At 33.4% G+C, this 69,756-nt stretch overlaps 3 protein-coding genes and 5 non-coding genes across 14 annotated transcripts; 1 reads left to right on the forward strand and 7 right to left on the reverse strand.

The window, feature by feature from the left end:
* Window positions 1-5,799: 5,799 nt before the first annotated feature.
* LOC147396876 (polygalacturonase-like) lies at window positions 5,800-12,224 on the forward strand. Of its 5 annotated transcripts, XR_015181043.1 has the most exons (11): window positions 5,800-6,191; window positions 6,307-6,438; window positions 6,523-6,690; window positions 7,159-7,179; window positions 7,293-7,500; window positions 8,089-8,170; window positions 8,312-8,420; window positions 9,194-9,310; window positions 10,612-10,901; window positions 11,599-11,673; window positions 12,079-12,224. XR_015181043.1 is itself a non-coding variant. In XM_086452165.1 (9 exons), the coding sequence occupies exons 1-9, from the start codon at window positions 5,904-5,906 to the stop codon at window positions 10,825-10,827; spliced, it is 1,341 nt and encodes a 446-aa protein (XP_086308291.1). In that variant the 5' UTR covers window positions 5,801-5,903; the 3' UTR covers window positions 10,828-11,155. The 5 variants fall into 5 exon arrangements, 2 of the variants coding, with proteins under 2 accessions (XP_086308293.1, XP_086308291.1); XR_015181042.1 differs by lacking the exon at window positions 11,599-11,673 and having other exon boundaries at window positions 5,801-6,191; window positions 10,612-10,909; XR_015181041.1 differs by lacking the exon at window positions 11,599-11,673 and having other exon boundaries at window positions 5,801-6,191.
* Window positions 12,225-33,742: 21,518 nt separating this feature from the next.
* Window positions 33,743-39,926, reverse strand: LOC147396877 (uncharacterized). Its single transcript, XM_086452168.1, has 2 exons — window positions 39,122-39,926; window positions 33,743-34,088 (listed from the first exon to the last, which is right to left on the reverse strand). The coding sequence occupies exons 1-2, from the start codon at window positions 39,794-39,796 to the stop codon at window positions 33,930-33,932; spliced, it is 834 nt and encodes a 277-aa protein (XP_086308294.1). The 5' UTR covers window positions 39,797-39,926; the 3' UTR covers window positions 33,743-33,929.
* Window positions 35,060-35,150, reverse strand: LOC147396878 (small nucleolar RNA U54). Its single transcript, XR_015181249.1, has one exon. It is a non-coding gene; the product is annotated as a small nucleolar RNA U54 (small nucleolar RNA).
* LOC147396879 (small nucleolar RNA R64/Z200 family) lies at window positions 36,096-36,190 on the reverse strand. The gene has a single exon (XR_015181263.1). It is a non-coding gene; the product is annotated as a small nucleolar RNA R64/Z200 family (small nucleolar RNA).
* Window positions 36,299-36,393, reverse strand: LOC147396880 (small nucleolar RNA R64/Z200 family). The gene has a single exon (XR_015181262.1). It is a non-coding gene; the product is annotated as a small nucleolar RNA R64/Z200 family (small nucleolar RNA).
* LOC147396881 (small nucleolar RNA U54) lies at window positions 38,054-38,145 on the reverse strand. The gene has a single exon (XR_015181250.1). It is a non-coding gene; the product is annotated as a small nucleolar RNA U54 (small nucleolar RNA).
* LOC147396882 (small nucleolar RNA Z199) lies at window positions 38,535-38,611 on the reverse strand. Its single transcript, XR_015181251.1, has one exon. It is a non-coding gene; the product is annotated as a small nucleolar RNA Z199 (small nucleolar RNA).
* A 1,863-nt stretch (window positions 39,927-41,789) lies between the features above and the next one.
* Window positions 41,790-54,141, reverse strand: LOC147396883 (uncharacterized). 3 transcript variants are annotated; one of them, XM_086452170.1, is made up of 13 exons: window positions 53,927-54,141; window positions 53,393-53,774; window positions 51,726-51,915; window positions 51,580-51,629; window positions 51,192-51,284; window positions 51,034-51,122; window positions 49,625-49,703; window positions 49,198-49,280; window positions 47,199-47,277; window positions 46,385-47,111; window positions 43,552-43,638; window positions 42,678-43,284; window positions 41,790-42,447 (listed from the first exon to the last, which is right to left on the reverse strand). In XM_086452170.1, exons 1-13 carry the CDS (start codon window positions 53,956-53,958, stop codon window positions 42,306-42,308), a joined length of 2,640 nt encoding a protein of 879 aa, XP_086308296.1. In that variant the 5' UTR covers window positions 53,959-54,141; the 3' UTR covers window positions 41,790-42,305. The 3 variants fall into 3 exon arrangements, with proteins under 3 accessions (XP_086308296.1, XP_086308295.1, XP_086308297.1); XM_086452169.1 differs by having other exon boundaries at window positions 43,546-43,638; window positions 53,927-54,140; XM_086452171.1 differs by lacking the exon at window positions 43,552-43,638.
* Between the last annotated feature and the right edge of the window lie 15,615 nt (window positions 54,142-69,756).

Genomic DNA, 69,756 nt, shown 5'->3' on the forward strand with positions numbered 1-69,756 from the left:
CTTAGCTTCTTTCACACTCCTAATTCATATTTCAATATGCAGGCCTTTATTTATCTATATATCATCTATCACAAATCAATGTCTGATTATTTTCGTCATTAAACAAATGATTGCTTTATTATTAATGCTTCTATTTAAATGTAGTTTCATAATCTTATAATGATTATTACAATTTTATTTTTTTGAAAATTGCGATTAATAGGAAATAAAGATGATTGTTTTAAGTAACTATCTTCATCTTTAAATTTGTTTATAATTTTGTGTAAATAAAAATTTTGAAACACATTTTTAAAACAAATAATTGTAAAATTTAAGTTCTTTTACGTACCACTTATGTTCGTATAAACCCCTATCAATACTAAATTATATAATATTAAGTAGGAGTGAATCAACCCAACCAACCCAACCTGAGTTGGGTTCAGGTTGTGCATTTAATGCCCAAGGTCAAGTTGGTCATGGGTGCAAGTTGATGTTTGTCAAGTTTGGGTTAGGCGCAGGTTAATCCCCAACCTGTCCGAGTTGAAGCCCTACCATCAACTAAAAGACCATTTGAATGAAATTTAAACTAAGTGAATTTAGTTATATTCATTAAGTGTGAGGTATTGGTCAGCTCCAAGTGGCACACTAATCACTAATATCAAACTGATTTAATCTACCTATATTAGATTTATTAAAATATAAAAATAATTTTAAGTAGTTAAAGCATAATTTTAAAATTCAACTTGAATATTCATCGAATTGATTCAACTCAAAAATTAGTTAGTTAAGTCTAATAAGTATTAAATTTATGAATAACTTTTAATAAATTAATAAATAAATAATTATTTTTCATATAAATATTAACAACCAAATAAATTGATCAAATTTTCTATATAACTCGGCATATTTTTAGATGAAACCAGTCTGAGAAAGTTGTTAAAAGAGTATTTTAAGTATTTTTCTTGAAAAAATCTTCAAAAGTTCTTTATCAGATTAATATGAGTGTTACATAATGACGTGGTGGGGCGCACATAACCTTAAATGCTTTTTACGATGGAGTAAAAAACATCTATGGTTATGTGCGTGCCACCACGTCATTTGTGTCACTCTAGCACAAGTGATATTTTTTTGTTAGACTCAATCATACACACCCTAATGAGGCTAATTCCAATAATTTGGCATGTAGATGCAGTTGTTTTGCGTGAATGGAAATATAATCTCATCACCCGTCAAAGGCACCATGAGTGTAACTAGACTTTCCAGAAAGAGTGATGCTATGGTATTTTGAGTCCCATTGGCGGGTACCTAATCATGAAGCTCTGATTATTTGTTCCTACACTTTGCTTTGAAGATTTGTCATGCATGTAATGTAATTATATTCGGATGCAATTCTATTGGTATATAATAAAGACTGGGTCCTTTAATCATAGGTTTTGAAAATGAATGACTTCAAAACTTTCACGCAACTCCTAAATTTAAAATTAAAATTTAACGGTGAAAAATATTTTTTGTTAAGAATTCATAGAAATTTATCCTCTACAAACCCGAAGCATTGGATTATTGTGAGCCAAATGAGCCGTAGTAAGGGTGAAATTCTTACTAACTTGGTAAGGCTAGCTGGATTGTTTGTGATTCAATCACTCTACTTCTTTTAAAGGTAAATTATACTTTCGCTCTCTGTGGCTTGGCATAATTTCATATTAACCTCCTAATAGGCTCACTTATCTCCTCTCGATCTAGTTGTTGTTAAATCATACACTTAAAAAATATTTTATTTTTTCCTTTTTATAAGACCATTTTACTTTTTCTAAAGAGTCGTGATAATCTAACTACCCCACGTGGCATACTCAATTGTCTATATGACGTGAGCGCAGATCTATGGTTGCCGAACTTGTCACGTTAGGGTAGACGATTGAGTTTGCCTCGTGGGGTAGTAAGATTATCACGATTATTTTCTAAATGTTGTCCTTTTATATAAAAATAAAGACTGGGTCCCTTAATCATAGGTTCTGAAAATGAATGGTTACCAAACTTCCATGCAAATCTTAAATTTAAAATTAAAATTTAATGGTGAAAAATACTTTTTATTGAAAGTTCATAAAAATTTATCCTCTACAAACCTGAAGCATCCGAATCATGGTGAGCCCAATGACCCTTAGTAAGGCTAGCTGGATTGTTTGTGATTCAATCACTCTTCACCTCCTGTGATTTGGCATAATTCTATATTAACTTCCTAATAGGCTCACTTATCCCCTCTTGATCTATTTGAAGTCAAATCATACATTTAAAAAAAAAAAAAAAATATATATATATTATATATATATATATATATATATATATATATATATATATATATATATATATATATTTTTTTTTTTTTTTTCTTTTTTTTCTTTTTATAAAGACCATTTTACCTTTTCTAAAGAGTCGTGATAATCTGACTACCCCACATGACATAATCAATTATATATATGACATGAGCGCAAATCTACGATTGCGGAACTTATCACGTTATGGTAGTCGATTGAGTTTGCCTCGTGGGTAGTAAGATTATCACGATTATTTTCTAAATGTTATCCTTTTATATAAAAATAATATCCCTTAATGGTTGTGAATGCTTCCATTGAAGATAATTGTACAGTTTTAAATTTTATTTATTTATTCATTAAAAAATATATAAAATGAGATGGGAAAATAATAACATAACATCTGAACTTTAACATGTGTGTGTCAAAATGTTAGGGGTCAACATGGAATTATGTCAAACCACGTGGCATCTTACCATTGATTCTTAGCTTAAATTCGCATGATTTTTTAAAGAAAATTTATTATCCAACTAGTTGCGTCCATGCTTGTTGTCCTCTGTAAAAGCACACCACAAAAGGCCAATATATATAGGGAAATGTTCAGCACCCTAAGTTTTACCATACACTTTAACAAACGTTTTTTGTCCTACATGGGTTAGAAGTTTTGGAATAGGCTGATTTTTGGTGAGGATGATCTCTATGATTAGAAGATCATCCTCCCCAAAAATCAGCCCATTCCGAAATGTTTAGCCCCATGTTTACAAGTTGAAAATCGTGGACCGTCCATTTTTTGTAAATCATTTTTGATGGGGTTAGAAGTTTTGGAATGATCTGATTTTTGGTGAGGATGATCTTCTCACCATAGAGATCATCCTCACCAAAAATTAGCCCATTCCGAAACTTCTAACCCATGTAGGACAAAACGCATTTGTTAAAGTGTGTGGTAAAACTTAGGGTGCCGAACGGGACCCATATATATATATATATATGGGAAATGTTCAGCACCCTAAGTTTTACCACACACTTTAACAAATGTTTTTTGTCTTACATGGGTTAAAAGTTTTGGAATGGGCTGATTTTTGGTGAGAATGATCTCTATGATTAGAAGATCATCCTCCCCAAAAATCAACCCATTCCGAAATGTTTAGCCCCATGTTTACAAGTTGAAAAATCGTGGACCGTCCATTTTTTATAAATCATTTTTTATGGGGTTAGAAGTTTTGAAATGAGCTGATTTTTGGTGAGGATGATCTCCTCACCATAGAGATCATCCTCACCAAAAATCAGCCCATTCCGAAACTTCTAACCCATGTAGGACAAAACGCATTTGTTAAAGTGTGTGGTAAAACTTAGGGTGCCGAACGGGACCCTATATATATCTATATATGGGCCTCGTTCAATGACTGATTTTTTGGCAAAATATTTTTCAAAACATGAGTTAGAAGTTTTGGAATGGGCTGATTTTTGGTGAGGATGATCTCTACACCGTGGAGATCATTCTCACCAAAAATCAGCCCATTCCAAAACTTTTAACTCATGTGTTGAAAAATGTTTTGCCAAAAAGTTAGCCATTGAACGCTACCCTCTATATATATATATATATATATATATATATATATATATATATATATATATATATAGGGAAATGTTCAGCAACAAACATTTTGACAAACATTTTGGCAAAACATTTTTGAAAATATGGGTTACAGGTTTTGGAATGGGCTGATTTTTGGTGAGGATGATCTCTACAGGGAATAGATCATCATCACCAAAAATCAGCCCATTCCAAAACTTCTAACCCCATCAAAAATGGTTTACAAAAAATGGACGGTCCACGATTTTTCAACCTGTTAACATGGGGCTAGAAGTTTTGGAATGGGCTGATTTTTTATGAGGATGATCTCCTCACCGTAGAGATCATCCTCACCAAAAATCAGCCCATTCCAAAACCTCTAACCCATGTTTTGAAAAATGTTTTGCCAAAATGTTTGTCAAAATGTTTGTTGCTGAAAGGGACCCATATATATATATATATATATATAGGGTCCCGTTCAGCACCCTAAGTTTTACCACACACTTTAACAAACGCGTTTTGTCCTACATGGGTTAGAAGTTTCGGAATGGGCTGATTTTTGGTGATGATGATCTCTATGGTGAGGAGATCATCCTCACAAAAAATCAGCTCATTCCAAAACTTCTAACCCCATCAAAAATGATTTACAAAAAATGGACGGTCCACGATTTTTCAACGTGTAAACATGAGGCTAAACATTTCGGAATGGGCTGATTTTTGGGGAGGATGATCTTCTAATCATAGAGATCATCCTCACCAAAAATCAGCCCATTCCAAAATTTTTAACCCATGTAGGACAAAAAACGTTTGTTAAAGTGTGTGGTAAAACTTAGGGTGCTGAACATTTCCCATATATATATGGGAAATGTTCAGCAACAAACATTTTGACAAACATTTTGGCAAAACATTTTTCAAAATATGGGTTAGAGGTTTTGGAATGGGCTGATTTTTGGTGAGGATGATCTCTACCGTGAAGAGATCATCATCACCAAAAATCAGCCCATTCCAAAACCTCTTACCCATCAAAAATGGCTTACAAAAAATGGACGGTCCACGATTTCCCAACTTGTAAACATGGGGTTAGAAGTTTTGGAATGAGCTGATTTTTGATGAGGATGATCTCCTCACCATAGAGATCATGCTCATAAAAAATCAGCCCATTCCAAAACCTCTAACCCATGTTTTGAAAAATGTTTTGCCAAAATGTTTGCCAAAATGTTTGTTGCTGAATGGGACCCTATATATATAGGGAAATGTTCAACACCCTAAGTTTTACCACACACTTTAACAAACGTTTTTTGTCCTACATGGGTTAGAAGTTGAAGAATGAGCTGATTTTTGGTGAGGATGATCTCTATGATTAGAAGATTATCCTCCCCAAAAATCAGCCCATTCCGAAATGTTTAGCCCCATGTTTACACGTTGAAAAATCGTGGACCGTTCATTTTTTGTAAACTATTTTTGATGGGGTTAGAAGTTTTGGAATGAGCTGATTTTTGGTGAGGATGATCTCCTCACCATAGAGATCATCCTCACCAAAAATCAGCCCATTCTAAAACTTCTAACCCATGTAAGACAAAACATGTTTGTTAAAGTGTGTGATAAAGCTTAGGGTGCTGAACGGGACCCATTATATATATATATATATATATATATATATATATATATATTCCTAAGACAGATAACCGAGATACAAGTTAAAAAATCAACGGTTTTCTATGCACTACCACGTCAGTGCAGTGTTGAACACAGTGTCCAAAGAAGGCAATCTATCTTATCAGAGAGAGAGAGATTTCTACTCAATCTATGGCGACTTGAATCTTTAGCTCTCCATGTTTGTGAGGTATGGAGGTCAGGAGAGATTGAGACGGAACCCTCTCTCTCTAAAACATGGCGTATCAAGAAACTTTTACTTTTCTATAAATATATAAGCTCATCATGACATGTTTTAACAACCATACCTCTTAACATCTAAGGAAATATTATTCCATATATCTCTAATATAGTTTGTTTTTCTCTCTTCAACTCAACAAGTGGGCAATAAAATGGGTCTTCAACAACATATACTCCCTCTTTTCATGTTGTGGCTTTCATATTTCTCATGTTATCTCAGTTTACAAGAGGACCCACTCTCTAATATTCTTGATCATGATGAACCCTCTACTTATGATGATATTCATCAGACAGCTTACCCTACATACTTCGGCATCATCGATTATGATCAAAACGATTATGATGAATTGGAAAGCTTTAGTCCTCCTATGGCCTCACTTAAGGTTGTTAATGTGAATGATTTTGGTGCTAAAGGTGATGGAAGAACAGATGATACTGAGGTACCCATTTTTAGAAAAATAATGCAAATGTTAAATTATTATAAATGGTATATTTTTATTTTTATGAGTTTCATTAGTTTCAATTTATTGGGTTGATTTGAATTCTCATTTTTAGGCATTTAAGAAGGCTTGGAAGGAAGTATGTTCATGTACAGGAGCAGTACTTCTTATGGTTCCTCGGAATAAGAACTATCTTCTTAAGCCAATTACATTCTCAGGTCCTTGTAAATCTGGTCTTACATTGCAGGTAATTAAGATAAAATCTAATTATCTAGCCATATAAAACATTTTCTTATCATATTAATCTAAATTCAATTTGGATTCATATCAGATCGAAGGAACAATCAAAGCTTCTGATGATCGATCAGACTACAAGGAAGATCGAAAACACTGGCTTGTCTTCGATGACATTCAAAATTTCAAAGTTGAAGGTGGTGGAACCATTGATGGCAAAGGAAATATATGGTGGAAAAACTCTTGCAAAATCGACAAATCTAAGGTAAATATACTTAGGTCTCGTTTAGGAAAGGAATATGGAAGAACTTCCCTCGATGAACTTCCCCACGCTTTTGCTCAATTGATATTTGGTAACAATGTTAGAAAGTGCTTTTTGAAAAGCAACCTTTTTGAACGTTTTAATAACTGCATTAAAGTTTGACATTTTTTTTTATAGTTGATTTCATATCTTAGAAATACTCTTGAGACAATGATTTTCTCATTCAACAAGGATATATAACTTTAAGTTCCGTCAGATTCCTGCAAATGCTAAAAGCAGAAAATGACTTTAAATCATTTATCTCTTTTGATCATTTTTTACTTTTGACAGAAATTTTAAGGGTTTCTAGGTCTCCATAAAACTTTAATCTATGCCAAATTTTACCTTAATGATTCGATTTGCCCAATTTCAATTTCATCAAATTCTCTTCAGTCTAGTTGACAAATTTTTTTTTTCACTTCAAATTCGCAGCCTTGCACCAATGCGCCAACGGTACGTCAGTGGTCCTGTTACATTTCTTTAACGATTTTTATTTGTTTTGTGATTAAGATTGGAAATTAATTTAGAATGATGAAGTTAGTCAATTTTATTTGTGTCTTGAGCAGGCCTTGACCTTCTATAAATGCAGTAATTTGAGAGTGAAAGACCTTAGAATCAAAGATGCTCAACAAATGCATATAAATTTCCAGAAATGTGTTAATGTTCAAGCTCTCAATCTCATTGTAACTGCACCAGAGAAAAGCCCCAACACTGATGGAATTCATGTCACAGACACCCAAAACATTCAGATAATGAGCTGCACCATAAGAACAGGTAAACCCCCAAACTAGAGAAGATTGAAGAAAGTTAGGTTCACTTGGAAAAAAATTTGGAAATTTGGGAGAAAGAGAGAGAGAGAAAAAAAAATGTTCACAACCACCACTGAAAATAGAGATAAGTAGTGATTGATTGCCCCTTTGTACTTTGCAAAATTACTATGACCCATCTTGACCTTTGGTCAACATTGTTGACTCACACATCTTGAAAAGACCAAATGATGTATATATTATTCAACAAAATGGTTTTGATTTGATTTGATCCGGATCCGATATAATTGTTATTAAACCAGACAGGAACCAAATTTTGAATCCCATAAGGACCCAATCAATTAGTTATTGGATTTGATCTGGATCGACATATCCGAATCTTATCAGATCGATTGCTGACCAACCCAATTGGATCCACCAACAGATATAATTGTAAGCAATATGAGAGAACAAAGTTAGTTCTGAGGGTATTTTGATCTTTTAAATAAGCAATAAATTTTCATTTCTTTGAGTAAAATTAGGGTTTGAAATTAGAACAAAAACTATAAATGACAGTGGTAATATGGTAATTAATCTTCTTCAATTATTGTTGAAGGTGATGATTGTATCTCAATAGTAAGTGGGTCTACAAAGGTTAAAGCCATGGACATAACATGTGGACCAGGTCATGGAATCAGGTGTCAAACTCTAACTCTAACTCTAACCCTAACCCTAATCTACTTTGAACTTATATTAAAATCATTTTCAACTAAAACATTCCTACTTCCAATACTTCTAACTACTTTGCCTTTGTTTTATTTTATTTCCTGGTGAGGCAGTATTGGAAGCTTAGGAGCAGGGAAAGCTGAAGCCCATGTATCAGATGTGATAGTAGATACAGCTAGGCTTTCTGGGACCACCAATGGAGTCAGGATCAAGACTTGGCAGGTAAATTAGTATAGATCGCGTGAATGAATATATGTAGTAGTAGTTAGTTAGGTACTTTTGTTTTATGGCTGGAATTGCCATCCATTGTTTAAAATATCGGCCGATACATAATGATATTGCCTGAGACTGATACGAAATATCGGTCCTAAAATAATGAATGTGTTGGATACGTATCGGTCGATATAGCATTATTTTTCATTAACTGAAACATTCAATCGATATGACAACCATTATTTTTTAATCTAAATTCAATGAGGTAACTTGGAACTTGGCCAAGTCAACGCTACTTTCTTAGATTATTATTTCAAAACTCGATGAGTTAAGATGACTTGAAACTCAGACGATTTCAATTTAACTCAATTGGATTTCAAGATGACTTGGCCTCCAAATTCAATGGGACCATCACTCTGAGTCAGCTTTGGAAAAATGTCAAGTCAAGTCATTAACTTGGTCTAATCAGCTCCAATCGCATAGAGTTGGGTTAGGTCAAAAACTCGACCGAGTTCTGAAGTTATATTTTTGGAGTGAAAAAATAGATATTACTATTATTTTTTTAAATTCTCAAAAGTATTAAAAATATTTATGAGACTTATTCCAAAACAATTCATGAGTCATCGAGTTGACTTGACTCGTAGGAATAAAGACTAATACTGAGTTTTAAAATTTTGGTTTAGATTTCAAGTAGTCTTTAGTTGGTCTTTAGGTGTGTCAATGGGTCAGTTCTAGTTGGATTCCTAAAGGAATCATTATGTTCGTCTTTGTTTAATATGCAGGGCGGATCCGGAAGTGCAAACAACATCATATTTCAAAATATTTCCATGGACAATGTGACCAATCCAATTATCATAGATCAAAACTATTGCGATCAAGACGGTCCTTGCAAAGAACAGGTAACCAATATTCAACCCCACCATCTTTTCAAATATAGATAGCCCTTGATACAAACCTAACCAATAGGCCAAAAACACCTAGGTGTTAATGGTGTGGAAAGTTAATTAAGTGCTTATAGAAGTTTTCACTGTGATACCTTTCTTTCAGAGATGCCCAAGTAACCCTTTCCTAGGACTCTATGATGTCTTTCACTTCTTCGATGAGTTGAACCTAGGATATAGTGTTGCATCTGATATTATTTGATACATATCTAACTAATACATGAAAAGCATCTAAGTGTTGATGGTGCCAAAAGTTAAAACCCTTATGTATTTGGGCCCGAAGTAATCATTTTCTTAATGATTTTGCGGCACCTTTCTGTGGTAAGAGAATAAATTTCTTTTTATTAAGGTGCATGAGATGGACCAGCATTACTAATGTATCTCATCACAAATTGTAGGTTGTGGTTGAGAATAATATATTTAGTACATATGAATTAGGATATTCTGCATTATGAAGTATTGATAATTACAATCTTTATATAAGGGTTGATGTAATAATTATCAAAGAATCATCGACAAAGTTAGTTCTACATCTATCAAATACCTTTCATTCGCTACATAGAGTTTTTCCCAGATTGACCCTTTCAAGCCTCATACGCAAGACATGATGATTACTCTTATATAATTTCGTACAAATCTAATTGATATATCAAAAGCGCCTACGTGCTATTGATGCAAATACGTTAAGCCCTCATCTAAGTCTCAATTAATCCTTTTTTCTCTAAGACTTTGTGACTATTTTCATGCTGGTACTTTTCTTGAGCCCAGATGACATTTTTTCTAAGTCGTTCCTCTTAAGTCTTGAACCTGAGTGATATTGATTTTGATATCAATCAATACATCAAAAATAATCAATGTGTTAATGTTGACAATTTGTGAAAATACTAAACAGTAAAGATAACAAAAAAATCACTCAATACTTTAATCACAAACCCAAGCCTTAAAACCTTTGTACACGTCTCTCCTTTTCTCTCTCAAATCCTAAAAGAAGAAAATCTCTTATATTTTTTACAACCTTACAGATCTCTATTTATAAATTGGGAGTTATTAAAACATGTCTATCTCCCCCAAAAAAGAAAACCTCAAAATAAAAATAAAACCATGTAGAAAAATATTCCATAATTCCTTTTCAGTAACGCTAAAAAGGAAACCCCCAAAAAATAGATTTCAAGACAATAACTCAACAAAGTAAAGTCCTTATTTGTGATTGCAACTCCTCTTTGATTTCACTAATATGAATCAACTTGATCATTTTACAGGGCTCGGCGGTGCAAGTAAGCAACGTCTCGTATAAGAATATTAAAGGTACGAGTGCTTCAGAGGTGGCTGTAAAATTCGATTGCAGCAAGAACCATCCATGTAAGGGTGTTGTGTTGCAAAATATTGATTTGGAAGGAGGACATAAAGCAGTCGAAGCTTCATGCAAGAATGTTAAATGGACTAAAATTGGAAAAGTTTTTCCAAGTTGCCCATGAAAAGTAAAAGATGGAAGGAAGTATGGATCTTTGATGATTCATGGGTGTTGGAACCACTAAGCTAAGAAGAACAGGTACCATGGTAAAGATATGTTTAAATGCAATTTTCTTCTTAAAATGTTGAATTGTGATGAAAGCTCATCCATTTGATAGGAGACTGATCTTAAGAAAGAAAAAATGGATTCAGTATAGATCCCATTTTACAAGCTTCTAGATCGAATATGTTGCGATCGTAAAAATGTGGAAAAAAAATGTAAATTATATTATATATGCTGTGTAAAATATAATAACTTTGTACATCAAATTGGATTTGATTTGATCCACACCACCTGATCCTAACTCTGCCCAAGTCAGCTCAACTTCTCTAATATGTGAGTCATAATGGAATTATGAATTTTTTTATTTTAGTTCTAAAATTTTCTTACAATTACACTGAATCAAATAGCATTTTTCGAAGAAATATATCAAGAATTTATTGTTTTCTAATCTTGAAATGTTAAAAAGGGTTTTTCTATTTATATCTTTATTTTTATGTATATAATAACACAATTTTACGGTCCATAATTATTACAGCTTTGTGGGAGATAAATCTCTTATTACCTAATGTTTATGGGATAAATCTCCCATCAGTCATAGTTCCTCTTCATCCCTCTAATTTTATTATATTTTTTCATTTACCTTTTTAATCCATTTTATTATTTTTCATCCTTTTAATCTTAATTTTTTAATAAATTCCCTCTAACTTTATTTTTTTTCCCACTTTTCTTACAGCACACAGGTGAACTCTAATATTTGTCAAAAGAATTATATATTCATTTCGGTATTTATTTATTCTTACCAAAACAGGTATCACTGTCTGGACATTGAACTGAATTTACATTTATACCTTTTTCAAAATCCTATAAATAAACTGATTTAAATTCAAAACCCTATAAATAAGGTAACCATTTAGCTGAAGTTACTTCTATATCCTCATTTTCAATCTTAAATAAATCCTAAATATAATTCAGGCTCTTTCAAAACTTTGTAAAAAAACACAGCCATTTATTTGAGGTTCACAAAAAAAAAAAAGGGTTAAATAAGTTTATTAGCAAGTGTGACCCTACGGCGGGTACCCATTTTGGTAATAGACATATAGCGCTTTTGATAGATATATACTTTAAAACATGACTGGGCCAGTAATTTTGACTCCATACATGACTGTTTTGGTACTTTCTCCTTATCTAATTGTTTGTTATTTTATTGTTTCAGGTTGTAATGACTAGGAAGTGCAAGGAAGAAGATCTATTGCTCCTAATTTGTATCTCAAAATAACTAAGATAATTTGTTGTCCTGTATAAATTACATATTGAAATAAATAAATCCATTCTTATCTATTGGTGTTATTTTATTTTGAATATTTTGATTTAATCTTCAGTTGCCATGTTTAAGGTCATAAAGCGTTTTTCCACGGTCCAAAGAGTGTTGACTTGAGATACTAAAATCTAGTCGTTAAATTTGAGAGTTTAGTGACCGTTGATTTTCAAAGACAGGTTTAAGAGAGGTCATTTTTTTTTTTTTTTTTTTAAATTTCTTCTCTAAAATATGATCTATCCCACTCGGCCACTCTTATAAATGATACTTGATTAAATTCTCAAATATCTAGATAAAAAGTCTGACTAGCCTTACTAAGCCTCATCGACCGGAAAAAAAACCTCGAGATTCATGAAACAAATCTTTAATATTCGTAATAAATCTTGAGATCCTATTTATGCATCTTGAGATCTTTTGACCGTGGTTGAAGCTTGGAAAGAACTTTTTTCCTCACTATCTTAGTAAGGAAAGTTTCTCTATAATAAAATATAATGGTGGAATCCACTTGTGGGGGATAAACATCCCATCCAACTAGAGTGACCCCACTATACAGTTTTCATCTTCCCTCTTCAACTTTATAATCTTTACTCTCCTCCTACCCCGACTCCATTCCCTTTATCGATAATATCCTTTTAACTTTATTTTTTTTTTCTTTTACCCCTTCAATCCCAATGATTTTTTAATAATATCCCTGTAATTTTATTTTATTTTTCTCTTTACCCCCTTAACCCCCAAAGAGGATGTCCATGCCGTAGGCACAAGCAAATACTGCTCTATATAACAATACGTAAATGTAGACTCACTTTTGTGGGAGGAGAAACTTCCATCAAATTAGGACAAACATCCTATCCAATTACAGTTTTGTGGGAGTCACAGTAATCACATTATTGCCTTTTTATTTATTCCTCAACTTTAATACCCCCTTAATTTTACTGCATTTCCTCTTTTACTCATTTTTTCAATAATACCCTCTAACTTTTCTATTTTTTTTTACTTCCTTAACCCAATTTTTTGTTATTCTTCATCTCCCACAGGGTGTTTTCTATTGTAGCAACAAATCCATTCATTCCAACCTAACATTGCTTAGAGCTTATATTGTCATACCAATTTTTACTACTAGCACCCCAATTCTTATGGCACACCAAAACATTTTGAAGACATCTATTTTCATTATCCTTCTTTTAGGTTTCTTTTCTGATGCACTCTTTCCCACCTTATGTTTTTCTCCCTACTTCCTCCCCTCTCCTATTTCTCTCCATGGTGAAAATAACTCAAAAGTCGGGGGTTTCCAAGAAAAGAGAATTTCTATTTCATTCTTCAACAATTGAAAAAACAATTTTTGAAAAATGAGACTAAAAGGTTGAACTTGAAACATCTTCATTTTTTCTCTCTAATAAGTTTTTATTTTTATTTTTTTTCTAGGCAAACAAGGGGTTTGTGGTTAACGAAAGTAAAGGTGGGTTCAACGTGATATATATATATTATATATATATATATATTTTTTTTTTTTTTTTTTTCTAGGCAAACAAGGGGTTTGTAGTTAATGAAAGTAAAGGTGGGTTCAACGTGATATATATATATATATATTTTTCTAGGCAAACAAGGGGTTTGTGGTTAATGAAAGTAAAGGTGGGTTCAACGTGATATAAGTCTAGCTAATGGAATCAATTCTCCTCAAGTCTTTACCAACTTAGCTAAGTGGAATCTTCAATTTAAAGCTAATATTGTGGAAAAGAAATTGATATATTATCCCAAATGAGGGAAAAATACTTGTCTTTCCCTCTTAAGTGCAAATCAACTGATATACACCACATAGAAATAAAACATGAAATTAAATAAATTAGAGCTTAAATTAAACCCTCGAATACCTTTCAAAGAAAAAAAAAATCACATAAATAACACTATGATTTTTACATAAAGAACCCATTACTAAGAAGGAAATTAAAACCACGAGATCTAGTCCATATAGAACTTCTATTATAATAATAATGTGGTTAAAAAGAAAAGGCTAGATTCTATAAACATTAAGAAGAAGAAAAAAAAAAAAAAACTCTCAAATTATAATATATCTTCATCAATAGATGGAGTCCAATAAATTAAAATAAAGTTGAACTCTCACCAGGAATATGCTTGCAAATGCCTCTAAAATTTAATTTTTTGAGATGTTATTGAATGCATTGAAGCTGTGGATTAAGCGGCCACAAGCTTGAGCACACTTTCAAAATTGGAATCGAATCAACATGATTAAATTAAGCTGGCTCCCGTTTTAAAATTTTAGTAGAACCTTTTCCTTTGAAGTACACGTGGTGTTTCCACATGTCAGATTGCGCGTGTAAGAGCCCAATCTAGACGATAGATAGATAAGGAGAAGACAACCCTCACCTTATGGTCATGATTTTGAAGTTGAATTAGGCCCATAGACCTTTATATCAATGAAGGAGTAAATTAAATTCAAAAAGCCACGTGTCTTTAAATTGGAGGAGCTCTTCAAAGTCCCACTCTTAAAGTGGGCAAGTGATCCCACTACTCATTACAATAGGAACGTATTAGAGAAAGATGCCTTCCCTCTTTTCAGCACAAGTGAGACCCACATCATAATGAGGAAGGATAACCAATACCAAAACCCTAGGGTATGTTTTCAAAAGATTAAAATATTTTATTAGACAAACCACCAAGTAAGAAATTTTGGGGTTAGTTCTAACCTTCCAAAATCTAACCAAGTGTCCAAACACGCCTCAATGCGAACCAAAACCATAAATAGGGGCATGTTAAGACATTTGAAAAAAGAGCGTCAGATTATCACGACTCATCTAAGTATTATTTACTTATTTTCGAGGCGATTTAATGTCAAATTTTGATTTCTTTCAATATTGGTCATATATCAAAATTAATTAATTAAATTGACCCATTAAAACAAAAAACAAAAAAAACTCAACTGAGTTGACCAGTTTGTAGTTGATAAAAAAGAGGATTAGTGATTTTGACATAAATATATTAATAATTCAGTATATAAACAAAAAAAAAAACAAAAAAAAAGCTATTTTTAAAAATCAAAATTTCCATTTCAAATTAATGCCGAATGGATCCGAACCTGTAACTGATTTGTAGTGTATGACTCGTCCGAGTTTTGATTCCAAAATCCGATTCTTAGAACCATTATCAAATCACAAGGGAAAAACTTTGAAGTTTGAAAGAAAGAGAAACAATGTTGTTCTATTAATGCTCATTCGCACACTGAAAGACATGCAACATATATTTTATACATCCATTTTAACTAACAACACACCAATGATCTAGTGCTACACCGAAGCACCCTCAGTGTCCCTCACTTGCTACTCTTCACCAATGTAGAAGTCGAAAAGATACCGTGCAACTGCGCAACACCAGATCACTAGTCTACATTCCCTCTTTCTTCTTGGCTTCTTCTACTTCTTGTGTGGAAGGCTTTGATACTTCCGGTGCCGGAACACCACCATCGATACAACTCCGACATCTTCTCTCCACCCATCCTTCTATATCATGCTCTCCACTTCCACCGAAATGTCGACCACCGCAAATACGAGCAATTATACCCGCTACGACCCCGATGATCGTGATCACAGCTATGACGACTATTAACGTCTCGATCGATCGATGTGTCGAACGGCTTGGGCCCATCGAATTACTTGTCAGGCCCACCATGACTTGTGGCGCCTCCGCTAGAGGTGGCAGCTCCTCCATTACCATGAATATGAACATGTAAATGTGTTCTTTTGCTTAGGAAAAATATGTTATGGTTATGATACTAGTGAAATGGAGAAGAGACAGATTAAAACAAAAAAGGAAAAGTACCAAAACGGTCACGTGGAGGCCAAAATTACTGGCCCCAATCATATTTTAAAATATTTATCAAAAGATTAATATCAAAACATGGGAAAATTCTAAAACGGTCATCTATGAGACCAAAATTACCGGTCCCCGTTATGTTTTTTATAATATTTATCCCAAAGAGTCATATATGCCCAGTTTGTGATTTATTTCTTTTTACCAAAATGGGTACTTAGCTGTATTGTCACCTTTGTCCTTTTTCTTTTTTTTCCTTGTTATACTTATTTAGTCTTCTTTTGAATCTCTAATAAATGGCATTATTCTTTTACAAATTTATGAAAAAAGCCAAAACAATGTTCAAGCTTTATTTCAGGTTGAAAAAAAAAAATTACAAGTCACAAAAATACAAAAAATCTATATTATAGAATAGGACGGTTGCCTTCCCCCAATGTTTATCACCCACCCTACTCACTTAGAGTGGTTCAGATTCAATATCATATGTATATTGAGAAATAATTTTAACTTTATTACATTTTCTCTCATCTCTTTTCAAGAGTACTCATTCAACTAATAGTCTATTCTCTTTTACCCCATTTTCAATAATACCCTTCAACTTTATTCTCTTTCCATTTTTTTCTCATTTTTTTAATAATAACCTTTTAACTTATTTCTTTTACCTTTCGGTTCTTTTTCAATAAGACCTTTATAATTTTATTATTTTTCCTCTTTTACCCCTTTTACCCCAAAGAAGATGACCTTATCATAAGCATAGGCAAAGTTCTAGTATATATAAAGCTAAATTCAACTTAATATCCCTATAGTAAATATTGATTCTGATAAAAAATAAATAAATACCAAAATGTGAGCAAGACCCTTTTGATAAGAGTCGTGCTATAATGACTTTGTTCGACACTGTGTTAATGTGGTAGTGGACAGAGAACCATAGATTTCTTTCCTCGAGATACAAGAAAAGAAATCTATGGTTTTGTGTGCACTACCACATCAGCACAGTGTTGAAAGCAATTGTAGAAACCCAAATTTGAATGGGCCCTATGGAAAAATGTCCAAAAGGATGTTTTAAAATCAAAATGGATTTAAGAGCCCAAACCCTTAAATATGTTTTTTTTATTGCAAATAATGGCCTGGGGCCTCTTTGCTTGTCCCATGGGCTAAGAATGGATCACCCCTCACCACCTCATCTCTCAGCCTAACACAATCATACACGTACTCTAATATAATCAAATCCAACCCAACCCTTAAGCCCATTGGACCTAAATCAATCCTAAATCCAATCCAACCCAACCCAAACCATTATCACATCCTAAGCCCAAGCCCCTACTCAATCCCAAGGTTATACTCATGATCACCATCAATCACCACAAAGATTAATGATTATCAAAATGGGACACTTGTCATCACAACTCACCTCCCTAAATCCATCTATCCAACCCAATCACCATTCTCAAAAAGCTAATCTACCCACACCTATGTTCTAACATACCCCCATTATTTTCTCCAAACCATCCCCACACCCCCTCTCCTTAATCAACCCACTTAACACATACCCCCATACCTTTCCATATATACCCTCTCCCTAATCTTAAATTCCATACACCTCACCCATAAATCTCATGTCATTCTTCACATTTTTACATTTTACTCCTAAAAGTAACCTCAAAACCCTATAACCGCCCCCTTCTTCTCACAAACCTCCAAGACTTGAATCCCCCTATCAAGCATCAATTCTCTCATCACTTAATTCTCATCTCTCTCAACTTCTAAAAGAAATTCCTCCACTCATTACTTCAATTCACTCACCCCCAACAAAAAAGTTCATCAACTTTCAAGCTACTCAAGTCAAGACAAAGAAAAATACAACAAAAAAAAAAAAAGATTGAAAGAAGAAGAAACAAGAACAAAGAAGAGTAAAGTTGAAATTAAAAATTAAAAATACATTCTCCCCCTTCTTTCCCTTCCATTTTTCCCTTTCTATCCCCCATCCTCTTTCTTTATTTTCATTTTTAGAATAACCTTAAGATGTAGTGAATACCCTACCCTACTTTCAGTAGATTGGACTTCAACTCGATAGAAAGGGTAGGGATTGAAAACCCTTTTAAAAAATATTTCTTAAAAACTCTTATACAATTTGCACCCACCACAAAACATTTTGAAACTGCGACTTTGGGCCATTTTCTTATGAAAATGGGCCCTTAATCGATAGTCTACAATTTGTCAAAAAAGTTTAAAGGCATAGATCATAGAAGGCTCCCTTCTTCAATAAGGAAGCCCTCCTTGGTATAAGCCGAAATCAAAATCTCTCGCACTCGAGAACACAAAATCAGATTTTTTTTTTTTTACTTATTTATTCATTTCCAAAAAATAAATAAATCAAAGGTGGTCACCTATGGTGGAAGGAATAGGGTGTCTAACACCTTTCCTATTCCCTAACATGAACGCCCTTACCTAAATCTTAGGTGGACCAATACATTTATCCATATGAGAGTCATTACAAACGAAAATGATTTTCTAGGTGCCCATTCACACCATTTTCTAAAAAAGAATGGTGGTAACTCCAAATCCAAATAGTAGAGATATTCAAACTCGAAAATCTCATGTTTACAACAGTGTCAAATGAAATCAATGTAACATTTTTCTTTTGAACGGTATTTTAAAATTGTAGTTGGGCTTAGTCATTTTCACCATGCAGCTTAATTTGGTAAAATATCCTTAAAATGTGAAGGATAATTTTGAGGTTTTTGGTAAAAATTAGAAGAAACTTTTCAAATTGATGGCATATCCCTTGCCTTCAATCTTTCATAAGAGAGTAATAAAAAAAAATGGACATACCCTCCTTTTAACCACTTTCCAATACACCATGTCCTCAACATCTTTTAACTTTTAGAATACAAACTTTTACCCTTGCCTTCAACCTTACCATGTTTTCCAACCTTCAAATCTTGAATCAATCAAAAAAATAATCTAATCTTGAAGACGATGGATTTTAGAACGAAAAAAATAAGGATTTTTTGTTGTACAATTGTATTGTATTCTGTTTCCTTTTTTAGGATTACTTTCTTAAGGGATTATATATTTTTTCGATTACATGTTTTGACAACTCCTAATTTTATAAATAGAGATATCCAAGATTGTGAAACTCAAAGCATTTTTTTTCTTCTAGCATTTGAGAGAGAAAGGGAGAGGGATGTACAGAGGTTTCAAGGCTTGGGTTTAGGATTAAAACCTTGGGCGTTTTTCTTATACTACTCTCCTTTGACTTTTTTAGTGAAGAAAATTGATTTTGAATCGTGGACGTAAGCATGTTAACAAACCACGTAATTCCTTGTGTGTTTTTATACTCTGTACTACTTCGTTGATTTCACATTTTTTACAAGATATAATAAAGATATAAGTTGAACAAAAAAATTATCGATTTTTTAGAAGAAAAAAATTATTGACCTTGGGGAACAAATAGAAATAAGGGTTTCTTGGCAAGAGAGGTAAGGGCATTCTAGTCATTATTGCTAGTCACTCATTGAAGGCTGAGTCCACCTTAGAGGAGTATATCTCATTTTCACCCAACTTCATAGGTACCTCAAGATTACCCAAGCATTGGTAGTGGGATCTCTTTTGGGGAAAAGTGGTGAGAGGATGGATAGGATTCCAATTACAAAATATAATAAACTTGAGATGCTTTTGGATTTATTTTGAGTTCTTATTTCTATACTTTATGCACTTTTGGACATATTTCCCACTTTGAATTGGTTTTAGTCTTTTGAGGTACGGTCGAATGTGAGTCGAGAGGACATGGTTCACAAGCATAGACAAGAGAATCAAAGCCTTCAGTCCTTTTATTTTATTATTTATCAAGGGCAATAATTCAACGACAACAAGGTTATGAACCATTTGATGACCTTAATCCAAGAAATGCCACATTGCACATGGTTCACAAGCATAGACAAGAGAATCAAAGCCTTCAGTCCTTTTATTTTATTATTTATCAAGGGCAATAATTCAATGACAACAGGGTTATGAACCATTTGATGACCTTAATCCAAGAAATGCCACATTGCACCTTTTTAGCTCACTAAGGAAAATTCTATTTGATTTTTTATTTATTGGCAAGGGCCACTAGTAATGAGCTTCAAAACCATTTTAAAAATCAATCAATTAAGTTTAGAAGAAGAAAGAAACAAGCGAAATTTTTTATTACTCTCGTAATGCGTTTGAAATTGGGTGACTTCCTGAATGACCATAGGGATGAGTCCCACCCAAAAGGACTTATAGATTAATTGAACATGCCCAAAATTCAATCTCATAACTATGGGTCCAAATCAAGGATTTGGATTTAGATAATGACTGATTTGATGACTTATAATGGATTGTATTTGGATCTATTATCTTTCAATAAGATAGAATTCAATAATGTGTTTGAAATATATGTAAATGGTGTATATATTTTGACTAATGATTTTCTGATACCCCCCCCCCCCCCGCCCCAACACATGCCCCCATCATAGAACAATAGATCATTTGCCTTGAGATACACATAACTACAAATCTTTTTCTTATGTATTCCAAGGCAAATGATCTACCGTTCAATGATGGGGGCGTATGTCAGAGGGGGTGCCATATTATAACGACTCTTATATTTTATATATACTTTTCTTAATCGATTCAAAAAATAATATATCATATCAAGAGGGTCCAAACTTAAAAATGAAATATCCCACTATGATTAAATTGTCACATCCCTGAATTAGGATCCAGATTTTCTTAAATCTTGAGGTTGAAGTGAAAAAATATATCAAAATCAAAATGTTCAAAGTTTAAATACGATATGAATTTCTTTTAAGCAATTTTGATAGAATTTCCCCTAAAAATTGGACTTATGAAAAATTTATACTTATATAATCAAAATATATATATCCACTGTATTTCAACCATCATATCATAACAAATATACATCACTTCAATAAAACATAACTATAATTATAATTCAAAAGTATACATAGATCAAATACACATCTCCTATCGATTAACACTTGTCCACGTCATAAACATTAACTCTCACACTCTAGACATATATATACAAAAATATACAACATACATGGTGCTAATAAATATAAAGAAGTTTAAAAGTATACAAAACTAGTCCACTAAACTCCAATTTCAACTCATATATAACAGAAATAATGTTCATCATCTTGATCATGTAGTTCTTTTATATAATGTTCTCCATCAGAAATAGGCATCTCGATAGTTGAGACATCTGTAATATTTTATTGGTAGGATAACTAATAGGAAAATTACTCAATAGTAAATTCACATTTCAAATTAATAATCTTAATATAAATGAATAAACAAATAAATCAATTACAAATAATGCAAGATTTTAAATAAGTAAACAAAAATGAATAACACCTGAAACAGACTAATTTTTAATAAAATAGTAACGAAATATTTTCATCTCATAATAAAATAAAATAAATATAAACATGTCATAAGAATATCAATCTTGGTAATGTATTTGATGAGAATGACGAAGTACGCGATTGATACAAAAGTACCGATTTGTATATCAATGCTCTAGTACTTAACTAGTGTGAAACCCACTATTAGTTTCTGATTTTATGGTCGATCTAACAATTTATCATAATTGGTTAACCGTGTTTTCTGACTCAAGTTGGTCGTTTATCCCTAAAAGAGATCAATCGTTTAATTATTATAGAATATAAATGATTAGTTAACAGACCAGCTTCATCGTACTTATGTGATATGCATGTGTACTCAATCAATTTAGTTATCTATAAACCATCTTTACATTATAATTTGTTATTTTTTAATAAAGATAAGATAGAAAATTTTCAGTTGATAGATATAATGGTATTCTCAAGTGGTATCTCATACTATTAGAGAGAATATTAAACCCCTATTATTTTAAATTAATTGGTTGCTTCTAGAAAGAATTACCGATTAATCTTATAAGCATTCATTAGCTCTTTAATGGATAATAAAAATAATTATTATATTTTTCAAAATTTATTTAAAATAAATTTTCAAGTATGATAACATTCACAAGTATTCTAGAATTATAAACAAATAGTAGTATATTGAAAACAGTAAATCATAAAATAGTAAATATGCAAGTACATTGTCCCACGGTTACCATCCTAATTGCATCCCATACTTTATTACATAGTGTTCAAAAGTATTCTAAATCTGAAAATTCCTCGACACAAGCACATACAACTAAGATTCTCATTCTCGATTTCAACCAATCAAGAATCTCCTTTTTTATTCTAAATAATCGAAACTTTCATTCTCAATTTTAAATTTAAACTTAAACATTTCATTTTTTAATAGATTATCACTCAATGAAAATAAACTTTCAAAATAGGGTGTCTTAACAGTTTTTAAAATGAATATTCTACGAAAATTACTATGAAAATTAATTGTTAAACAAATTAATTTTCTAGTAAGTCTCACCCAAATTCATTTATTTTTATTTCACAATGTTAAAATATCAAAGAAAATATATAAAATAAATTATTCTACAATTCGATGCATGAATTTTGAATTTAAATAGTAATAAATTTGAAATTAACTATCAAAATTGAAATAAAATATATTTCATTGAAAATTATATTACGAATTTGAAGTTATAAGTTTTCTATCTTCGTAATTGGGTTTTATGCGTTCCTACGACATTAAAAGTATTTTTCTAACAAATTTTTTTAGTGATTCAAAAAAATATTCTGATGACTAAGTAGACCTCAACGTTGTGAATATTTTGTTCTTCGGTGTTAGATCTTTATACACACCTGAAACACGTTTAAATCTCAATTGAAGATAACGTACATTAACCCATTATTAAAACTCACTTGTCTCCGTTTCTATTTCTCTCTCGCGAGTATGAATGAACATCAACTAATATATATATATATATATATATATAGGGGACGGTTCGACGGACGTCTTTGAACCATGTAAGAAAACAATGTTTGTGAGACATTAGATTTTGAGATAACAACGGCTAAGACGTGTTCTGCTGTCATTTCAAATGAGAATGTAAATTTTACAATTTTTAAAAAACTCCTTAGTTCTTTATTATTTTAAACTTACTCCTTGTTTCTATTAACATAATTTAAAAAGAAAAAACTCTCTTCTCCCTCTCTCTTCACTGTCTCGTCTTTTCTCTTGTCTCTCTCTCTCTCTCTCTCTCTCTCTCTCTCTCTCTCTCTATCTGAAATCAAACAAAACCCACAATAGTTTGGGGAAAACCCACACTCTCTCTCTCTCTTACAATTGCTCACCATCCTCCCATGAAGACGTCAACAGTTTGGAGAAAACTCACACTCTCTCTCTCTACCTCTTGATGATGTTCTTATCTTCCTTCTTATATCTGAAAATTGTTTGTGGGTTTCGTTTTATTTTATTGTTCTAAATATGATTATTCGTTTATGTAGAAGGATGGTGTGCAATTGTATGTTGGGCTTCCTCTGGATACAATCTCGAACTGCAATAAGCTGAACCATTCGAGAGAAATCAAGTTCGGTTTAAAGGCCTTGAAACTCTTAAGGGTTGGAAGGCGTTAAGCTTTCGGTCTGGTAGAGGATAATTGAGAAGGAAAACATGGGAAAGTATGATTGGTCAGGTTAACTTGATCTCGCGAAGATGGTCCAAGATGTGGGCCTCAAGCTTCGTGTCTCATTTTGCTTCCATGCCTCCAAAAAATCATCAATTCCATTACCTCAATGGATATTCTGAATTGGCAAAGCCCAACCTGATATCTTCTTCACAGATCGATCTGCAATAGGTAGAGAGAGAGAGAGAGAGTGGGTTTCATTTGATTTTAGATAGAGAGAGAGAGAGAGCGTGGGTTTCATTTGATTTCTGATAGAGAGAGACAGTGACGAGAGAGAGAGTTTATCTTAAAAAAATAAAAATATAAAAAGGAGGGAGGTGTTGGAATTAATATATAATATTATAAAGATTGAATTGACGTCTTAGGCGATCCAAGCCGTTGTTTTCTCCAAATCCAACGATGGACACCCATTGGTTTCTCAGCAGGTTTCTTAAACGTCCCATGGACCACTCCCATATATATATATATATTATAGGGGGCGGTTCAAGGGCCATATGTAAAAACATATGAAAAAACAATGGTTTTTCAAATATGGGTTAGAGATTTTGGATTGAACTGATTTTTTGCGAGGATCGTCACTATGATGAGAAGATCATCCTCACAAAAAATCAGCTCAATCAGAAACTTCTAAATCCATCAAAAGTGATTTACAAATTATTGACAAAAATTGACAAAAATTGACGGTCCACATTCTAAATCACTTTTAATGGGTTAGAAATTTCAGATATGACTGATTTTTTTTAGGATGATCTTCCCATCATAGAGATCATCCTCACAAAAAATCAGCTCAATCCGAAACTTCTAACTAATATTTTAAAATTTTATTAATGTTGCATTGTTTTTACATATGTCTTTTCATATGGCCCTTGATCCTGACCCATATATATATATATATATATATATATATATATAATATTTAAAAGAAATATATCTGGGTATCTAATCTGTTAACACATTTATAACTTATAATATATTATAATATAATAATAATTTTATTTATATAATTATACCTCACCCCTTTAATTCTTTAATAATTTCAAATATATCTATGTTATATAAATAATTACAATTAAATCAAATTTTATAATAAAAATTTATTTTCATATTTTAATAATTAAATAATATTTTGTTTCCATATATTTTTCTTCTCCGTTATGTTCGTTATATTAAACCAATTCGAAATGTGTATCTCAGATTTTTAAAATTCCTCACTGATTTTTCTTTATTGATCAAAATATCTCTTACTTCCTAAGTTTTTTGATGCTTTTGAATTCAATGATAACGTCTATTTGACCAAAAGAACTTCTTATAAAATTTTGAGTTTTATCTACATCAACTAACTATTTTAATTCTTTAATCATAATCATGATAAGGTTTCCCAGATTGTATATTTTATTTGTCAAATTCTCTCCTTATAGCAAATCCTTATTTTAAATAAACAATACTACTATTTATTTTTATTTATTGATTTTAAACTAAATAAAAAAATAGATCAATATAATTGACTTAATCCTCGATATATATAATATTCATGGCGTTACATAAATGATATCCAAATCTAATAAATTTCATATCCGATTGGCAACAATTGGTGTCTATCCAACTCAAGTTAGGGTTACTAATCCAATGAAATTTTTGACCACCCCCGAAAAATACGTCTCACTTATAATTTTTAACTATCCAATTTGAGTAATTTTTCTTTGGAAAATTTATCAAAACAGTGTTTATTTTATTGTTTATTACCTAAATAATAGTAATTTTTTAGTAATCATAATAATAATAATAATAATAATAAAATAAGTTGAACAATCCAACGATACATATAAAGATTATTTTAGGTATATGAAAAGATGGGAAGCTAAAATGCTGGATTGTCAAACTATTTTAGGAAACGGTGGACAATTCAATGTCTTAAATAATATTTTTTTTTTTATATTTTATTAAAAAATACTAATTTTAAATAAAAAAATAATGAAATCAACCTATGATAATTTTCCATTTTCTTTTTCATCATGTACTACGTCTGTAAATATTAAAAAAAAAAATGGGTTTCAAGTTTCAAGATCATGGTTAAAATGGTATATAAAAAAATAAAAATAAAAAATTACCACTCAGACTAGATTTCGGTGTGATATCGAAAGGTTAAAAAAGGGTAGAGTTGGCATGTCAGTGGTGTCTGTTTCAATAACACTAACCAATACATGTTAAAGTTGTTTTTTCACATTTGTTTTGTTTTTATTGATGTCGGATTCGACTTCATCTATGAGTGGTCTCTTTTAATAAAGTTTTTGAAAAAATTTCCATTTTGTCCTTATCGTTGTTTTCTTCTTGTTGGAACTTCAATTTCAGAGAGAGAGAGAGAGAGATGATTGATAAATGTGACCATAAAGTCTCTTCTTTCTTTCCAGTCGGAAGTCAGATCAACTTGAGTACCTTTTCCCTATTGGATTCACCTGGCTTGATAAGTTTCTTGGCTGGATTGAAGTCTCTGTCAATGGTTTAGCCATACTAAGAGCAACTCCAACTCATGAGTCATGACCAACCAATACCCATCCCTTTTTAACTGTCATTTTGGGTCGTCGAATCCAAAACAAGCGTCTCCAACAGATTACCTATCTCACACCATCATTTTTTTATGGTAAAATTTCAGACACTAAACTGAAAATATTACAATTTCAGACCAATTTAAATCTAAAAATATTAAAATATTTATACATGCCAAGGTTGGAATGCATTCCCCATGAATATCTAAAATCACTATCCGTGACACTTGATGACCCATAAATAGGTATGAGTGTCTCCCCTGGAGTTGCTCTAACCCGACACTAAAGAGATGGGATCTACCTTAGAGCATCCTTATTCCTGTACCAAGCCTAAGTCCACTAATCCCTATTCCGGCTCAATGCTATCGGGCCAAATTAAATTATTTGAATTTATTTTTTAATAAAATATTATATTTTTCAAATAGTTTTTGTGTTTGTGTGTTACGTCGGAGATTATCCATCATTATCTTATTTAACATAAAATGGTCACATATGAAAGTTAAACTGTAATCATATAATATATTTTACTTTTGAATGGGTTTATAATGACTCATGAGAGAATCATGATTTTTTAACTTTATTTCATGTCTCGTCTCGTTCGGTATTGAGATAATGGTTTTTAACCATTTAAAAATTTTCAAAATTTCAAAAGTGATTCCTTATTAAAAAATAAAGTCAAAAAAATCATAATATACCTATCAAATAAATAAATTAAATATTTACATTGATACGTATGTTTCATTTTCATTGTTACATATATTTCATCTTTTTCATCCAATTTCGTCTTGAATTGAATGAAAAAGATGAAATTTTCCTCCAAAATCTTTTTTTTTTTTTGTTTGGTTGAGAAGATGAAAAAAAATTGATTTGAGTGAAAGAATATAGGATTGAGAACATTTAACTCATTTATTTCATTCAACTCGGACGAGATTTTAAAAATCTCATTCGCTACATACCGTTTGTCTCACAATTTATTCATTGTTGTTAGGTATCGTTTGTCTCGGATGAGATTTTGCAAAATCTTATCCAAAATGTCTCGTTTATCTAACGATACATGGACGTCTCAAATAGGTTTGTGAATTGGTCTTGTTCAACTTTGATACCGAGTTAACTCAAGCAATACGTCTCGATCTCAGACGAGTTTTAAAATCATGGAGAAAACACATGATCCCAACTGAGTAAACACGTAATCTAATAATTGAGATTTAAATGTATCCCAAGAAAAAATATGTCAAAGATACTTATCCCACAAGCTGGAATTTTTGTTTAAACGGTTGGAATAATGTATGTTTTTCCATGAGTCATACTTCATAAGTCATTGGAACCTAACCCTTTATTTTTATTTAAGTTCAACAGAAAAGAAGTCATCTAACAATATATATGGGTGGCGTACAGAGGGCCTAAAGAGAGCTTAATATTGTGCTAAACATTTTTTCAATGTATGGGTTAAAATTTTTGGAATGAGCTAATTTTTTTAGGATGATCTCCTCAACACCAAAAATCAACCCATTCCGAAACTTCTAACCCCTATTTTGAAAAATATTTGACTCTCCTTAGGGCCTCCGAACACTTTCTCATATATATAATAGGGTAGCGTTCAACAAACAATCTTTGGATAACAATGTAGGGAGACAAAATTAGTCTTGTATGGCTTAAAAGTTTCAAATTGAATTCATTTTTTGTGAGGAGGATTTCTATGATAAGGAGATCAACCTCACATAAAATGAGTCGAATCTGAAACTTCTAACCCCATCGAAAGTGATTTACAAATTAATGATAAAAATTGATAATCCACAATTCTTCAACTTTGTAAACCACTTTTGATTGGGTTGGAAGTTTTTTATTTGACTGATTTTTTGTGAAGATATCCTCACCATAATGATCATCCTAAAAAAAAATCAGCCTAATATGAAACTTTTAAGGCATATAGGACATATGTAAAACCCCGAATTTTTAATTCGTATCTCGAGGAAAAAAATAATAGTGGAATTTTAAGAAAATCTTGAAAGTTGGACTTAGGGTAAAACTGTGGGACCTTTTTTGATCATTTTTAATAGAATCTGACCTCACCATTAGATTCAAAATGATCGAAAAACATAGTTTAGCCTGTAAGCACGCTCAAATGCGAGTCCAAATATAAAAGTTGCAAAATCCTCGATTATCGGGTCGGACCAGGCTAAAACAGTAACTTTTTGTTGGAGTAATAATTTTTAAAATTCGATCATACCATTAGTTTCATAACGAAAAATTATTCTACATAGACTATTTATTTGTCATTTTTGGAGATCAGGAAGTTGAATTATCGCCACAAACGAAAACGACATTAAATTTATGGGTCACGTCAGGCCAAAAATGTAAATTTTTTATGAAGACATAATTTGTAAAAATTGACTATACCATTAGATCCAGAATGAAAAATTAGGCGAAATAAAGTATTCGTTTGTCAGTTTTGGAGACCGAATGACCAAGTTATCGTCGATCAAAACAATAGGCGAAATATCGAATTCGTCCCAAATTTTATATAAATAATATTTAAATTTTTTTTTTAATCTCATCTTCCCCACTCGTCCAAACAGTGCGAAAAAAAAAACGAAAAAAAAAAGAAATTTGTTTTTCCTCCGATTTTTCCACTTCAGATCTCTCGCAAATGGTCCATTTTCGACGATCGCCGCAGAAGAGAAAAAGGTCCGCAGCTACGTTCTCTACAAAACCCACCCAACCTTTCTTCGTTTCACTTTCTATTTCATCCAATATCGTCAAAAATCAGCCGTATTTGGATACGGAAATTTCGAAACTTTGACCTCGGATTTCGTCCGTTTCGGGGTCAAATCGCTTTCCAACGCAGAAGGGAGAAACGTCCGCAGCCTCATTCTCTACACAACCCAACCAAGTTCCTTCCGTTTTCTCGTCTTTTTCACCCCGTATAGTCAAAAATCAGCCGTATTTTTATACGGAGATTTTCGTAACTTCGACCTATATTTTCATCGATTTCGGGGTCAAACCGTCTTTCGTCGTAGAAGGGAGAAAAGACGAGTACATCGAGATCTTCGAAACCACCAAGCCAGTTTTGAAAATCAGCCGCTTCGAAGTTCGGTCCGTCTCGATTTTCGTGCCAATCGTCTCGATTTCCGTGCACGTGCTTCAATTCCATCGCCTAGTGATTGTAAGGAACTCTCAATTTCTATTAGTAATCATAGATTGTGAAAATTGCATTTAGGATTTTATTGGAAAAATTTAGATGTATTTCTGAAATATAGAATTCTTTGTTTATTTCAAAATTCACGCCAGAAATTGCATGTTTGATATGTTTAATTGTATTTTTAATAAATTATACGTGGGTAGGGTGTTTTAACGGGTTATTACCATAAATTGGGTCTTGTGCACTGCTCGGACCCCGTTTTGATATGAATTTGTATTTTTTTAATATTATTGATAGAAATAAATTTTATAGTTGAAAAATGTGATTTAATATTCAATGAACTCATATTGAGTTGATGAATATCAGAAAATGGATATTTTATGAAGAGATTGAAAACTGTAAAAGTCGAAAAAAGGGTATGAAACGGTAAAATGTCAGAGTCACACCCGAGGGGTGATGTCTGCATTTTACGTTGTTGTGTTGTATGCAGGTTGGTGAACGGATATCCATGGATAATGTTACTGGTTGCATGTTTATTTACTTTCTGTTAGCGCGAGGCGCTCTGTTATGTTATTTATTTTAGGCCGGGTGGCCACACTTGCATGGTAGGAAACTGGATATCTATTCTCAACCTTGTATTGTTAATTTATCTTTTGTTTTCAAATGAAAATAATATATATAAGTAGCTATTTTGTGAGCTGTTAAAGAGTTTGTGAATGCCTGAAGGGATAGTGCATCATATCATCCGGAGTGGTGTACTATCCTGGGATGTACGGTAGGGACCACCAAACTCATACGTGGTATGGGACGCGTATGAGAGTGGAGTCACAACTGGAATCCGGGTTTATTCCTCTCTATCTTTACCAGTGAACTTGTAATGTAAAGGTGGTCGTATACGAATGGTTTGTATCTTTGGGAATCACATGTACGCCTGATAGGCATAGACGAAGATGATTAGTCAGTGATCACTAACAATCTATAGTAGTCGAACGTTCTGACACATCGAAAAGAGACCAATTGCTTACGGTCACGTCAAACGGCCAGCCTGAGCCGGATAAATGGTCAACCAAACGTGGTAAGGGCAGCGACCGGCCACAAAATCAGGAACTAAAAGCCAGAAAGGAATTGTAACATCATGTCCCGACTGGGAGCGATCCAGTCGTGAATCCCAACTCTCTAATTTCAATACTCCACCATTGTGTATTATGTATATGCTGCTTTACTTTGATATATAAAATGAAATACATGTTTAATGTTTTCATTTGATCAATTAGATTTGTACATAAAGAAAATGGTATAGTGAGTACTGTTGATTGATGTAATGTCAGTTTTAAAATGTTTAGTGCTCATCCCTGGCTATATGTACCAGTTAATCGTAGTTTTCTTCTGTAAAATTTTGTTTATTTTAAAATGATTCAGTATGTTTATTCGTTCATGTTAGGAGAGGTTATTGGCAGAAATTGTTGTTTCCCTACTGGGTAACCATTGTTACTCACCCTTTCTTTCTCCATTTTTTAGTTTCAGATCCGAAGTTTGGCGAGGCAGATATAGAGCACGAGTGAGAATCATCTGGTGGGTCAGATAGACAGCCAGAGTTCGTCACTTGGTAGTATTGGGGTATTACCCCTAGTGGTGTCGATTTATCCGAGAGTTTATACATGTGTGTTCTGAGTGTTAGGATTTCTGTTAGAGTGAGAAAATCTCTGTATAATCCTGTATATAAATTTTCTTCTTCCGCACTCTGATTTATCGTACGATATTAGATGTATATAGGCTTCCGCTCGTTATTACATTATGTATGTAAATGCAGAATTGTATGTCGTTTATCAGGTGCAGGTTGAACGCCTTGGAATGCTAACATAAACAGAGGAAATCATGCCGAAATTTCAAGGTGCTACATAATACCTCGAGATCTGACATGGGGATTTGTGTTAGCGTTCGGCGGGGCGCCACAACATATATATATATGGGAACAGATCAAGGGACATATGCAAAAACAATGTAACATTAATAAATTTTCAAAATATGGGTTAGATGTTTGGGATTGAGTTTATTTTTTGTGAGAATGATTTCTATGATGGGAAGATCATCAGGGAAAAAAATCAATCCAATCTGAAACTTTTAACCCCATTAAAAGTGATTTAGAATGTGGACCGTCGATTTTTTGTCAATAATTTGTAAATCACTTTTGATGGATTTAGAAGTTTCAGATTGAACTGATTTTTTATGAGGATGATCTTCTCATCATAGTGATCATCTTTATATATATATATATATATATATATGGGAAATGTTCAGCAACAAACATTTTGACAAACATTTTAGCAAAACATTTTCAAAACATGGGTTAGAGGTTTTGGAATGGGCTGATTTTTTGTGAGGATGATCTCTACGGTGAGGAGATCATCATCACCAAAAATCAACTCATTCCAAAACTTCAACCCCATCAAAAATGGTTTACAAAAAATGGACGATCCACGATTTTTCAACTTGTAAACTGGGACTAGAAGTTTTGGAATGGGCTGATTTTTGGTGAGGATGGTCTCCTCACCGTAGAGATCATCCTCACCAAAAATCAGCCCATTCCAAAACCTCTAACCCATGTTTTGCCAAAATGTTTGTTGCTGAACATTTCCCATATATATATATATATATATAAGGAGCGGTTCATGGGCCATATGTAAAAATAATGATTTTTCAAAATATGGGTTAGAGGTTTTGGATTGAGTTGATTTTTTGCGAGGATGGTCACTATGATGAGAAGATCATCATCACAAAAAATCAGCTCAATCTGAAACTTCAAAATCCATCAAAAGTGATTTACAAATTATTGACAAAAAATCAACGGTCCACATTTTAAATCACTTTTAATGGGGTTAGAAATTTCAAATTTGACTGATTTTTTTTTCAGATGATCTTCTCATCATAGAGATCATCCTCACAAAAAAATCAGCTCAATCCGAAACTTCTAACCCATATTTGAAAAAAAAAATTTAATTCAATCCGAAACTTCTAACCCATATTTTGAAAATTTATTAAATGTTTGTTGCTGAACATTTCCCATTTTTTATATAGTAATACAACGGTGGAATCCACTCTTTACCCAAAGTCTAGAACGGGCACCAAAAGCACTACTAAGCCATAATTCTGACGGGTTGAAAATTATGAACCCGACCCTACCTTTGTCCCTAACCCCTACTTTTTCAAGGTAGGGGACGGCCTTGATTGACACCCCTACTTTTTTAGATGGGTAAAAGCTGCATTTTAGCAATCAATCGAGGTTTTCCACATATGAGCCCTCGTGGTGGAGCTTTAACAACAATACAAAAATGAATCTCTTATAGCGTATAGCAGTGAAGAAAGGATGGCAGCAGAAAAGGAAGAAAATAAATATCTCTACTTCAAAGAAGTACTAGTCAGAACACAGATACCAGGATGGCCATAGACTAGAGCAAGAACAAGTGATCACTACAACAGAGAATAGTTGATGCAACCACCCAGAAATATTAAAGATTTGTCCAAGGCTCATCTCTGGAAAACACGGCTCACATTTTCATTCTGGAATTGAGGCTTCAAAAAGGTCTCTTAGATTCAAAGCTGTGTAGCTAAATCATCCAGATCTTATTAATGTAGTTTATAAGGCCTGGAAGTTGGGGATCCAATTCAATTGGAAAGAAATCAAACGCTTGATAAGATATTGGATTAAACATGTGTATAGAAATGTTCACCATTTACTTTCTGATTTACCGAAAGAAATGGCCAAATATGCAAACCCAATCAAAGCCAAAAAAATAAAAAATAAAAATGTTAGTGCTCAATAGCAAGACGGTTATCGTACTACATATAGATCATCTACTCCTGACAGCTAGAAATGACCCCAACAAGTCTAATGTGTTTAGTAGCAAACTCTAGCCTATCAAGCAGAGGCCGAAAAGGTGTAGCACAACAGTAGCAATCTTAGACCCCCCTTCCCCAACAAGTCTGTAATGTGTTTAGTAGCGAACTCTAGCCTATCAAGCAGAGGACAAAAAGCTGTAGCACAACAGTCGGTTGGTCCAACTTCTGTTTCATTTTGCTGCTAAAATGAATGGAGAAACAGGGTTCCAAATGCTTGGCAACACTTGGTAGAGCTTCTCTTCATTGTTTCATGCCTAACCCGGTAAATGAATAAATAGTTGGTATTTTTGGAAATGTGAAACAAAAGGCCAACATCACAATGGGAAAAACATAAAAAATCTAAGAAAGAGGGACACCGAAGTCCAATGACACCTGAAAAAACTAATTAAATGGAAACTGTCAACTACATCTTTATTACCCGTTTTAGTCAAGGAGATTTCTACGCAATCTATCATCTCAAGTATTAAGATATGTTGCATTTGTAATAGTAACTAAACAGATAAAATCATGAAACTTCAACACTTATAAAGGTAAATGAAAAAGCCTACACAAGAAAACATGTTCATTTAACTTGATAAAATCTGAAGCTGATTCCTCAATCTTGAACAAAACATTGTCAAAGATTCACACCAAGTAATTCATAAAAAGAAATGGGAAATTAAACAAATCCTGGCTCTCTCCACTAAAGCTTTGGATACCTAAGTAGATCTGTTTGTCATTAAGCATCCAGCTTCTCGCCATCCTCAAGAATGATTGCCTTGGTAGGCTTTGCCAACAGATCTGTGTATTCCTGGAATGGGGATTTTGTGAAGCGAGTCTCCCTCCAGAAGTCAGGTGTCAAAAACCCATACGTTTTCAGTAAGCAATCAAAGGTTGCCTGCATACATACATGCACAGTTAAATATAACACCATCATTTTTCTACACACTCCAACCTCCATATAAACCGCCCCATAAAGTTGAAACAACACCTTAAGAAAACATATTTAACACCAAAGCAGCATAAGAATCATGATTCTACTATGTTATTCTCATCCATAAACCAAAAATGGGATAACAACTCATTTATATATAATTATTAACTAATGAAAGGTAATAACAATGGTATTATAGCTCCTAAACAAAAGACTTGAAAAAAATAACCCAGTTTTAACCTCCCAACTACTGTGAGAAATATGAAAACCAACAAGGAGCAAGTCAGATGAAATCCATTAAGCAATGGATAGAGAAGGGATCAAAAGGAGAGCCATATCGTACAGCTGTTTTTATGCAACAAAGCAGTTTTAAGGACCATATTGCATTTGCAGCACTTTGTAAGGCCTATAGGCAATTTCATATGCTTGAGGATTACATTTCGCCCAAGAACTCAAAAAGCATCAAATACGCCTTGGGAATTTTAATACATAGGAAACATCAATATAATTCATTCCAAATTTCACAAAATATTTTTTTCTGAAGGGCTATAGTTCATATTTTACATAAACATAAAAAAGAATGTGCCGAAATAAGATATGGATCACAAAATTTTATTGCCAATATATAAATAGTATAGCTAGGAACAAAATATCTGAATAAATTAAGATTTGTTTGAAGTGCCTACGATTGTCCAGTGGATAGTGTACTTTAGACATGACAAACACCTCATAAATGAGGTGTCCTTGTTGACAATATAAAAATAGTAGCGGGGAACAAAATACCTTAATAGATTAAGATATGTTTTAAGTGCCGGCGATTGTCTAGTATATGTAGATATAGTGTGGTTTACACACGACAAACACCTCAGAAATGAGGTGTCATTGTTGCATATAGACAGAAGAAAAAACATAAAAATTTCAAAATGACTAGTAGTGGCTCTCATAAATTTCCAGTTTTCATCCAAATGATGATATACCTATCAGAATAGCGTATATTGCCAGAATTAGGCATGTAATCATAGAGCCACTAACATAAAAAAGAAGATCCTACAGAGTACAGAGGCAATTCCTTGTGACTTTTTAAATATGCCATGAATTAGAACTTCACAGAAAAAACAAGGAACAAGTGGAATGACTGCAAAAAGAACAAGTAATGGTACCGACCAAGGGACGATATAAAGCCATACAAACCACTTGTTCGATGAACCTTCCAGTGTTAGACCTCTTGTTAAGACTCCGATCTTAAGAAGATTTTGCTTGTACAGATACTAAGATAGGGAACATCCCAAGATAGGAAACGATGGTGAGAAAACATATCCAATAAACCCACCCAGATCTAGGGATTTTGTTCCTATGGAAGTGACAGAAAGAGTGTATATCACGAGATTAGGAATTTGTAGGACCTGACGGAGATAGCATGTGAGTAACTGTTTATCAATCACGATTGATTCAGAAACAGAGACCAAAAGATTCCATTGTTTCCCCCATATATCCACAATTTCCCATTGTGAAAGAAAATCAAAAGATAAAACAGTATGTAAAAAAAATTAAAAATCAAAGAAAAAGTTATAAGAATAAAAAACACAAATCCTGAGATTGACAAATCATATATTGTTGAAGTTTAATCTCACATTATGATTATCCTTGTCGCATAATGAAATCAAAATAAATAGAAGATACATAAAAGAGGGGAAAAAGTACAAGAAAGAATCATCAGAGATGGAACAATGAAAATCATGCAACTGAGTTTCATATTGTTGAAATTGTTTCTCATCATATGATTCTACTTGTTGCAGAATGAAATATAACTACCACACTAAAAAAGATGGGACAAAAATGATATCAGAAAGAGAACGACTATGGTGGAGATGGGGCTACTAGTGGTGGTGATATTGTGAAAGCATGGAAGACAGGACCAAAAAATAGCTAATGTTTGAACCAAAGAAACAAACACAACATAAGTCCTCTTCATCTCTGCTCAGAAAAATGAATTTTCTTCTCATGGATTTTTGAACAAATCTCTGAAGTCTGACATGTGAAAATTTCATAATTCATCACCACAGGAAAAAAAAAATATGCAGAAGAAGCTTTAATAGCTATGCATAAATAAACAAATCCATCATAAGCAAATGTTTAATTAATAAAAATTTTAACGACCAAAACCAAAAAAGTAAACTCTGCTCAGAAAAATGAATTATCTTCTCATGGATTTGTGGAAAATCTCTGAAGTCTGACATGTGAATAATTTCATAATTCATCACCACAGGGATATATATATACATATAAGATCGGGTTCAAAAGAATAAATTCTAGACATAGCTTTCTGCCCTACATGGGCTAAAAGTTTTGGAATGGGCTGATTTTTTTGTGAGGATGACCTCAATGGTGAGTAGAATATCCTCACAAAAAATCAGCCCATCCTGAAATTTCTAGCCCCAGTTTACAAGTTAAAGAATCATGGACCATCAATTTTTACTGTTCGGAAGGCAAGGCCTCTTGGTGCCTGAGGTCATGTCTGAGTGAAGCAAAGCACAATAAAATTATAAGAATGAAAAAAAAAAAAAATTAATAATGAAATATATAATTATAATATGTATAAATATGAGTTTTATAAACAAGTTCAAGTATTTCAGTTCAAGAAGAAAAACACTCAACAATAGTACAAAAAAATTAGAGATGAATAAGGAAATGGGAAGAAAAAGTAGTAGAAGCAGGCCAACAACAACTAAGGTTTCAAATATCGTATTGGAGGAATGTTTCTATTAAAGAAAAGGACAATATTGTATTGGTCGATACATCCAATACATTCTTGAAACAATCAATGTTTCTTATCAGTCTTGGCCGTTGCCAATACGTATCAACTGATATAGTCCGATGATTTGAACCATGGCTAGGGCTATCAATGGGCAGGTTTGGAACGACCATTGTTGAGCCCTAACCCAGGGCACTAGAGAGACAAACTCTACCTTAGACCATCCCTATAATCTTATTGTGCCTAAGATGACTAAGCTCGAGCGAATAAAAATGACAAAATATAAAATTCAATATTCTTAATGGTAAACATATTTTTTTGTATGTAAAAATGTGAATCAAATCTGAAATTTGTGCTTATTTAAACAAAATACATCTATTTTAATTACTTTTTAGTGAGGCATGAGCCTAGTAAGCCTTGTGCCTTAACTGAGGCACAGTCAGGGCATACGCATTGGTGCCCCTCAATTACACTGTCTTGCCTCACATTAAGGTGCCTTCAGTGCGCCCTGCCTTAAGGCGTGCGTATGGCGCTCGCCTTGACAACAGAGATCACCACAGGGAAAAATATACATACGTGTATATATATAAACTAGTAGAAGTTGTTGATTTAACAGCCACACTTAACCAAACAAAAGAACAAACTATTATTACCCAATGTTCAAATAACATAAGAAATTACAAAGAATCATCTTTCTTAAGAATAATGATTTTCTTCATCAACTTTAGGGAAAATCTAACATCTGGCACATGAAATTTTCATAATTCCACAGAAGCATGTATGAGAGATGTCGAGACGCATCTGATGTCACACACCATTACAAAGTGCCAAATAAACCACTCCCACAAACTCTTTTTGTCAACGTTACCCATATCACTAAAATGCACTCTATGTTTCAAAATATATATTTTTCCTGAAGGACTTATTCATATTCGAGTATATAAAGCATAAAAAAGAATGTAACTAAATAAGGTAATATACATCACAAAATTATATTGCCAATATATAATAGAATCTGGAACCAAAACATTGAACAAATTAAGATTTGTTCAATTGCCAACATTTGTCCGACAGCTGGACATGGAGTAGTTTTGATGTGACAAATAATTCATAAATGGGTAGTAATTGTTACATATAAACAGAGAACAAACAATAGATAGACTTCAAAATGAGTAGTGGCTCTCATTCATCTAGAGTTTTTCATCCCAGTGATGATGTACATATCAGAATAGCGTATATTGCCAGAATTAGGCACGTAATCATAGAGCCACTAACGTAAAGATGACCCAATAGAGTAACTTCATTTTGACTTCTCAAACATACAAAACATTAGACCTTTACAGAATAAGCACCAATGTAATAGAGGGTATAGAAGGAAAAGAGGGAGCAAAAAGGTGAAATGGCTTCAAAAAGAACAAGCAACGGTGCTAACAATGGATGGTAGCTTGGTTCAAAATATTCAACTTATCGGGAATGTAACGTCATTTGTACGTATCAAAATGTATTGATCCAAACAGTATCAGTTTCTCTTGACCGAGATATAGACCAAAAAGTTTCTTTCATTCCCCGGTGCATCACAGCTTTTTTGGAGAAAGAAAAATCAAAGAAGGAAGAAAATAGTATAAAAAAATTAAAATTAAAAAAGAACAAGAACATGAGATCATCAGAGACTTAAATACAATGAATCATGAAACTGAGTAATCATATTGTTGCAGTTGTTTCTCATCATATGATCGTTCTTGCTGTAAAATGAAATAACTACACCAAAAAAGTTGGAACACAATTGATGTCGGAAAGAGAATGAAAACCACAATTTCATGGAAAATAGTTGCACTAAACTACTAATCTTACTCCTCAAATTTAAACATTGGAAATAATAAATCTACCAAACATTTACATAAAAAAAATGTTAATAACCTAAGCTACATAAAGAAGATCCAGGAAATTAAATAGGATACTAAGATCAGTGGAAAAAATACGATTTTTTGTGCAAACTATGACAAATTTTCATCAAATTTAGTTTTACTAAACTACTCAATAAATGCTAATCGAAACCCTCACATCCATTCAACAAATCTACCAACCATTTGTCCAAAAAAAAAGAATTGCAATAGCCTAAGATACGTGAAGAAGATAACCATCAAATATAATACTCAATTGTAATAACCTAAGCTACATGAAGAAGATCCATGAAATAAAATAATATACCGAGATTAATTGGAAAAAATGAGATTTTTTTGCAAACCTTGACAAAATTTCCGAGTGTTTTGGTCGACCCACGAGAAGAAGTGAAGACATCTTCAATCCCAGCGAATTGCAAGACTTTCTTAGGAACCCTAGCAGCCACGATACCAGCACCACGAGGAGCAGGAACCATCCGTACAGTTACAGACCCACATTTACCTGTAACCTTACACGGCACAGTGTGAGGTTTCCCAATCTTATTACCCCAATAACCTCTCCTCACAGGAATCACAGAAAGCTTAGCAAGAATTATAGATCCACGGATCGCAGTCGCCACTTCTTTGCTACACTTCACACCTAAACCAACATGACCGTTACCATCACCAACGACAACAAAGGCCTTGAACCGGGTTCTTTGTCCGGCTCGGGTTTGTTTCTGAACCGGCATGATCTTCATGACTTCGTCCTTGAGTTGAGGACCGAGGAGGGTGTCGATGATTTGGTGCTCTTTGACAGGGAGAGAGTGGAGATAGATCTGTTCCAAGCTCTTGATTCTTCCTTCTTTGACGAGACGTCCGAGCTTCGTTACTGGAACCCACTTCTCTTCTTCTTCGCGACGGCCTCCACCTCGTCTGCCACCACGTCTGTCTCCTCGGCCACGATCACCACGACCTCCTCGGCCAAATCCTCTGCCGAAGCCTCCTCGATCTCCACGTTCTCCTCCTCTCTCCGCCATGGTTGAGGTCTCTGGTTACGGTGGCTTGGCTGGGACTGTGAGAGAGTAGAGAAAGAAACGATAAATACACTTTGGTGTTAGGGTTAGGGTTTTATATGTTTGCTGGGAAACCCTAGCGTTTCATGATTTGAGTCTCATAGATTTGGAGGAGTTGTCTATAAGACACCAATCCCTCGTATTATTTGAAGTTCTATTGGCACTCCATCTTGTACTTATTACACTCCAACTAAATTTTAAAAATAAAAAATTACTAGGTGTGAGTTTTTCCATTTTAGAGCTGCTGTTGCCACAGCAACTGTGTGAAATTCTTTGGTGATTTACATAAGAGTTGGTGTGACACTAGCAAAAGTTGGTGAGGAAATAACAATTCTTATTTTTCTAAGGGATTAAGGTGATCGTCAAACCGCATTAAAAAAAAAAAAAAAGAGTCATAATGACCTCAACCCAGAAATGGGGGAGACCTTGATGTGGTGGCACGCATGTCCATAGATGCATTTTACTCGTATCTCAGAGAAATGCACTACAAGCATACGTGCACCATCACGTCAAAATGTCCCCATGTGTGGTCACATAAAATAAAAAAAAAATCAAACTCTTACAAAGGAGTGCCTTCGCATCCTCCATGATAATACAATCTCACTGGGGTACACCATACATGGTAGACTCACATACAGATTGATAGCATTAAAGCTAAAAGAAAAATCAGCTGCTTTATTAGCCTTCTCATAAATAAATCTAAAATCCACCCCCTCAATCAGTTATTGTATTAGCTTCTCTCACTTTAGAAAAAATATTAGGTTTGGATATTTTCTTCTCTTTGATCGAGAGAGATTGAAAAGCAGAGCACGAGATCAACACTAAGAGGTTGGAGTAAATGATCGTCATTAATGTGAACTTGTTCCTTTTTATGATTATTGTCTATGGTGGTAATACGTGGGTTTTTTTTTTTTTTTTGTTAATCTTCACTAATGCTGAGGTGACATAGGATATTTACTGCGATTCTCACAATTCTGACGTGGATGTGCACATAATCATAAAGGTGTTTCGTCGCGATACGGAAAAAAAAAAACATCATGTCAAAATTGTGAGAATCATAGTAAAGCCCGTGTCACCCCAGCACAACTCTTTTCTTTTTTAAGTATTATGAAGAAAATTTTGATGAGCAAATATTAATTCTAATTTTAAATGGGGTGAGTTAATTTTTAGTTCGTAAGTAATGAAAAAAAAAAGTTAAATGATTTGATTATAATAAATAAAAGTTGGAGCACCAAAAGAATTTCTCTTATATTGATCTCATTCCATCTTGTTTATATGGGCAGGGGCGGAGCTAATAAGGAGATAGTGGGGGCAATTGTCCTCACAGAATTTTGAGATACCCTTATATTTTCAATTTAAGTACATGTCCCATTTGCCCCTACCCCCTCACCTCCCTGTTCAATTTTTTCTTTTTGTAAATGGCATTGCCTCTTGATTGGGCCTAAAAGGCCTCCTCTCATAGATTAATTGAAAATAATTTAAATATTCTTTTTTTCAACTTTCAATCCAAAACCTCTAAATTTCTCCCCAAAATCATTCGTCTTCAAGTTCTTCACCTGTACAGTTAATTATAGTATGCCCCCACTAAAAAAACAAATTCCTGGCTCTGCCTGCGTATGGGATACTATATATTTTATGAATATATGTCCAATAATTCATTTAAAAATTTAGTGAAATAATAATATAAGAAATAGGGACTTGAAATATTGCAAATTGTCTTGAAAGAGAGGATTGCCTTCAAGAATGTGCATTCATGGTTAATATATATCTCCACGTGCTTTCCAAAGGAAAAAAGTTTATCCATGAAAGAACCTCACGGCCATGGTGATGCTGAATTGGCAACAAAACCACCTCATCTCTAGCAATATACGACTTGTGCCCACCAAACTGCATCAAAATTTTCACATCTTATCACCACCCCCACCCCTGTATTTAAAACTTCCAATGGAGGAATGACTTCTAAAAAATTCAAATTTTCACATTTCAACCAACAAACAAACAAAATTCTAAATTCTAATGAGGTTGTTGAGTACATTCTGAACCTGCTTCACAGACCCTTCAGAGCAGTCAGTTTTTGATACCGACTTTGGGGAAGTTCATCTCGCCACATTATACAATGTATGACAATCAAGCTTCGAAAGTCCAAAGACCCTTTCAAGGGGGGGTAAAGAAATCAACAAAGAGTGCCTAATTTAGAAATGAAAAAGAAAATAATATCCAAAAAAATACTGACAAAGACGATCCTCGTGTGAGGATATAAGATTTTCCCTTTTGATTGTACAACTGAACGACAGCTCCAACCAGCCACAGCACTTAAGTGAGAATGATGGCAGCAATCACCGCTCCCCAAAATACAAAGTTACAGCACGAAGTGAGATCCTACTTGGTGGGGCTTCCAGGTCCATAGAACTATGTCAGCAACTGAGATATAAATTCTCAAGATAATAAATAATCCACAGAAATTGACCCAATCTCATGGTTTTGACCGCTTTTGTTTCTGTGAAACAAATCGAACTCCATGCTTCTCGAGGTCCAAGGTCCGGTCTCTGCCATCATCTAGATGAACAGCTAGCATCGATGTGCCTTCAGTCACATTAGTAACCACTCCCTTGTGCCTACAAGGAAAGGAATAAGTATTTATCCAGCACTGTATCTGTATCTGTATTTTTAATTTTATTTTTTCTGAAATTTGGAAAACTATCCGTAATCTGAAGTTCATGGTTTCATACAATCCACGAGTGGTATTCAAGTTTTTTCTTCATGAATTTCAGAAGCTAAAAGCATTTGAAAATTTAATGTTGCAAAATGGGGAAAAAAACATTAATTATGAAAAAAACAAACTCACCAGGAACTATCAGATAGCTGATGAACTTCAACTCTCTTTCCAATTGCGTCCTTACCCAACTTCTTCAATATCCAGTTGGCCTCCATGACCTCATTAATTGGATTGTCCTGATGCTCTTGCGAGTCATTATCATCTTCCCTAACTTGGGTTTTCTCCAATAAAGGTGACGGTCTTTTTCTTTTTGACCTCTGGCCTTTGATGGAACTCTTCTCTTCCTCGCTATGAGGAACCCACGAATTCCGGTTGTCAATATAAGGATTCTTGAATTTTAGCTTCAACAGTGGTTTGGGATCTTTGGGCAACGAATCCAGACCAGAGTTGGTGCATGCATTATTTTCATGTCTTTCACTTCGAATATTAGGTGTGCTTTTTGAATGCCTCCTCAGAGGAACCTCATCATGTCCTAACCCAAGAGATTCGGTTTCAGGCTCTATCACAGTTGTCTTCCCCACAGCAGTAGATTCGTATCCCTCTCTTATACTTTCAAATCCAGTTTGAGGGTTTGAATCAGAAATATCCGACCTCATTTTTCCCAACTTTATCAAGCTACCTTCCTGGCCTCTATACTTCGAGCTTTTCATCTGATTTGCATTATCTAGTTTCTCCCCTGCAAATACAAAAGCAATCAATATTTGGCTAAAAAAAATCAAAATAAAAATAAAAAATTTGAAATAATGCCTTCCATTTTTGAATGCTTAGCAATGATAAAGCGAAAACAAATAACCATTTATTCACCCACTCCACGAAAAAATTCAGACAAAAATATAATATAGTAACTCAGCACACTAGTAAAAAACGAAATCTTAAGCTGACTCGACTCCTGCAGAGATATGTCAACTATAAACTATCATCTTAAACTAAGCAATACCTTTACCATCAAAATGTCTGCCTATTCCATCATTTCTCTCAACCATGGGTTTCTTATCATTGGCCTTTTGCTGGCTTGTACCTTCACTGCCTCCTGTTCATAAAATGCTACCAAATAAGTTCAGAGGAACACGAAAAATTTTCAATAAGGAGCGGTACAAGTAGATGAATACAAAAGGGAACTTCTATTTTAAAAGTTCACACTTTTTTTCTTTTTTTCTTTTTTTCCTTTTGATGACGGGTTTGTCCGGACCCATAGGCCCGACCAGCAAGGGCGAGGCAACTGGCCTCTTAGAGCATCATATCTTGCCCAAATCCCCTGGGTACAATCAATACCCCACAAACCACATATACCAAGTAAGCCAGGAAAAATCCCTGTGGGTGGCCGATGAGGGGGCTTGAACTCAAAACCTCTCCCTTTTTAATAGTTCATACTTGTTGGCCACTTAGATTTTCTTTTTCTTGTTCTTTTCAATTTTATTTTTTATTATTTTATTATTTTTATTTTTTTGTGGGTGGGTGGGGGGTGGGTTCATGAGTTGTCTTTCCTATTTTTGTTTGGTCACTACAAAATGTTAGAGGAGGAACAAATAGACAAGTAGAAAGTGAAAGTAATTGAAATGCCCAGAATAGAAGGATGGAGTTGACATTAAAGGATGCAACAAGGTTGCATTTTGTTTTTATAGGATAAACAAGGAATTAAATATCGATTTTGATGTCTACTTAAATCATCTTGGGAATGGAAATATTTTGATCAGTGTGGAAATCAATACAATTTTCAAGGAAATGATGGAAATATTATGAAAGATAGAAATGTTGAGGAGTTTTCATTGAAAGTGTAGGAAATGATCAAACAAACATAAAACACACCAATGAGTCATCAAACTATAATAAACAATCATATGAATTATGAAAATGAAGATCAATAGTGTAACTACATGTTGGCATAAGTATCTAAGAATCTGACACATAAACAACTATATGCTTTATGGAAATGGGAATAATGTCACGTAAACTACAAATAGTTTAATATAAATTACTTTCTTAAATGAACATATTATTATGTACTACTTATTTTTAAATATCTATGAATAATTGCAAATAGATCTAATTAATTAGATCATGGATGATTGTCTGTGCGTACGAATATAAATATTTCAATCGAAGTTTCCTATTCGTCGAAATATTACACTTTTAGAACTACAATATGATTATTTCGATCAAAATTCACCGAAATATTTCGTGAAATGAATAGTAACTTCCATCGAAATATATACAGAAAGAAATTGTCGGCTAAATTTCATGTCAGACCTTGTGGTAGTGGAAATATGTCAAATTTAATACTACGAGTATAAAGGTGAAGGTGGGAATTTTGATCCCTGGTATGTGATCACTCACAAAATTTACCAGCTTAATAAGTTGGCACCTTCTCTTTTTCTTTGTTTTTTGCTTGGTGGTGTTAGTGGTTAGCAGTTAGCATTTAGTATAAGAAGGGATGTTTGAAATAAGACCTTGAGAACAACCTCCACAAGGTCTTACCACTTAGCTAAGTGGTCCTTCTTAAGTTGGCACCTTCTATATCAAATGCAATTACATATAGTAGGAATGTAAGATTACAGAAAAAATAATGTTGAAATGACCTCAGGCTGGAACCTTATATCACACTTCTTGACGTGAAAGTGCATAGGAACCATAGATGCTTTTCATTGAGATACAAGTAAAAAAGTATCTATGGTTCCTATCCACTCACGTCAAGAAGTGCGATATGAGGTTCCAGCTTGAGGTCACTCAAGCATGACTCTTATAGAAAAGAGCGATAAGGTTGAAAGACCGCCTTGACTACTGATCAAAAAAACAAAAGACCACCTTGAGGGTTTGACAACTATTGACATCTTATTTGTTATGTTATGCATGTTTTTTTTTAATTGTTGAAGATTGATGATTGGATATATAAGGTATTTTTCTCAAAATGTCATCCATTAAGGTGAATCATTAAACAAGAACCAACAAAATTATATTCTTTCTTTTCTTTTCTTTTTTAACTTTTTATTTCACTGGTTCATTTATGATATCAAATTTGTTGCATCTTTTATGGAACTTTTAGAGAATTAAAAAAAAAAAAAATTAAGGCCCTACGAAGGCAAAAACTGTCCCATAAATGCACTGCACATTTCAAAATGTTTGGATCTTTTTCAACAACTGTATTATTTATTTATAAATAATAACTACATTAAATTTTGTTATATATTTATGGAACTTTTAGAGAATTAAAAGAAAATATAAGGATAACAAATCATCTCACAAAGGAAAACTGCTCGTAAAAGCACTGCGCTGTTTGTAAGTGTTGGGATTATCCGTGAATGAAAAATTTTAAAAGTACCGATCAGAAAAAAAAAAAAAACAAATTTAAAAGCTGTCTAGCCTAAAGCAATTTAAGTAGAGCAAATCTGTACATAGGGAAATCCCTTTCTTTATTGTTACTTGTATCCACAATATTTACCAAACACACACACACACAAAGGAAAACTGTGAGTAGTTTTGTCATATAGGGAGGTCTCATCAGCCAAAAGCAATTTTATGGAACTTTTAGACAATTTATAAGAAAAATAAGGATCACAGATAGTCTCACATAGGAAAACTGCTCATAAATGTACTGCACTATTTGTAAGTATTTGGATTATCCATGAAGAAAATAATTTAAACAAGATCTTTAGCCAAAAGCAATTTATATAGACCAAGTCTGTATATAGGGAAGTCTCTTCTGCATTGTCTTTTTGTCATCCACGATGTCTACCAAAAATATATTACTCATTAGTTTGCTTGCAAAAAAGATCACATACCATTAGAAGCCGTTAAATCTTGCTCTCTATGACAGCTTGAAGTTTCCGACCTTGGAGAATTAGTCACATTTCTGTTTCTTCCACCTAGATGAATAACTAGCTTTGTTCCCTTCACAGTCTCCTGCTTGCTAGCCTGTTTTACAATGCCTTCCCCATGGTCTGCACCATGTAATTTACTACTCTTAAAGTGGATAACTCTGGGGGCCTTATCTTCCTTCCTCACTGCAACCTCATCAATGAAGTTGTGCTTCACAATTCCAGCTTGATTGATAGAGCATTTCTCCTTGGTGTCGCCACTCCTGACAATTGGAGATGAAAGTATCTCTTGCCCTACATTTCTATATGACTGCATACCATCATTCTTTTCATCACTTAAGCTAAACTCAAATGATTGTCTATCATTCAGCCTATCGAAACTTTGATGAACTTCAGTTTTACCCGTTGATGACAACTTATATCCTTTTTTCTTTCCATACTTTTTGCTTCCAGACTTCTTCCCATATTCCTTAGTGTTCTTTGTTACTTTATGAATCGATCCTTTGACAGAAAATTTTAAGGAACGTCCATGCTCATGTTTTAGTATAATGGGGCTGTATTCTTCATCATCCGAAAATTTGTCTTCTTGAGAGGGCAATCCAGCAGCAATCCTCAAGCTTGCAATTTGATCTCGATCAGCTCTGTCTCTCCTTCTCCAAAGCTCCTGAACAGCATCATCAGGATCCTTGACCTAGCCATTTTGTTTAAAAAAATCTTTCATATTAGCAAGTATGCAAATAACTTCCCCACCCAAAATTATCACATACATTATACATACCTGGTAACACTCTCCACGACACGCAGCACATTTGTAATGTAGATTTCTATCAGCTTGAAACTGCATATACTTTTCATCGCTGCACAGTATAAATGTATATATAATGAAATCATAGTCATAACCAAGGATTACCTGCTAAATTACAGAAAATAAAAACTTTCTTAAATAAAGCACATATTAGAATGCCATACATATTCCAGAAGAAAATTTAGAAAAGGAAAGATCTCTAAGCAAAGAGATTGCAATTGAAAATTCTAACCCATAACCAGATAGCAAAGTTCATAGATACAGAAAAATTCTGAGGAAGTTGGCTGTCTTAAGTCCACATTGATGTGCTTTACTTAAAGGAGAAGGTAATAGAAGAAATTGGCACTTGTCTTCATTGGGATGAAAGATGGGTGAACCAAAGACAAGTAGATGGTGTCCAAAAGAAGCCAGAGCATTGAATCTCTAGGTATCAACGAAGAAAATTTCACATAGGAAATACACACAAGTAATACTGTCCAAAAGAACTTGCAGCTATTTTATAAAGAAACATAGATGGTGCAAATTGCGAAGGTCTACCTCTATGTGACACTGTGGATGCTACGTGGACTTGATGTGAGTGATGACAAGCATAATGAGTGAAGTGAAGTATACTCAACACAGGGGGTAAAGAGTATGTTTGGAGGCTAAAGAGATCTAAAAAGAACACTAAACATTTTGACATCATGCCCATGGAACCACTTCCATCTTAATTTATTAGACTATTTCCTCTACAATCTTCTGCAGCTGTTGGACTATTGCTTTTTCTATCAGGAAGCTCTTTCAAAGTTGGTAAAATAGGGCTCTTTCTGCTAGACGAAAGATCCTTTGGGTATGTTACCTTTTGCAGTGTGTTGGATCCTTTGGAAATGCAGAATAAGCAATTTGTTTTTGTGGCTCATATATATAGGTCAGTCTTCCAAGCTCCAATCTTTCAGATTATAGTGTGTGTGTGTGTGTGTGTTATGACTTATTTCCATAACACCTCATGTTGTCAGCCTCAATATTTGGGATAAGGCATAAATGATGATTTGTATCAGGTTAGAGCTGAAAATAAAATTTATGAAAACAATAAATTTGTTTGAGACAGCAAGCCATCATATATCTAACATGGTAAATTCTTACAAAATGGAGTGTCCTAGATGCATAGACTAGTAATAATTAAATTGATTTAAATAGAGGATATTAAATAGTATAGATACCATAAAATGCAAACCTACATTTAAATGAGATGCTTAGAAACAGTTTTTCAAAACCCAGAGCAGTCCGACGGGCTAGAGTGGAAAAAATTTAGAACCAAACCTGGCCAGTCTGATTTAGGCCCCTCACCCTGCATATAGATATGGAACATGGGAAAACCATTGAATTGCCAATTCAATTACAGGCCCATGCTGTCATAACAAACCAGTCTGATCCATGTAATGGCAAAGGTAGGTTGATTTATGGTAATCCATTCCCACCTCCATCAAAGATCTCATAAGTAGAACTCAGATATGGTATATGTAGCTGGAGGAATCCATATTTTGATGGATAAGCCACAAGCATCCGGTCAACATTCATTTTCTATACTTTTTTTGGCAACAGGATTTTTCTACATCAGTTGTTAGTGGGACTCTGTGATTTCAAAATTTTGACCATCTCCATCAAGTTCTAAAACAAAATTTACAGTATCTGTACCAGAGTTTTGGTGTTTCCTATAGTTTTTGGATAAGACCAAATTTGCGGCCAAAACCGAATTTCAAACATCGTGTTGAGCAGCTTATAAGAAAGAGAGAATATTAGAGCTGTTAAATGGTGTCGGCTGCTGTCTGCTGTTTCCTCTATTTGAGATTGTATCATTTCACATTAAAACCATAAATTCAGAACACCTAGAACTGAACATAAACACAATGAAGAATGATAAAATAATGATAAATGAGAATGGAACAAAAATAATCATCTGTGGTTGAGGTTAAGAACTAGAGTAGGAAAAAACCTGATGCCATCACACAGGCAGTGCACCCATCGCTGGCAAACATCGCAGCAAACCATGGGTGTTGATTCAGAATCTCTATAAACCTACAAATGTTGGAAAATAATCAAGTCAAATTCTTCAATGGAGTCAAAAAAGATTTAAAATTCTCCCAAGATTTACAGGCATAACTCCAAAGAGGCACCTTGTGTGTGTGTGTGTGTGTGCGAGAGAGAGAGAGAGAGGAAGGCAAAGGAATATTCTTCAATAAAACCTTCCAACACTACTAAAAATTCCAAAGCCAAATGCAGTGTGCCAGTCTAAAGATGGAGCATCAAACTGAAAATTGAAATATCTTATCTCGATCTACACCACTAAGTTCATATATAAAAAATGTGACATGAAATAATAAAACCCAGAGATTCATGATCCTATATGAAAAATATGGTACCTTCAAACAAACAGGGCAGTAATTCCCCTTCACAAATAACCTCCCACAAGCATCACAACAGGTGTATCCTAGAAACCATCTGCAAGTTTTAAGAGTAGACTCTAATTCACCATCATGTTATAAAAAAAAGGTAGAGTTCCAACAGGAGAAATAAGGCTGATAAACAGATAGACAACAATGTGGATATTAGTAAATCATACAATGAAATAAAATACAACATTAAAAAATTCGATCTATAAGATATTGAGGTTCAGGCATTCCATGCATTAAGCCAGTAGCTAACACATAAAACTAACAGTATTGCAACTTCATTCACTCTTGTGTAATGATCTATCATGCAATTTCATGAGATTGTAATGGCTTTTGCTTCGGGTGGGGTCCCTTAAACCCAGCTTATCAATAAAATAAAATAAAAAATCAGTATTGCTTTTACAGATGGTTGGTTGAATAAATAATGATGTGTACAGACTTGTGGATCATGGTATACAACCGTCGGCCTTGGAAAAGGCCATGGCCACACTAAAGGCCCATATTAAGTCCATCCCCTAAGATAGGCTCCACATCACATCAGTCCATCTAATGGTATTTAGTCAAATTGGTATAGCTCAAAGAACTAATGATGTGTACAGACTTGTGGATCATGATTTACAACCGTAGCCTTGGAAAAGTCCATGGCCACACTAAAGGTCCATACGGTGGCCCATATTAAGTCCAGCCCCTAGGATAGGTTCCACATCACATCAGTCCATCAAAGGATTTTTAGTCGAACTGGTATAGCTCAATAGAAGTTAAGGACCAGAGAATTCTTTCTATCAAATTTAAACCCTTATGATGCCAACTAAGGAAGAGCTTTGAAATAGAGAGTGGGAAGCACCAAGTAACTTTGAATACAACCAAGTAATAGGACAAATTTTCTCATTTATGTCAAATGTGAAATTGGACTAAACATGACCAACTGCACCACATGATCATCACATACCAAAACCTAATGCAAAATAAGACCTATATAGTTGTCCCATAACCCAACCCTACTTGCTGTCATGTTAAAAAAATTACTACACCACCCCTAATGCATAAAAAAATAAAACAAAAATAATAGTTAGAATCTCCTAACTAATACAGCTGCCCACTATTATTTTATTGTTTGCAAAGCCTAAACTACCCGTGTAGATCTTTCATCAAGCAAAGAAGCTCCCAAGTAGCACCCACTTCATTATCATCCCACCAAATCAAGGCTTGGGCTGGATTGTTCAAACTCTTAGTATGCCTCTTGTAAACTTCAAAGGGTCATGATTTATCCCTATTATACAGGGAGGTAAAACTAGCAATACTATCAACACACTCAATTATCATGGTTCAATCACCCTGATGAACAAGGTGACAACTCATTTTATACTCAAAGCCAATACCTTGTACTGAGACCATTTCCTGGAACAGTGGACCCACAGCTATGACATCTCGTATGTTTAGGGCATAGAAACAGTCCACTGGTAACATTCTGCAATTAAAAAAAAAATGTTAGTAAGATTACAACAGTGGATGTCCAGGAAATGAAGGGACAACCCACCTTGTGAGGAGGATGCTGACAGTAGCAATGGTAAGCCCCATCACACCTTTTACAGAACATGAATTTCGTTGGATCTCCAGTTCTCCGGCATATCTAGGAAAACAGAATGCATTAGACATAGCAATACATGCCTAATATCCCAGGGCAACAGTAATCTACAGAAAATAGAGAAGCAATATAATATATCGCGATCGAACCAAGTCTGCTGCCAAAAAAGAACCATATTCATGTTCCTCTGAACTACTTTGTCAAGCAAAAAAGGAGGAAAAAAAATCATAAATAAGTACCCAAAAAGATCCACAAAAAAAGCTGGAGAGATGATGAAGACAAGTTCCCCGATGTAAACCTTGAACAAAATCAAGAAATAACTACCCACAGCAACAATTACCTCACAAGTTCTGCAAGAGGGACAAACCCATGAACTCAAATGAAATAGATCTGCAAAATAATTCCATAAGAACAGGTTATTGGAGCAAAAGTAACTAGAATCGTATGGTCCAGTCAATAAAGATTTTGGATAGTAGTTGAAGGGACCTCTATGTTGACCCCAACTTTTCAGGCAGCTCTTATGATATTTCTTGTCGCAAATTTTGCAGGCAAGCATCTTGATCGCTCTTGCACTTCCCACATTTTCACCATCAAAGCATATCCGACACATTACTTTAACAGTGGAAGAACCCTGATCTTCTCCAACAAGGTCCTGTACTGTTTCTCCAGAGATATCCTGAATGTTGCCCCAAAAATATATATATGCCAAATCAAATAAAAAGCGGATCAAATCAATATCTTAATAAAAAATTTAGAGTGTCGCGGATATAAACATTCCCCATTAAGAAAATAATGAGTTACACTAGTGATAAGCTTGTATTGCAGAAACAGAGACATACAAATGACAACAAATTGGATGGAAAATCAGTAATCTTTCAATGTCGAGGGAAAGAAAATGAACTAAATAGCCATCTACTATAGTACCCTTATTTTATTTTGTTTTCAATTTTATAAATTTGCAATAATCCATCGATCAAATAACCAACTATGATAATTTTTCCAATAAATAATCCACCAATCATTAATGCTTATCTGGGTAAACCAAATAAAAATTGCTTCTTTCTATAACTATTCTACCCATAAACCGATATCACCTGCAAAAAATAAGGAATTAAAACAAAACAAAAGAGAGAGAATAAGAGGGAGAGAATCCAAAATATCCGGGAGAAAAAAAAAAAAAAAAAGAGTACTCATATGATCTAAGAACTTCTAAACAATAGGAAAAAACTCAGAAATCCAAAATTCACAGAAAAAACAAAACAAAACACAATGAAATATAGGAAAATCCTCACCTCCAGACTTCCTCTTTCGAACCTCAAAAATACATACGCACCAAATAAAATAAAAAATGGATCAAGTCAAGATCTTGATCAAAATTTTAGAGTGTCACAGAAATAAACATCCCAAATGAAGAAAATAACAAGTTACTATAGCTGCAAGCTCATATAGCAGAAACACAGACATAAAAATGACAACAGATTGGATGGAAAATTAGTAATCTTTTTTTTTTTTTTTTTTGATCGATAAAATCAGTAATCTTTCAATGTCAAGGGGAAAGAAAATGAACTAAATAGCCATCTACTATACCCCTACATTATTTTATTTTCAAGTTCAAGTTTATAAATTTGCCACATTTCGTTGATTAAATAACAAATTATGACAAGTATTCCAATAAATATTCACACCATTAATGTTTATCTGGGAAAAAAACCAAATAAAATACTTCTTTCTATAACAATTCGAACTAAAAACAGATATCACAAACAAAAAAGGGGGAAAAACAAAAGAGAGATAAGAGGGAGAGATTCCAAAATCCCAAGGGAAAAAACAAATTCAAATACCCATATGATCTCAGAATTTAAAACAATAGTACCAAAGCTCACAAAATTAACAATTATGACTGCTATTCCAAAATTCCAATAAATAATCCACCCATCATTAATGCTTATCTGAGTAAACTAAATAAAAATTGCTTCTTTCTATAACTATTCTACCCATAAACTGATATCACCTACAAAATAAAGGAATTTAAAATAAAAAATAAAAAAAATCGAAATGCCCATATGATTTAAGGAATTCAAAATCCAAAATTCACATAAAATCCAAGGAAAAAAGATTGACCAAAACACAAGGAAATATAGGAAAACCCTCACCTCCAGACTTCCCCTTTCGAACCTTCGAGCATAATCTTCGGCCGCCAACAGAGCCTCGACCGCCTTCTTCTGCATCGCAGCACGCTTCGACTGAACCGATAAAAGCTCCTCCCCATCCCCATCGCCTCCATTACCATCTCCTCCTCCTCCGCCTCCTCCACCTCCACCCCCAAATCCATCTACCACTGTAGGTTGCGGTGGCGGAGGTGGTACAACAATCCGAGGGACCAAAACCTGCACAGTTTTCTTTTCTTTAGCCCTAATTGACCATGGATCGCTCAAGAACTCTTCAACCCTAGAAACCTCCTCCAAGAAATCTTTCCTCCCTTTCTCGCTCTGTAGCTTCTGAGGGAAACCGAGCTTGCAGAAGCAGATTCGACGACTGCAACCGAATACAAACAAATTAAACCGCCATTATGATCAGAGAAAGGAAGTTAGAGAAAGAGATGGAGAAATCTCAGCTAAAGTTGGCGGAGGTTTCGATAAATTTAGAGGAGGTTTTAGTGAGAGACTGTGTGAGTGTGAGAAACCAACCTTGTAATTGGACAAGCAACGTGAAAGGCCATCAATCAGATTTGATTTTTGGGTAATTTTTTGCGGGGCTTTTCCTTCATGTAATCTCAAATCTTTTTAAATTAATAAAATAAAAAAATAAAAACCAAAATAAGAGAAAGTGGTTCTGATGGTAAGCGAAAGAGGGGTGAGATTGAGCTTTGAGGGGTTGGGTTGAAAGATACGATGTCGAAGTAGGGTTCTTTTTGGGTGGTTTAGATGTTAGATTATATACTGTTTTTTATGAGTATTTTAGATATCAACCCTATGTGTTTTTTAATTGATGACATATCCCTTGACCTTAATCTTTTAAAAAAGACTGATAAGAAAATTATCTAAATGCCTGTACATTTATAAAACTTGTTAACCTCAGTCTATCTTCTTCATTCTCTTGTTAAAATCCTTTGATTTTTCTATGAAATTCTATCTTACTTTTTTACAATCGAAGGAGAATTTTGAGGTTGTTGTTGGTGAGGTTATAACTAATAGTTTGGATTTATGAGTTCTTGGTTGAAGGTAAGGGTATTTATGTTGTTTTATTTCTTTTCCCATTAAAGACTGCAAATTAAGGGGTGTATTATTAGTTTGAAAACTACAGGTGTATTTCGAATATTTACCAAATCGGACCCATTCTAACATACCTTTAACCTTTGTCTTCTAAAAGAGACTAATGGTAAATAACATAAATGCCCTCATCTTCTACCACTAACCAAAAACCTTTTGTTTTCTTTAAAAATTAAAGAGGCCTTAAACTCTTGAGCCCCTAAAATATATTTTGTGTTACTTAATCAACCATGTATCATCATTTTGCGAAAAAAAAACAAATCTTGTCTTCAGAGGTTTTAGTGCATGCTTATAATTAGATTTTTTTTTTCTTCGTTCATTTTGATTTTTGGTTTTTTTTTTCTCAAGTTTTTGTACATGTAGATACCATAATGCGGCTTTCCTATTTGATTTTATTGGATTTGTCGATTTTATATTTTTCCTTTTTGGATAGGGGACGCTCCCCCCCCCCCCCCCCGCCCCCGCCCCCGCCCCCTTTTTTTTTTTTGAGCTTCTTGCATTTATAGAGTTGATTCGACATGGCTACAAAATTCGACGGGCATAGAATTTTGAGCCTCATCTTTTATTCTTTTTTATCTGCAACAATTTAAAGATTTAAAATATGCTATAGTAAGGACATAAAATGGGTCAGATTATATTCGAAATTTAAGTGATCTGAATTTGTATTTAGTGAGTTTGGGCCCTTGGAGTACTCCCAAATAATAATTTGAGTTGTGATAATATGATGTCCCCCTCTGACACGCGCCCCCATCACAGAACCGTATATCATTTGCCTCAGGATACATGATAGAAAGATTTATGTTTATGCATATCCCAAGGTAAGTAATCTATGATTATGCGGTGGGCGTGTACTAGAGTGAGGCGTTAGAAAATCATTACACTTTATATTTTTTTCTACTAGTTTAATATAAGATGAAGTCCTATAAAACAAAAAAAGAAGAGTAACAATAGAATAGGATAGTATAGAAATTAGAAAGAAATGTAGAAAAAAAAAAGTTGAACAATCTAGAATTTACCGACCCAAATCAAGAAATTAATCGAGTCAAATCCGGATTTAGTGAACAAAATGGTTCAGATATGGTTTTAGCTAATAAAATTTTTGAATCTGGATATGAATATACCCATATCTGATCTAAACTAAACCCATTCTGAGTCCCAGCTAGAGTGGCATAGCATGTTTTCAACTTGATAATAATTGAATAAGGTTTTTATATTCTTAAAAAATAATATTCAAAGTCATTCAAGTAACCACCACCTTTATCTAACATTTGAGCATTTGATAAATACTTATGTGATCTTCAAAACTCCCTACCCAAACCCTATGCTAAATATTGTGTCAAGATTTTTTACTTAACTTGCTCAACACAATGAACAAAAAAATAATTAAAGATTGAAATAGAAGTATGTGGTTCAACTTTGAAGCCTTTGGTTGTGGGGTGTGACTCGATCCTCTTCACACTGAGAATCAGAGGAGATCAACAAAAGAAATACACAAAAGTTTAATCCAAACTTGAGCCTTGAAACCCTTGTACACTCCTCATTGTCTCTTTTAGAACCTAGAAAAAAATACCCAATTACTGTAAAACCATCTCAACCTCACCATTTATAGGATTTTCTAAATTCTAAATAAGAAAACTTATCTCAACAGTTGAACTATAACTCATCTAACAATTGAGATAAATAACACAATGAGGCATCATAGACATCTTCTCATTCAACCTTCACTAATAGCATACTTGATATTTTTCAAGTTGCAACATAGAATAGTTAAGGATCTTCGTTTGGGATGTTGGTATTCCGGTATCTTTGCATGAATCGATCAAACCATTTCCAAACCTTGCTAATTGTTCATGTTGTTGTCGTTTCTTTATCATGTTGTACGAGTCTTGTATCTTTACATGCTTGAGCGATATTGCAATTCGAGCTGAAAATCTCTGTCAAAGAGATTTGATATGGAAGGTATATATCATTTATTGTTTGATTGTTTGAGTGTGATCTAAAAATCGCTTCAATTTGCATGGCTTAAATTAGTTTGAGCATGCATGGATGCAAAAACAAACATTAGTGTATGGTTAGTGATTGTATAAACTATTTAGGTATAGAAAACACCAAATACCCTAGAATATTTGGATTAATGATTCAACCGACATATAAACATAGATAAAGAATTGTCTAAGTCCACTGTGTTTTTTTTTTTTTTTTGCATGATTGATTAATTGATCTTCAGTTTGCTCTTGCATATGGCACAAGCGTCCTGTTTTGGGTGGGTTAAAGGAAAAAAAAAAGGTAACATAGTAAAGTTAGAAGGGTTATTATTGAAAATGGGGGGAGGAGAGGAAAAATAATAATGTTGAAGAGGTTGTGTGGACCCCATTCCTTTATCTATACCCCACACCATTGTAGTAATGACAATAAATAGGGTTTGTGGACCCCGCTCATTTGTCTTTTCCTCGATCGTTATACCCAACAAATTAAGAAAAACAATGAAGTCAGGTTGTGTGGACCCCATTCCTTAGTGTATATCCCACAAAATTATAGTTAAGTAGGGTTCACCATTGTAATAAAGACATTAAAGTGGGTGTGTGCAAGATTGGAGCCAGGGGGTGCAATTGCCCCCGTTTGGGGTTAAAGGAAAAAAAAAAGGTAATATAGTAAAGTTAGAAGGGTTATTATTGAAAATGGAGGGAGAAGAGGAAAATTAATAATATTGAAGGGGTTGTGTGGATCCCATTCCTTTATCTATACCCCACACCATTGTAGTAATGACAATAAATAGGGTTTGTGAACCCCACTCATTTGTCTTTTCCTCGATCGTTATACCCAATAAATTTATTTAAAAAAAAAACAGTGAAGTCAGGTTGTGTGGACCCTATTCCTTAGTCTATATCCCACAAAATTATAGTTAAGTGGAGTCCACCATTATAGTAAAGACATTAAAGTAGGTGCGTGCAGGATTGGAGCCAGAGGGCACAATTGCCTCCGTTTGGGGTTAAAGGAAAAAAAAGAAGGTAACATAGTAAAGTTAGAGGGGTTATTATTGAAAATGGTGGGAGGAGAGGAAAAATAATAATGTTGAAGGGGTTGTGTGGACCCTATTCATTTATCCATACCCCACACCATGTAGTAATGACAATAAAGAGGGTTTGTGGACCCTACTCATTTGTATTTTCCTCAATCGTTATACCCAACAATTAAGAAAGAAAATGAAGTGAGGTTGTGTAGACCTCATTCCTTTGTCTATATCCTACAAAATTATAGTTAAGTGGGGTCCACCATTATAATAAAGACATTAAAGTAGGTGTATACAAGATTGGAGCCAGGGGGCGTAATTTCCCCCGTTGGGGTTAAAGGAAAAAAAAAGTAACATTGTAAAGTTAGAAGGGTTATTATTGAAAATGGGGGGATGAGAGGAAAAATAATAATGTTGAAGGGGTTGTGTGGACCCCATTATTTTATCTATACCCCACACCATTGTAGTAATGACAATAAATAAGGTTTGTGGACCCCGCTCATTTGTCTTTTCCTCGATCATTATACCCAACAAATTAAGAAAGACAATGAAGTCAGGTTGTGTGGACCCCATTCCCTAGTCTATATCCCACAAAATTATAGTTAAGTGGGGTCCACCACTGTAATAAAGACATTAAAGTGGGTGTGTGTAGGATTAGAGCCAGGGTGTGCCCCTGTTTGGGGTTAAAGGAAAAAAAAAATGTAACATAGTAAAGTTAGAGGGGTTATTATTGAAAATGGGGGGAGAAAAGGAAAAATAATAATGTTGAAGGGGTTGTGTGGACCCCATTATTTTATCCATACCCCACACTATTGAGTAATGACAATAAAGAGGGTTTGTGGACCCTACTCATTTGTTTTTTCCTTTATCATTATACCCAACAAATTAAGAAAGACAATGATGTGAGGTTGTGTGGACCTCGTTCCTATGTCTATATCCCACGAAATTATAGTTAAGTGGAGTCCACCATTATATTAAAGACATTAAAGTGGGTGTGTGCAGGATTGGAGCCAGGGGGCGTAATTGCTCCCGTTTGGGGTTAAAAGAAAAAAAAAAGATAATATAGTAAAGTTAGATGAGTTATTATTGAAAATGGGGGGAGGAGGGGGAAAAATAATAATGGTGAAGGGGTTATGTGGACCCCATTCCTTTATCTATACCCCACACTATTGTAGTAATGACAATAAATAGGGTTTGTGGACCCCGCTCATTTGTATTTTTCTTGATCATTATACCCAACAAATTAAGAAAGACAATGAAGTGAAGTTGTGTAGACCCCATTCATTTGTCTATATCTCACAAAATTACAGTTAAGTGGGGTCCACCATTGTAGTAAAGACATTAAAATGGGTGTGTGCAGGATCGGAGCCAGGGGATACAATTGCCCCCGTCCCCCATCCCTCCCCTCAAATCTATTAATATTTCAAACACCCTTGAAGTTTTGTTATTATTTGAGATTTCTCAAACTTCTAACGGATGACTTGCCCCCTCCCCCTTGATTGTGTTGCCCACCTCACAACTCAACCCCCTGAAATTGTCTTGACCCTTTTTCACTAAATAGTTCAATGGAGTCCAATTTGTAAATGAGGGGTTTTTTAATAAATGGGAGTCGCCACTTAGTTTAGGTCTAGAAATAAAAAATAATTCAAAATGGATCTGGATCGGTCCATGGATAAGAGAAATAGGTAAGGGGTCAGATTTGGATTTCGGAAGGTGTTGGGCACTGAATCGCCTGATCAAGATGATTGGTCTCTACTACAACCCAAGAAAAGTCCTAATGTCAAACGGGGAAGACTATGGTCAAGTATATAGTTCAATCATCATCAATTTATATCGGATGTGCTAAACAAATCTTACAATTAAAATTATCCCAATTATTACAAGATTATTCTTCAAATTTCAAACTAAAAAAAGGGGAAACTCTTAAAAAGTCCTGAATCTCATTCCATATTCTAGAATTCACGTGACAATATTTATAAATCATCCAAAATAGAAACTCAAGAAAAATCCTCCAAATAGGAAAATTATAAATACAAAACTACTAAATTGGAACTTATGAAGCTTCTAAATTAGGAATTTGAAGTTTTCTAAATTAGAATTTGAAAAATACATAATGAATTCTCAAATTAGAAGTTTATAAAAATGAATTCTCCAAAATAAAAAGTTTAAAAATATATATATAAATTTTTGAATTAGAAAATCCCAAATTTTCATGGACATGAAATTTCTAAATAGGAAAATGTAAAATCTTATAAATTAGGAAATTACTAAAATGTGAAAATTATAAATTAGAAATTTATGAATATATATATTTTTCCAAAATAAAAAATTATGTGATTTCCATATTAGAAAGTTTCAAATATCGATTTTCCGAAACAAACTTTTGCTCACAAACATTTCGAAATAGAAAATTTGAGTAAGAAATTCCAGCAATTTATAACTTTCCAAAAGAAGGATATTATGAATATGGAGTCCCAAATTAGAAAATCATGAATTTACAACGAATCACCAAACGGGCATGCATACATAATTTTTTAGTTTTTTCAAAATAATTATCATTCAACGACATACATATTTGTCAAGTCAAGAAGTGCACTAATCACATGGAATAACCTTAAAATAATACGAAGAGTTTGAATATCATTATAAGTTATACAAATCCAATTCGAGCATAATGATCGTAACATTTTAACAAAAAAATCCCCTAATCATATTAACATGCAAAAAAAAAATGTATAAAAAATATTCTCCTAATCTCATCAATATGTAAAAATAAATAAAAACATAAAAATGACGCATATCCCTTATTGTGAATTATTCAAAACACGACAAAACATTCCATAGCATTGCGAGCATAAAAAAATCTCTTTTGTAATAAACTCTATTATGATCGTGACGTCGAAAATTAACGTGAGACATCAATGTAGGGGCGGATTTAACTATATGAGTGAAAGCGCCCTCGATCCGCGGGGTGCGCGGATCCGCTTTTGACCCTTGAGGTTTGGGAGTCGCCACCTAGTTATTACGGTCTAGGAACCGATCAATGACTCTAAACGGATAAAACTAATCTAAAACAAAAAAAAAAACTGAATTCGGGGATCATGTTACGGGATTGGAAGGTGTTAGGCACCAATCCCGCCCGGCCAAAGCCGGTCTCTACTAAATTCCCAAGTAAATTACATTGCTAAAACCTAGATAAAAATAGAAAATAATAAAAAAAAATACCTTTCCGATGCAAAAACTTTATTCCCTCAGATCTGACAAAAAGAGCTCCTTGTACCGTGCTCCCTTGCTTCGTTCTGCTTCCTGATTTGACTTCGGATCTCCGAGGCAAGGTATCTCCTTGTTTTTGAATTTGAACTCTTCAAGTTCGTTACGGATTTAGGGATGTTTTTAGAAGGCTTTTGGGTGTTTTCTAGACTAAAATTGAAGGAGGGATGTTAGCTAAGGAGTTGGGGCTCCAAAACTAGGGTTTATGGGGGGCTATGGGAGCTTCTAGACCTACTTCTCTTAGGGTTTATCATTTGATACGAAAATAGGGTGTGAGCACCTCTATTTATAGATGTTTTTAGGGGTTGATTTGGATAGAGTTAGTGTTTAATTAGAAATCTTTTAATTAGAGTTGTGTTTTAATTTGACTTGTTTTAGGTAGAATTGTGTTTTAATTAGAATTGTTTTAGGTAGAATTATTTTTAAGTTAGAACTCTATTAGATAGAGTTATTAATCAATTATAATTCTATTATGACTTTTGGTCTTATTTGATTGACTTTTAATGTTTTGACTTTAGTCTTTAATTGATTGACTTTTAATATTTTGACTTTAGTCTTGCTTAATTGACTTTAATTTTGACTTCAGTCTCACTTGATTGACTTTAATACCTTGACTTTAGTCTTGCTTGATTTACTTTGATTTTTGGAGAACCCTCTTCCATTATTTCTTTAATTCTTTGGACCCCCAAATGGAGGGGTCCTTAAAGAAATATCCCACGAACCCTCAACAATTTTGCCTGAGAGTCCGATTAATCGATTTTTTAGATTCAAATCTTTAAATTAATTTCATTAATGTTCAAATTTAATTATTTAATATTTTATTTATTAATTTCGAATTTTTTAATTATGAAATTGTGAAATTACCGTTTTGCCCCCGGAGAGGACTTTTCACGTTTTAAGACGATTTTTAATGTTCTAGGATGTTTTAGAATCGGTTTTTCGTAAGGAATTCAATGGAAATATTAGTTTTTGTTATTTATAAAAAATTTTGTGTGAAATGGTTGTGAACTTTATGAGGGGTATTTTCGTAATTTTGTCAAATTATGTTAAAATTGGTGAAATGATTTATTTGGTTCCGATTTGTCATTTTATGTGTTCGAATGGGTTTTCCTAAGCGTAACGTAGGCTCTAGGGTTGTTTTGAGGTTAGGGGTATTTCGGTAATTTGGTAATTTTTAGTGATTTTTATCGTGAAGTTTCTTCTTGGTCTGCAAGATGATGATTTCTATGTTTCTGGGGTCGTACTTTCCTAGCGTAGCGTGATTTCTAAGGTTTTGTCAATTCGAGATACCTCATCTGGATTTCTGAAACAAATCTGGTAACAAAGTAAAGCAATGGAATACACATCCATCATTGGGAATCCTTGCGATCGGGTTGACGAGTTGATTAATCAGGCGAACGCAAAAATGGGGTGTCTACAATGAGCATATGAAAACGGAGGAAAAAATAACGAATTTTCCATGAAGAATAATAAGAGAAAGAATATGACAAAAAAACAACCAAAATAAACTCACCTATAGAACTGAAAACAACAAGTTGATTCCTTCAGGTACGACCCAAAAAGCTTGTGAATATTGGTTGTGATTGTTGCTGCTACAAGAAGAGACGATGATGACGCCAATACTAATTATTGTGGCTGTGGCTGCGGGTGTTTATGTTGGAGTTGTTGGTACATAGAGAAATAAAACGAGACTTGGGTTGTTACTGCGATGGAGATGTGAAAGTTGGGGGTAAAGAAAGGTGGTTGTGCTGAAATATGAAGAAGATGAGGGCTAAGAGAGATGACTTTGTTGTGTGGTGAGGGAGATGAAGACAGAAAGAGGGTTGGGGAGGACTGTTGCAAATAGAAAGAGATGAGCGTTGGAGATGATAAAGGTTGAAAAACGTAGATGGGTTGTGTTATGAGGGAGATGAAGACAGAGAGAGGTGGCTGATGTAGAATACGTAATAGAGAGAGGACTAGGGAAGGTTGTTGTAGGCAGAGAGAGAAGGGCATTGGAGACAATGGAGACTGGGCAAAGATGTAAGTGTTGTTGGTCTGTAAAAGAGATGAGGTGCAGCAAGGGAGAGAAGAAGAGGTGCAGCACGTGAGGGAGATGAAGGCAGCAAGGGGTGTTGTAGCAATAGAGAAGAAGAGGAAAGATTAGAAGAAGGAGTCCTTCTCTTCAATGTCTAAGCCGTGAGGAGATCAACAACCAACCCCTTTTAGAAAAACTAAGGCCCTATTCTTTTCAACTTTAGGAGACATATCTTTTTTTTTTTTTTTTTTTTTTAGCTTTTAAGCCAAAAAAACTAGATAAATGATGTTCGTTTGGGCTTTTTTGGCTCCTATAAATTTCAATTGAAGTCCAAAAGTAGCTCCTAAAAGAAGTCGCCCAAAAGGAGCTTATTCAAATGACTTTTGTTGGAAGTCAAAAACGTAAAACGGTTCAAGTGTAATTACCAAAATACCCTTCATCTTTAATCAAATTTTCAACTAAACTTAACATTAAAAAATGAAATGAGATTACTAAAATACCCTTCATATTTACCAAAATACCCTTCATCTTTAATCAAATTTTCAACCAAACTTTACCTTAAAAACAAAAAGGAATTATCAAAATACCCTTCGACTTTACAAAATACCCTTTATCTTTAATCAAATTTTCAATCAAACTTAACCTTTAAAAATAAAAGAAAATTACCTAAATACCCTTCATTTTTAATCAAAATTTCAACCAAACTTAACCTTAAAAATAAAATAAAATTACTAAAATACCATTCATATTGACCAATTATCAAAATAGCTTTCATTTTTAATCAAATTTCCAACTAAATTTAACCTTAAAAATAAAAGAAATTATCAAAATACCCTTCATCTTTACTAATTATCAAAATACCCTTCATCTTTAATTAAATTTCCAACCAACCTTAATCATAAAAAATAAAAATGAATTACCAAAATACCCTTCATCTTTATCAAAGTTATAACATTTTGTAGAAAGTTGTGATTTTATCACAAATGGTAGATCTAATTAGTTGCCCCATATTTTACAAGTGTGAGAGCGCCTCAACACTTTTTAAAATAAATTAAAAGTTGTAAATTGAATTGAGGAATTTTCTGAAATTGGAAGTCACCAACTAGTTTAGGTTTAGGAACTAAAAATAACTCAAAATTGATTCGGATCAATCTATGGGTAAGAGGTTGAGTTATAGATTTCAGAAAGTGTTTGGCATCGAGTCAGCCTGATCGAAGTGATCAGTCTCTACTACAATCCAAGACTATTTTATGATAAACAAGTCAGCCTGATCAAAGTAATCGGTTTATACTACAATCCAAGACTATCTTATGATAAACGGGTAAGGACTTAAGTCAATCTAAGGTCAAAATTGGGGAGACTATGGTTAAAATAACCCTAAAGCATCTTAGAGTCAAATTGAGAAGGCCTAAGTCAAGGTTAAGGTCAATGCTACCTAAGTCTCAAGATTTGGACTCAATCATCATTATTTTATGTCAAATTAACCAATTGAAATCATTGCCATCTTACATCAAGTCGACCAAATAAATCCTATGCTTACAATTTCCCAAGTTAAAATCAAAAATCAATTTGAGTGTCACGTGCACGAAAATCAGTGAGTTGATTCACGTGTATTTTCTTTAAAATAAAAAATAATTTTAACTTTCCCACACGTCACAAAAATCGAGGAGTCGACTAATTGAATTATATGAAAATAGTTCGAATTAAATCAATCAAATATTCGTTTAAAAAAATAAATGAGTGACACGACTAAATTAAAAATAAAAATTTTCATTTTACGCACTCACCAAAATCAATGAATTGAATCAGTTTACCTTTATAAAAATTCTTAGAAATAAATTGATTTTAGCCATGAATAAGAGCATCGAATTTGGAAATATACTTAAATTACCACATGTGATAATACAAACAAAATTAAAATAAATCAATTTAAACCGCATCACCATTGGTGATAATTGTATATAATGATGAACGATTACCTTAATTTATGATCATAATTTTCTATTAATTTGATTATCTAATGATTGATTGACTAATTTTATAGTTGTGTGTTTGACAGGTTAAAAGTGGAAGAAATAAACTACAAATAGACTTTTGGATGTACTAAAATGTCGAAAGGATGAAGAAATAATGTTAGAGAAGGAGAAGGGCCAAAGAAAGAAAAAAAATATCTAAAAAATATTTTTTCCTTAATTTGTAGGTACCAACTCAAAATCCAACTAATTTCTTTCTCATCCCTATTTTCTCTCCCCTTTATCATTCCGCATTTTTTTCTTTTTCTTATTTCCTCAATCTATTTCATGTGTCCCATATTTTCTTTCTCCTCAAATCTATTTGAATCTCACTCAATCTCTATTTAATCTCCTCACCTCCAAATATCCTAAACGGGAATCATTATCATCTTCAAAAATCTCTTGGTTAATATCCATATTTCGTGAACATAACTCAAATTTTCTTTTTGACATCTTTCTCAAATCTCTTCAATTTTTCCTAGATCTCTAAAAAAAATCAATCATTAAGAATGAAAAAGTGAAAGATCAAAGAAGAACTCAAAGTAAAGAAAAAATCGGGTTGTACTCACATCCTCCCAACTTTTTTTTTAATTTTGTTCTTTATTTTAGTAATTAAATAAATATTAAATTTTAAGATGATCAGCTAAATTTTTTTTAAAGGTAAGAAGGAAAGTCACAGATTGTATTTAGATTTTTTTATTATTGGTAAATGAATGTTTTAATTTTCTTGAATTTATTATTTTATTGTTTGATTGGATTTTTTATTTAACTAATTTACTTATAAAATTCTTTGATTCGATGTGTATTCTGATTACATCAGATGCTTGAAATTCCTTGTAGTAAATTAAGATGTAAAATTGGATGACAACAATAATTGATAAATTTTCTATTTTTATGAAAAATTTTATCGATGCGAATATCAATTTTAGATTTTTCGATTAAATCGAATTTTTATTCAAATTTAATTGAACAATAAAAATATCTTTGATAATTTGTGGTGGATCTTTAATCCTTAAGGCTGTATTTTTTACACGATTTATTTTATACTACCAAAGGGTTGGATTTACAAATCCACATTTTTGTTATTTGTCTCACTATTTTCAAAATATAAAATGGAAGAGCGGGTCCCGAATGAGTTTTACGTAACACAAAAAATGGTGAAAGTGGAATCCCACTAAATACATAGGATTCCCTTTCCCATTTAAGTGTCACCTCCCTCAACGTCTACTACCCCACATCTCTCTACCATATTAATTTTAGTTTTCCTAGAATAATTTATCTAAATTATTAATTTTAACATTAATTTTGTTTTTGTCTCAAACAAGACCTTTATCAATGTTTTAAAAATAGAATATGTGATCATATCGAAAGTTTGTCAAATTAGTCGATCAACGATTGGAATATGTATACATTTTCCCAAAAATGACTCAATTTATATTCATAAAAGGATAATACAAATATTAAAAAAAAAAAAATCCATATTAAGATGTATATACATTTTCCTAAAATACCTATATTTATATTCACAAAAAGATAATAAAATTTATGGTTCATTAGTTGAATCATTTTTTTTATAAAATCCGATCGAACCTAGCGAGACCAGTGATTGGTTTGATTTTTAAAATATTGGTCACTTGAGCTTCCTTTACCTCTGAAATTCATTTTCAATTTATAATAAATTTCAAGAGGGAGGAGGAAATCAATAAATTCGGGGTCGATGTAGCTGAGGGGGCGTTTGTCCCCCACAAGTGGGCCCCACTATTGCATTTTATATAGACTAGAGCTTGTCCATGCCAAGCATCCTTTCTAGGGTTAAAGGGGTAGATATGAGTCAGAAAATATCTAATTAAATATCAATTTATAAGGCACTTATCAATATTTCCAACCTAAAGTATTATTTTTAATTAATAAATTCCTTAGAGTAGGTTTTAATTTATTTTAATAGTTTTTTAAATAATTAGGTCATTTTGCATATTTTAATTCAAATTTTGAAGATTTAATTTCGTATAATATCTGTGTCTCAGATATTCGAGAACCAAGTTAAACAAGAAGACTTAAAATGCAGATAGAGTCAAGAATTGAAGTCAACCACGAAAATCCAAAAGTCAACAGCACAAAGTTGACTGTCGCTCGGTAGATGCTCAATGCAACGCTTGCCAAACAACACGGAAACCAATGTAGTTTCGTGTACATCTCTAAATCAGTAAAATCATAGTAGAACAAAGTTTTAATGTGAGTCATCTTATCAAGAGGAATCTAAGCCTATAAATAGAGATCAATCTCTATTCTAGAGATTATCTTTTTCTATTTCTCTCTCTGCTATCCTTCTTATTTATTCTTTTCACTCATCTCCTCCTCTTTTTAAAATTTTAAAATTTTTAGATTTCATTTTCTGCATATTAGAATTACATTGTTCAAGATTATTCAAGAATTCAATAAAAGCTAAGTATTTTTATATTTAATATTTTTTTATTTTCAAGAATGGATCTTGGCCAATCTCACAATCTAGGGAGATTGATGAAGCTAAGGTAAATATTTAAACTTAATTATTTTCATGTTCTCAATATTTCAACCGTTTCAATAGGTTTCTCTTTAAAATCTTATTACTTAAGTATTCTTAATTTACTTCTCCTTATCCTTCATCTTAATGTGATTCGTTACTATTGGGGTGAACCCATTATATTGATTGATCACTGTGATGTAGAATCATTGGGCACTAAAATTATTAAAGGGAATAAAATCTTAGCTAATTTCAGGTTTTACTTTATTGAATCATTCATGTTAAATCATCAAAATCAAGAACCTTTGCCAATTTCTTGATTTGAGTCATAAAATGAGCTTGAAAATAAATTGATTTTAAATACTATAACTCAGTGGATTCAGTTTCCTTATATACTCTTCAATCTAAAGTTTTTCTTAATTTTTAAATTTATTTTAGTTTTCAATCTTGTTTTTAACTCAAAATTTTCTTTTTAAAAATCCTTTCAGAAAGTTAGATAGAAAAGTCAAATATTTTTCCTAGGTTAGATTTTATTGTGAATTTTCTTCATGTGCACTGACCTTTACTTGTCATATCAAGTTACGAAATTTATAATTATTTAATTGGAAGACCATAACAAGCTACAAGTGACTGTGCATCTTATGCTATGAACATGGGTAAAAATGAAAAAATAATATAGTTAGAGGGGGTATTTGATGTTATGGGGGTAAAAGAGGAAAAATAATATAGTTGTAGCATCGATCCTTATTTGTCCTATCAAGTTCCAAATTTTATAATTATTTGTTTGGAAGACCATAATGAGCTAGAAGCTATTGTGCATATTACACAACAAACAAGGTGAAGGAGAAAAAATAATAAAGTTAAAGGGGTATTTGATGTTATGGGGGTAAAAAACGAAAAATAATATAGTTGGAGATGAATTATTGAAAAAATGGGAGGAGATGAAAGACAATAAATTAGGTTAAAGAGGTAAAATAGGAAAGATAATAAATGTAACTATGAGATTTTGGAATTTGAAATATCAATACTACGTGGCTTAGAGTCACCATCATTCATTTTTAGAAAATGGTGCGAATAGCCACCCAAAAATTATTTCTGAAAATTAGCATTTTAGGCGTTGTAGTGACTCCCGTTAATGGATAGTGACATTGATCTACTTAAAGTCTAGGTAAAGAGATTCAGTTAAAGAATGAGGAGGGTACTAGGTACCCCAAATCACGTTCAATAGAACAAGGCACTTTTTATTATTCTCTCCACCAAAAGGTTGGAACCTTTGATTTGACTATTTTTTTAGAAGAAAACCAAAAGAGAACGATTTGTGCCATCTAAACAAAAAGGGACATTGATATTGGCTTAGATCACGAGGATCCTCTCATTAAGAAAAAAGACCCCAACTATGTTTTGCATCCAAATCATACAATTTTGAAAAGTGCCGGCATGGATGATCATGGTCCCATTCTTATGAAAGAATGACCCAAATGCCTTTAGCCTTAAAATGAGTTTGAGTGGTGTGTGCAAAAAATATGTATGGTTTAAAGAAGATAATATTTTAAAAATGATTTCAACTCCTACACTTTCGATAGAACTAAAGTCCAATCTACCGAGAGTAAGGGAGGGTGTTCATTACATCCAAATATCTGTAAACCTAAATTAAAGAAAAAGTGAAGAGGTAAATGAAGATGAGAGGGGGGATACAATACTTTAAACAAAATAAGCCTTAATCTAACCTACTTCAAGCTTGAATTCTTCTTCTTAAGTTTTTACTTAAGTCCTTTTGAGATATGATTTTTTTAGATAAAGAAGAGAGCAAGAGAATAGGAAGGGATTTGCATTAGGAAATTGGAAGAGTCTAAGGGTATGTTTGATTGCACATGGAAAATAGGGTGGAAAATCAATTTCCATGAAAAATGACATTTTTCAAGTGTTTGATTGTACATGGAAATGGAAATTCATTTTCCACCCCATTCAAAAAGTCCACTAAATCATGGATTTCACTTTCCCACCCATATGGGTGGGAAAATGAAATCCACCCATATTTTCCATCTTCAATTCTTCCCTACTACCACCACCACCACCATTACACTAACCTCGTCGTATTCGTCATCGCCGTCGTCACCATCGCCATCGCCGTCGACTCCGTCTCCGACCACCTTCTCTCTCTCTTTCTTCTTTTTCTTCTTCTACTTCTTCTCCATCCCTCACCTCCTCCGCCACCACCACCACCACGTTCTCCCCCCATCTTTCTCACTTACTTTCGTCATCGCCACCGTAGTCACCGTTGCCGCCACTGTCGCTGTCGTCGCCACATCCTTCCCCTTCACTTTTCCTCGTCATCTTCTTCTTCCTCTCCCCCTCCTCTCATCTTCTTCTTCCTTCTCCTCTTCTTCTTTTTTCTCATATTTTTCCATGACTTTATGCAAGTGAAATCAAACAATGGAA

The sequence above is a fragment of the Akebia trifoliata genome, chromosome 8 (genome assembly GCF_017979445.1).
Source record: "Akebia trifoliata isolate Shusen 1 chromosome 8, ASM1797944v1, whole genome shotgun sequence".
Lineage (NCBI taxonomy): Eukaryota > Viridiplantae > Streptophyta > Magnoliopsida > Ranunculales > Lardizabalaceae > Akebia > Akebia trifoliata.

Excerpts from the sequence above, each read along its gene's own strand:
- LOC147396876 (XM_086452165.1), top strand. The coding sequence starts at position 5,904 with ATGGGTCTTCAACAACATATACTCCCTCTTTTCATGTTGTGGCTTTCA. Across the intron at positions 8,171-8,311 it reads GGACCAGGTCATGGAATCAG|TATTGGAAGCTTAGGAGCAG; the intron begins GTGTCAAACTCT and ends CTGGTGAGGCAG. Across the intron at positions 8,421-9,193 it reads TCAGGATCAAGACTTGGCAG|GGCGGATCCGGAAGTGCAAA; the intron begins GTAAATTAGTAT and ends TTTAATATGCAG.
- LOC147396877 (XM_086452168.1), bottom strand. The coding sequence starts at position 39,796 with ATGGCGGAGAGAGGAGGAGAACGTGGAGATCGAGGAGGCTTCGGCAGA. Across the intron at positions 34,089-39,121 it reads CACTCGGAAATTTTGTCAAG|GCAACCTTTGATTGCTTACT; the intron begins GTTTGCAAAAAA and ends GTATGTATGCAG.
- LOC147396883 (XM_086452169.1), bottom strand. The coding sequence starts at position 53,958 with ATGGCCTTTCACGTTGCTTGTCCAATTACAAG. Across the intron at positions 51,285-51,579 it reads CCTCTTGCAGAACTTGTGAG|ATATGCCGGAGAACTGGAGA; the intron begins GTAATTGTTGCT and ends CTGTTTTCCTAG. Across the intron at positions 47,112-47,198 it reads GTCGTGGAGAGTGTTACCAG|GTCAAGGATCCTGATGATGC; the intron begins GTATGTATAATG and ends CAAAATGGCTAG.